The 59,723-nt window shown below is 54.5% G+C and overlaps 4 protein-coding genes across 5 annotated transcripts; all 4 read left to right on the top strand.

The window, feature by feature from the left end:
- The first annotated feature begins 909 nt into the window (after positions 1 to 909).
- Positions 910 to 4,526, top strand: LOC126033585 (cysteine-rich protein 2). The gene is made up of 8 exons (XM_049790565.1): positions 910 to 1,018; positions 2,793 to 2,887; positions 2,967 to 3,024; positions 3,209 to 3,355; positions 3,432 to 3,500; positions 3,735 to 3,829; positions 3,947 to 4,004; positions 4,092 to 4,526. The coding sequence occupies exons 1-8, from the start codon at positions 976 to 978 to the stop codon at positions 4,157 to 4,159; spliced, it is 633 nt and encodes a 210-aa protein (XP_049646522.1). The 5' UTR covers positions 910 to 975; the 3' UTR covers positions 4,160 to 4,526.
- Positions 4,527 to 5,388: 862 nt separating this feature from the next.
- Positions 5,389 to 10,113, top strand: CRIP1 (cysteine rich protein 1). Of its 2 annotated transcripts, XM_049790568.1 has the most exons (6): positions 5,389 to 5,392; positions 8,708 to 8,758; positions 9,527 to 9,621; positions 9,714 to 9,771; positions 9,859 to 9,917; positions 10,008 to 10,067. In XM_049790568.1, the coding sequence occupies exons 2-5, from the start codon at positions 8,719 to 8,721 to the stop codon at positions 9,897 to 9,899; spliced, it is 234 nt and encodes a 77-aa protein (XP_049646525.1). In that variant the 5' UTR covers positions 5,389 to 5,392; positions 8,708 to 8,718; the 3' UTR covers positions 9,900 to 9,917; positions 10,008 to 10,067. The 2 variants fall into 2 exon arrangements, with proteins under 2 accessions (XP_049646525.1, XP_049646526.1); XM_049790569.1 differs by lacking the exon at positions 5,389 to 5,392 and having other exon boundaries at positions 8,674 to 8,758; positions 9,859 to 9,905; positions 10,008 to 10,113.
- A 2,208-nt stretch (positions 10,114 to 12,321) lies between these two features.
- Positions 12,322 to 17,276, top strand: TEDC1 (tubulin epsilon and delta complex 1). Its single transcript, XM_049790554.1, has 8 exons — positions 12,322 to 12,462; positions 12,542 to 12,623; positions 13,623 to 13,828; positions 14,088 to 14,243; positions 14,692 to 14,790; positions 16,085 to 16,171; positions 16,442 to 16,669; positions 16,724 to 17,276. The coding sequence occupies exons 1-8, from the start codon at positions 12,322 to 12,324 to the stop codon at positions 17,015 to 17,017; spliced, it is 1,293 nt and encodes a 430-aa protein (XP_049646511.1). The 3' UTR covers positions 17,018 to 17,276.
- An 11,695-nt stretch (positions 17,277 to 28,971) lies between these two features.
- Positions 28,972 to 30,208, top strand: TMEM121 (transmembrane protein 121). The gene has a single exon (XM_049790555.1). It carries the CDS (start codon positions 29,030 to 29,032, stop codon positions 30,008 to 30,010), a length of 981 nt encoding a protein of 326 aa, XP_049646512.1. The 5' UTR covers positions 28,972 to 29,029; the 3' UTR covers positions 30,011 to 30,208.
- The last annotated feature ends 29,515 nt before the right edge of the window (positions 30,209 to 59,723 follow it).

The following is a 59,723-nucleotide window of genomic DNA, read 5'->3' as shown; positions in this document are numbered from 1 at the left end:
CCAGGCCACTGTGGGCCGTGCGCCCTGGGTGGGTGCCCGCGGGAGGGAGGGTCCTGGGCCCCGGGGAGGCTGCGACAGGGGTGCGCGCAGCCCGAGCCAACACCCCGCTCGCCCCACCATCTCGGGGGCACGGGCGTCCGTGCGCAAGGGGCTGGGGTGGGGTCGTGCGCGCGGGTCTCCTCCTCCGCCCCCTCCCCAACCCACCCTCTTCCAGCAATTTCTCTGGTGCTGTTTTTGGAAATGGCTGGCGCCTCCGCTTCCAAGCCCTGCCCTGCGCTGCACCTCGGCGCCTTCAGCACCACTGACAGTGGCGAGGCGGGGTGAGGCGGGGCGGGGTGGAGCGGCGGGACCCGGCCCGGAATCCGGCTCCGAACCGCCGCCGCGAGGCTGTTGCCCAGGAAACTGAGCAACAAAGGGAAGCGGGGCTGGCGCCGGGCGGCGGGTGGGGTGAGCCAGGGTGGGGGTCGGGCGCAGGGCGGAGGGCGCAGCGCGCCGGGCTCCGCCGGGGGGCTGCTGTGCCCTTCGGGGGCGTCGCTTAAGTCGTCCCGAAACCGGGGAGCCCCCGGCCACTGCCTGGACTCCCCCTCGAGGCAGCGGCCCACCCTCCCCGGCGCCGCCCTCCCCGCGGCAGCGACGTTGCCAAAGCAACGGACGGGCCGGGCGCGGCGGCGTGTCCGGCTAGGCCAGGGCGCGCGCGGCGCGGGGGTCGCACGGCCCGGCCCGGCCCGGCCCGGCCCGGCCCGACCCTGCCGGGCCCATCCGCGGCAGGTGGGTCACCCCGCCCGAGGCCCCCCAGCCCGACGGCCCCGGGGGTCGGGCTCCCGAGGCCCCGCCCCGGCGTCGGCCAATCGGGGCGCGGGCGAGCGGGGCGGGGCGCGGCGCGGAGACGGGAGCGGGCCGAGCGCGCTGAGCGGCTGGCAGAGCGGTGGGCAGAGCGGGTGCAGCGGCGGGCAGGGCGGGCAGGGCGCGGCGACCATGGCTTCCAAGTGCCCCAAGTGCGACAAGACCGTGTACTTCGGTGAGTGCGGGCGACCCCCGCCCCGGGACGCCCGGCCCCGAGTCCGCGCGAGTGCCGCCGGCGCTGGGAGCGGCGACGGGGTGGGCGGCCACGCCCGAGCCCCCCGACACGGCCGAGGTGGCCCCGGGATGACGCTGACGCCGGCTCCCTCCGGGCGAGAGCGCTGGGAGGCGCGGGGCGGGGTCGGGTGGAGCCGCGGGCTCGGGGCACCGCCCGCCCGCGCGCTCCGGCCGCTCCGCTGGAGCCCAGGCCCTCGCGGCCGCCCCACCTCCTGCCCGCCCCAGGAACACGTGGTCGCGCCTCAGTGGCCCTGGCCCGCGAGTCCCCCTCCCCCGCATCCCGACCTCGACCCCGGCCCCGACCTCAGCCCTGACCCAGGCTCGGCGCCTGCACTCTCAGCCGTGCGTGGGCGACTTGGGCCTCGGCCGCCCGCGTGCCCCGACACGCCGCGCGCGCTCCCTGAGCGCCAGGTCCCCGCGACTTTCTCACGGGCCGGGGGTGACAGCGCGGGAACAGGAGCCAAGCGCCCAGCCCCCCTCCCCATAGAGGTCAGCAGGGCTGGACAGTGATCACTCTCTTGCTCCCCTGATTTGGCTACGGCGTCCCTTCCACAGCACATGGACAGTGTTATTGGAGTGGGGGGACGGATAGGGCCCTTTCCCTAGTCACCCGGGTCTGTGGTCAGGTCAGGGCCCGGGACAGGTCCAGACCAAGAGCAAGGCAGTGGTTTCCTCTGCCGTCCTACAGGGCCGGCCACCGCCATCTGTTCCCTGGGAAGGAAGGAAGGAAGGAAGGGTCCTATCTGGCACCCCTTCCCCATTTCAGGGGGCTCATCCCTGCCACCTGGGGGTGGACACAGTCCCGGACCCTCCCGCTGACCCCCTTGCGTGGCACTGTTGGACATTCCCCCAGCCAGACCGGCTCCAGGCTGCTTGGGTTTGGTCCTCAGCCCTGAGAGCGTCTATACATGTGGTGGCCTGCTGGAGGCGGGGAACAAAGGCTACTCATGCTCTGCCCTGGCCCTGGGCCCCAGACTTCACCCAGCTGCCCTAGGGTCCAGAAGCCTCACCCCCTCCCCGTGCCGTGAGGTCAATGCGGCCTTTGGGTCCCCGGAAATGCTGCAGCTGTCCCCTGCCAAGCCCGCAGACTCGATCAATGCGGTCGGTGTCCCCAGTCCAGCCCCACGTGTGGCCATCGACCTGCCCATAGGGTCTCCCTGCCCCCAGCGGCCGCCTGCTGGAACTCCCAGGGCCAAGTGCTTTGGGTAGCTCCGAGCTGCAGCTGCCACAGCTGCCCCTGGCATGGGCTCCACCTACGGCCCAACACCCGGGTTGCAGCCCCAACTAGTGGCCCTAGAGGTGGGCTGCCTCTGTCAAGTGGGGTCCCCAGGGCTCAGGACCCCAGAAGAGCTGCAGCCCCTCAGGCCCTGGGGTCAGCCTCAGAACCATCTTCCAGACTGCCCAAGCCTGGACCTTCCTACGGAATTCCGGTTTGCTCCGCCCTTTTCCTGCCCAACTCCCTGGGGAGTACAGCTTCCATGCATCGGGAAGTCCCCCACGCTTCCGGCCATTGGGATGTGGCGGCCCACAGCACAGACGGGTGGAACCGGCTCGCTGGCCGGCCGGCAGCTGCTGGTCTCAGACCCTGGGTATCAAGGCGGCAGGGCCAACCCAGAGCTGCTGAGATGGAGGAAGAGCCCTCCTCCCCGCTATGGGGTGAGGAGTGGTCCCCGGCTGCCCCCTCGCTCCCCTCCTAACCACACACCTCTCTGCAGCGGAGAAGGTGAGCTCTCTGGGCAAAGACTGGCACAAGTTCTGCCTCAAGTGTGAGCGCTGCAACAAGACCCTCACAGCAGGGGGCCATGCCGAGGTGAGGGGCTGGGCAGGGCCAGGGGAGCCCCTCCTGGGTCTTGGGATGCTCAAGCTCACCTCCACCCTCCTCTGCCCAGCACGACGGGAAGCCCTTCTGCCACAAGCCTTGCTATGCCACGCTGTTCGGGCCCAAAGGTGAGCCCCACGCCACCCTGTTTCCTACCCACAGCCCCGCTGGTGGTGGGTTTCTGGTCTGCAAAGTCTTGCTCTCTGGGGCTCCCAGACTGGGGGCTGTGGGGACTCTGCCTAGCCCCTATTCCAGCCCATCAGAGGGGTACCCAGGTCACTGGCCAGTGCCTCCCATCCACCCCGCCCCCAGGTGTTAACATCGGAGGTGCTGGCTCCTACATCTACGAGAAGCCCGCTGCTGAGGGCCCTCAGGTCACCGGCCCCATTGAGGTGCCCGTGGCCCGAGCTGCAGCTGAGGAACGAAAGGCCAGTGGACCCCCGAAGGGGCCCAGCAAAGGTAGGATGTGTCGGTGTGAGGGGTGGGGAGCGGCCAGCATCAGGGTTGGGCTGACCTATCTGCCTCTCCCTCCCAGCCTCCAGCGTGACTACATTCACTGGGGAGCCCAATATGTGCCCTCGCTGCAACAAGAAAGTCTACTTTGGTGAGTGAGCTACTGGCCCTGTGGACAGGGTCCGAAAACAGAGGACACGCCCCACCCTAGCCCATGCCCTGCCTCAATGGGCCACCCGCATTGTATGGCCACGCCCCCAAGTAGCTGAGGCTCTACGCCCTGTTCTCTGAGGCTAGTCCCACACCGAGGCCCCACCCCTAGGCCCCACCCCGCCCAAGACTCAAGTTGAGGCTACGCCCCCATCTGGGTCTTGTTCCCTTGCAGCCGAGAAGGTGACGTCCCTGGGCAAAGACTGGCACAGACCATGCCTGCGCTGCGAGCGCTGCGGAAAGACATTGACCCCTGGCAGTCACGCCGAGGTAAGACACAGTGGACGGTGGCCTGATGAGTGCACAGCCCCTGGGAAGGACCCAACAATGAGGAGGCTTCTGCCTGGTCTGAGACCTTCCTCTCTCTCTTTCCTCGCCCACCCCTAGCATGACGGCCAGCCCTACTGCCACAAGCCCTGCTATGGGATTCTCTTCGGACCCAAGGGTGAGTGCTTGGCTGGTGGCAGGCGGGCTTGAGGCGGTGCCCGTGCTTGCCTTCACCACCCTCCTTTCCCCTCTGCCTCTCCTGCAGGTGTCAACACTGGGGCTGTGGGCAGCTACATCTACGACAAGGACCCTGAAGGCAAAGTGCAGCCCTAGACCTTGGGCCGGGATCCCTAGAGCACTGCTTGCTTGGCTGGGCCTGGACAAGCCAGCTCGTACTGCTGCGAGGGCCACGTCCTACCTGCAAAAGCAGGTCTATCTCTGGGGGGAAGGAAGCAGCCAGGCGCGCCCCAGCTCTTGTTACCCTCCCAGCTGCTGTCCCCGGGTGGTGCCTGGGGGTGGCTCCTGACCCCTCCCCAGCTTGCCACCAGTGTTATTTATGCTGCCCTTACCCTTGGTGGCCACCGCCTCTCCACTCACCTAAGGGAGGGCCCCCTGCCTAGAGCTTTCCCTAGGCCCCACACTGCCTCCAGCGCCAACACTGCCTGGGATTCTGCTGTCAATAAAGGTTTCAGATCACAAGGCCCGGCAGTCTGTTTGTGGGGAGATCCCCGCCCATGTGCATGCACCCTGTGGAGCAAGGCTCCCTCTTCTCATGGGCACTTGTGTAAAAGGGGCCAGCCTTGGAGAAGCAGCGGCCCTTGATTGGGCCCTGATGCAAGAGTTCTGGAGAGGCCCTGGACGTGCACTTCTGTCTACTGGGGTGCGGGTGCGATGGGAACCTGGGAACCGTCGCGCGCTCCTATGTCCCTGTGCCCCAGCAACCCAGGCTGAAGCCTGTTGCGAAGCCGCGCTCAGGCCGCCAGAGGCCGCTGCTGTCCCGTGTCCTGCGCCCTGGCGCAGACATGGCCCCGCACCGCCGGATGGGTGGGTGGGGAGTGGTCTTGGATGCCCCTGCACTCCTGCCCGCGGGTCCGGAGCCTGCTGGATGCAAAGCCAGTGCCGCCGTGTCCCGCGGGTAGAAGTGCCCGGCGCCCGGGTCGAGGGGCTCATGGGCTCATAAGGCGTTTCCCGCCTAAGCTGCTTGGGTAGCAGCAACAGGGCCGGGTACCCCGCGCCAACGCGCAGTTTAAGAGGCTCCTAGATAGCTAGCTGGTCAGGACATTCCTGTCTGCTGCCGGGACTGGGGGGCCTCCGAGGTCGACCCAGGCCCTTCCCCCTTGGCCACCAGCAGGGAGGAGACTTGGGCCGGCCGGTGCACAGTGGCGCTGATGTCCCCAGAGGTCAGGCGAACGGCCCACTTCCTGCAGGCCAGGCTGCCGTGCTGTTTGTTGCCGGGGCGTTGCCATGGAGACGGGGCGGCGCCGGCTGCGCGGGGGCGGCCGGGGGAAGCGCGGTGCCCGGGCCCGCTGCCTGCCGGGTGCCCAGGGCCGCCCCTGGCCATGCCCAGGGAGTGGGGAACCTCCTTAAATGCCCACCCCCGGGGGGGCCCCTGCAGAACCCACGGGGCGCTGTGGCCGGGCGGGGCCAGCCCACGGACTTTCCCGCCCTGTCCCAGCACCCCGGTTTCCAGGCCAAGGCCTGCCTGTCTCCCGCTCCGTCCCATGCGCCCCTTCCCCTGGGTCAGACCCCGGTAAAGGTTCCCCAGGGCCCCCACTCCGCGCCGCGCCCCCCCATCCTCCAGGATCTCTCCGCCCACCGGGCTGGGTGGGATGTGGGTGAGCGCACCCTGCTGACTCGCGGGCTGGAATTCTAGCGGGTTCCTCCCGAGATTCCGGGAACCAGACTCAGGGATCACTGCTCCCGCGGGTCGCCCGCGCACCCCCTCTCCTGCTGGAGGGGGTCCCGAGAGACAGCGCTGCTGAAAATAGACGCTGGGAATGTCTGCGACTGCCCCACGAGGCTGCCCAACAAGTGGGCCCTCTGGAGGGGTTGTGGGGGCCAGGAGCAGAGCTTCCCCCTTGGGGCCGAGTGGCAGGGGTGTGTGTGGATTCCTCAGCGGTCACCAGACTGTTTTCAGCTTGGAAGGGGCTAGAGTCCAGCGCTACTCCTGAGTGCCTGTTTGTCTCTGAGTCTCTGTCTCGCTATCTCTGCCTGCATCCATCTTGGTCTGTGTGTGTCTCTGTTTCTCTCTCTTTATTTCGTGTCTCTGTATTTCTGTCTCTTTTCTGTCTTTATCTCTGCATCTTTCTCTGTGCCTGTCTGTATCTCTTCTGTATCTCTGTCTCTCTGTCTCAGTGTCTGTATCTCCGTATCTGTCGCTCTGTGTATCTGTCCTCCTCTGTCTCTGCCTTTCTCTAGCTTTTCTGAATCTTTTCTGTGTCTGTGTTCCTTGTATCTGTGTCTCTGTCTCAGTCTCCATGTCTGTCTCTCTGCATCTCCTTGTTTTTGCGTCTTCTTCCCACTGCCCCCCATTCAGCAGAGTGGGTGTTTGTGCAGCCCTGCTGTAGGTGCTGAGGAGCTGAGGCAGCCTCAGGACAGGACGTTTTGGGCGTATTAGGGCCCTGGGACAGATCACTAGGTCGGTGGGCAGCTGTGTCTGTCCTGGCCATTCTGTCCGTCACGCTCCAGGAGCTCCCACAATCGGGATTACTGGGGCGACTGCCTGGGGCGAGCAGTGTGGAGGACTCTGCAGATTCCTGGCCTGCTAGTCCCAGCAGTTTCTGTGTGCAGGTGGGGGTGGTTGTTCAGCCCGAGGGCGCGGCCTCTAGGCTCTCTAAAGGCCTCTCTCTCCCCACCTCCGCCACACCATGGCAACCAAACAACAGCAGGCCGGGAGGGGAGGCATTGGGGGCCCTGCCCTGGGCTGAGTTGGCTCCGGGGCAGGCTACTGTGAAGTGGGGGTGCTGGGGGAAGCCAGGCTCTGCCTGCCCGGGCTAGTATCCCCTAGGTGGGCTGGGCAGAGACCCGGAAGGGCCTGTGCATGCCTGGGGCTCCCACCCCACTGCCAGGACGTTTGCTTAGGGGCGCAGGCCTGTGTGTGCTCAAGCCCCAAGCCGCTTCGAGGCCAGCACTACCCCTTGGTCCCCATCATGCCGCTGCCTTCTCTGCTCATCTCTCTGCTCATCATGCCCTGCCCTCATCTCTTCCTCCCCTCAGGGAGACAGGACTCCGCAGAGCTGCCCTCCACATTCCAAGTTGGGGTACCCACTTTGGTTTTGTTTTTTTTTTTGTTTTTGTTTTTTTTTTTTTTGCGCCACACCCAGCGGTGCTCAGGGGTTACTCCTGGCTGTCTGCTCAGAAATAGCTCCTGGCAGGCACGGGGACCATATGGGACACGGGGATTCGAACCAACCACCTTGGTCCTGGATCGGCTGCTTGCAAGGCAAACGCCTTTGTGCTATCTCTCCAGGCCCCAAGGGGTACCCACTTTGAGGGCTCTGGTGTATGTCTGTTTAGTGTGGCATTCAGGTGGGGTGCCCTGGGGTTTCTGTCACCCACTTCCTCCCACTTCTGTTGGTTTGCTCAGCCTTCATGGGAACCAGGACAGGTCAAGCCTGAGATTCCCCTTTGTCCACGAGATGGTAAATCAAGGGGAGAAAACTGTCCCCCTTTTTGGGGGGTTGCAATGCAGCTAGCTAACCTGGGTTCCACCTGGGGACAGACACTTTATGTCCCCACAAGCCTGGTCAGGAGTGAGCCCTGCGCATTGCAGGGAGAGAAAAGAAAGAAAAATAAAATAAAATAGAGAGATAGCAGGGCGGGAGCGATGGCATAGCAGTAGGGCGTTTGCCTTGCATGTGGTTGACCTAGGACTGAGGATCCCCCAGCATCCCATATGGTCCCCCAAGCCAGTAGCGATTTCTGAGCGCATAGCCAGGAGTAACCCCTGAGTGTCACCGGGTGTGACCCAAAATAAAAAAAAAATAAATAAGAGAGAGAGAACAGCGGGGAGGTTGCTTGCTTTGCACGGGCTGACTCAGATTCAATCCCTGGCATCCTATAGGGTGCCCCAGCACTGCCAGGAATGATTTCTGAGAGCAGAGCCAGGAGTAACCCGTGAGTAGTGCAGAACGTGGCCCCAAAACAAATCAAACAAAAAACCTTGGGAGGGTATTCTGATGAGGAAAGACACTGAAGCTGGGTGGGGGTCGCAGTGGCCAGAAGCCGAGGGCAGGGTGTAGCTGGCCGGGTCCCAAGGGAGCCACACCCAGGCTGACTATAGATTGATAGCTGCGGCTCCGGATGACACCGGGGTGGACAGTCTGTGCCAGGCACAAAGGTTGGCGCCTGGTACACCTGGGCGGAGTATGGGGCAGGTGCTGCCCTCCCAGATAAGGACGCGGGAGTGAGGAGGCTCCAAACTACCCCCGAGGCAGAGGCGGAGGGGCCCGCCGGGAGTCCCCGGGGGAATTTGGGGCCACTCACACGCGGTTTGGCCTTTTTGACTTGGCGCTACAGCCAAGCCTGGCAAATCCAGTTCACCCCCCCGCCGCGCGCCCCGACTTCAGAGAGGCCCAGCCTGGGGATATCTGGGCTGCCGCCCCACTCGGGACTCCAGAGCCCCCAAGACCCGTCCCCGCCCGCTCCTCGCCGGGCGCTGCCCCTTCCCAGACGCGGGCGGGGCCGGTGACTTTTCTTGGCTCCCGGGCCGGGTCTGGAACCCGGGTCCCGCGGGTCCAAGTCCGGGGCCAGGGCGGGGCGGCAGGCGTGGCCTCCCGGGGGCGGGGTCCCGGGGTCCCCTGAAATGCGCGGCCGGGCGGGTCCGCTCAGTGCCGTCCGGTCCGCGCTGCCCTGCCGCTGCTCTGCCCCCTCGCCCGCCAGAGCTCGCCGAGATGCCCAAGTGCCCCAAGTGCGACAAGGAGGTGTACTTCGGTGAGTGCGCGGGGGCCGGAGACACCTTGACGCAGAAGCGCGCTCGAGGGCCGCTTTCCGGGTCGGCCCGGGCTGCAGTTATGGGGGGATCTCGGCTCCCTCGAGGGGGACCCCGCGGGGCTAGAGAAAGCGGCGTCCGGGCCGCCCAGCCCTGCCCTGCCCGAAGTGCAGGCGGACGCGGAAACCGACGCCTCAGGTGCTGGCCTGGACGGGCCCAGTTCCGCGGGGGACTCCCCGCCCGGCCCCGCTCAGCCTCGTCAGCGCCGCGCCCAAGCCCGCTCGGTCCCCCCCAGCCCGGTACCAGCCCAGCTCAGGGCCGCTAAGCCCCGCACCCAATCCCACTCCTTCCCGCCCGCACGCCCGCCCCGCCCAATCCCTTGCCCTCGCGGCTCCGCTCGCCGGATTAGTCCCGCTCTCTCCGTTTCCCAGTCCGGCCTGGCCTGGTCCCGCTAAGCCCGCCTGGCCCGGTTCTCTCCCTTCTCCCGCACCGCTCAGCCCCGCAGCGCATGCTCGCCCCGGTTCTGAGCGGAGTAGGAAGTGGGGCTGCCCGGCCCTTTGCGACCTCATCCGCTGCGCTTTGCAGGAACTCGTGGCCCGGTCCTGTGTGGGGTGGACACGGGGTCGTCGCCCCCTCCCTGATCGGCCTGTTTGGACAAGCGAGGGAACTTGCCACTCACTAGGAGACAGGACCAAAGCCGGGTGCAGCTCCTGGGGTGGGGTGGAAGGTAGCCCTGGGGGTGTCTTGAGCCCCACCCCGTGTCTCCCCAGCCGAGCGGGTCACCTCCTTGGGGAAGGACTGGCACCGGCCCTGTCTGAAGTGTGAGAAGTGCGGGAAGACGCTGACCTCAGGGGGTCATGCAGAGGTAGGTGGGGTCTGAGGGAAATTGAGGAGGTGGTGGATGGGGCTGGGGGTACAGGACAGTTCCCTGAGGAGTCTTCTCCCCCTCCTCCGCAGCACGAAGGCAAACCCTACTGCAACCACCCCTGCTACTCAGCCTTGTTCGGGCCCAAAGGTACGTCCCAGCCCCAGCCCAGGGTCTGTGTCCCACAATTTTCCTGTTCCCCACTGCCCCAACTGCCCTTGTTTTTTTTCTCTGCAGGCTTCGGGCGAGGAGGTGCTGAGAGTCATACCTTCAAGTGAACCCAGGTACCCTCCCAGGTATACCCATCGTCCCCATTCAGCCTTGGGGTGCAGGTGCTGCTGCTGGGTCTGCAGGACTGAGGATTTGGCTCTGTCCCTGTCTTGCAGGTTGAGGATCTCTTGACCCTGGACACCAGGCCGAACCCCCGCAGGCATCTGAGGCCCAAATGGAGCTAGCTGCCTGCCCTCAATAAACCTCAACACTGGGAAAGCCTCGTGCACCTGTCTGTTTGCTGGTGTGTGTATGTATATGTGTGTGCGTGCGCATGCATGGACATACACTTGTGCATTGTTAGTGCACACGTTGTGGGTATACCTTCATGCATCTGTGTGTATGTAGTAGGGGTACTACCCTGGCCTGCTGTGGGATGGGGGCCCTTCCAGTACAGGTCCCTGGGCAGAGTGGGCAATACTCCAGATTGGGTCCTGCCAGCACTGTGTGGGTGAGAAGCTTTAAGGAATAGGAGCATACGCTCAGATGCAGTTCCTTTTCTCTGCCACTTCCGGGGCTCCACCCGGTTGGCCCCAACTCCCCTTCTGCTCGGAGGGCGCCAAAAAGGAGTGGCTTGGCCTCCCACTTCCTGGCTGGGAGGGCCCTGCTGGGTGGTCTTGGGGGTACATGGAGGATGGGTTTGTGGAACTCTGCAGTTCTGGATGAAACTGGGAGGGATCTAGCGGTAGGACAAAACTTGGAGTGGAGGTAGCTGGCAGTGAAGGAGGCTCAGTGGCCCCCTTGTGTCTCCACAGCAGAGTGACTAGTAGGGCACTGAAGGTTGGGCCTGGCCCCATGTCAGGGAGTGGCCCCCATCACTCCTGTTCCATAACACTCACAGGCTCCCTCCTGTGGCTGCACCGTTCATGATCTCAGCGCCCCCTGGCGGTGTCCCCCAACCCCTTGGTTTACCTTCCTTCCTGCCCACTCCCAGCTCCCTCTCTCCGCGTGGCTCCAGCTCCTACTTTCATTGCTTCCCACTTCAGGCTTCCCAAGAGCTCACCACCAGCTCTTGTCTTGGCTCCTGTTTGCCAAGGACGTCCTGGGGTGGGTGCTTACAAGTGGCAGCTATGCCAGGCACTCCCTTCAGCAGAGCAAAGGTCTGGCTTGGAACCCTGAGCTCAGGAGCCAGGGCCAGCAGGGAGTGGTCAGGGCAGCTCCCAGGCACTGCTGGGCCCTGGGGGATGCAAAGGGATCTAGAGCTGAGTCCCATTCTGGCAGGGATGTCCATGAAGTTTGGCTTGAAAAGGAGCCTGCTGGCATTGGAGGTCCGGGTGAAGCCGACGTCTACAGAGTGGTTGGAGGGGGGAGTCCAGGGGGTCTCTGAGCTGGCAAAGGCTTGGCTGTGCAGTGCTAGGGTATCCACACACAGCCCCCAGTTTTGCCTACAACATTCCAACTAAGCATGATCCTGCAGTGGCCAGCGACTGTCCCTGGGTCCTCCTCTTCTGAAGGGCAGCGAGTTGCCTGTGTGTGCTCACTTTGCTGCTGGCTCTGGGCCTGTGTGTGGCATTCCAGGTGTAGACACGGCACTCACTGCCCTTGCAGGGTGCTTTTTTTTGGGGGAGGGGGTCACACCCGGCAGCGCTCGGGGGTTACTTCTGGCTCTACGCTCAGAAATCGCTCCTGGCAGGCTCAGGGGACCCTATGGGATTCCAGAATTCGAACCACCGTCCTTCTGCATGCAAGGCAAACGCCCTATCTCCATGCTATCTCTCCGGCATGTAGGGTGCATTTTGTTACCTGCTGCGCTCTGCTAGTAGGGCCAAGTTTCTTTCCCAAGGGGTCTGATGACCTTCCTGCAAAGTGCTGGAGCGTGCAGCAGGGGGGTTGGGTCGCTACCCCCATTGGGTTGCCCCGTGCACTAACAGGACTGATTCCTGAGTGCAGAGCCAGAAGTAATCCCTGAGCATTGCCGGATGTGGGCCCCACATCTCCCCCCCACCAAAAAAGGGTCGTGTGCTTGCGAGGAGAGCTGTTCGGAGACCTCAGAAGGGCAGGGAGGGAGAGTCAGGCCGGGAAAAGCAGAGCTGGGGTCGGGCCCAAAGAACGGGCGGCGCTGCCGAAAGTGGCCGTTTCCAGGGAGGAATCCTAACCGTGAAGCTCCGGGCAGCAGGTTGGTGCGGGGACCGGCCCACCCAAGGAAAGCCTGAACGGGCAGCAGCAGGGAGCGGGTGGAGGCGGGGCTAACTGGGGTAGCTGCATTCCGATTGGTCAGCGACGACCGGAAGTGACCGACACAATTGCTTCATTGGGCCCGGGCGAGGGCGTGTCTCGGCTCGCGCGCGCGCGATTGGGCGAGTCCAGAAGGGGCGGGACCAGCGCGCGTCAGGGTCGGCTCCGGACATCCGGCTCGCGCGATGATTGGACGCGAGGACCCGGAGGCCAGCGGCGGGCGTTCCGAACGCGGCTGGGCCCGGCTGTGGCTGTATGGGGCGGCAGCGGCGCCGAGAGAACCGGGCGGCCGGGGCCGGGACCCTGCCTGAAACGATCGCTGCTCTGAGTCGAGCGCTGCCCGCCGGGCCCAACCCCGAGACCTTCCGTCGAGCCAAGTTCGACCGTCCGCAGGCGGTGAGGCCCGCGCGGCAGGGGCCTGGGACTCGGTGGGGGCCCCTGGCGTCCACTGGCGTCATTGCTTGCACTTCTGCAGGTTCCCGCCTTCTGGCAGCTGCTCTCGAAACTGCTCTCTCCCGCGTCGACGGTGAAAGGCCAGGCGGCCTCGCGGCCTTTGGGTAAGGCCCCGCCCCGCCCGCCGCACGGTGGACCCCGCCCAGTCCCCGCCCCGGAGAGGCTCCGCCCACAACCCACAACCACGCCCCTACGACGACTCACTCCGCCCCAAAACCATGACCACGCCCCTACGACGGCTGACCTCGCCCAGTCCCCGCCCCAGAGAGGCCCCGCCCAGAAGCTGTGACCACGCCCCTACGACGACTGACCCCACCCAGTCCCCCCCCCCGTCTCAGATAGGCTCCGCCCCGAAGCTGTGACCATGCTCCTACCGATTGGGGTCAGACGGCTGACCCCACCCAGTTCCCCGTCCCAGAGAGGCTCCGCCCTGAAACCGTGACCACGCCCCTAAGACGGCTGACCCCGCCTCAGAGAGGCTCCGCCCCAAAAGCATGACCACGCCCCACACGACGGCTGACCCCGCCCAGTCCCCCCACCCGAAACCACGACCACGCCCAGTCCCCGCCCCAAAACCATGACCACGCCCACACGACCGACCACGCCCAGTCCCCCACCCCAGGAGGCTCCGCCCCAAAACCATGACCACGCCCACACAACGACTCACCACGCCCAGTCCCCCCCCCTCCCAGAGAGGCTCCGCTCTGAAATCGTGACCATGCCCTTGCGACAGCTGACCCCGCCCATTCCCCCCCCCCGCCCCAGAGAGGCTCCGCCCCCAAAACATGACCACGCCCTACAACGACTGACCCCCTCCTAGTCTCTGGCCCTAGAGAGGCTCTGCCCTGAAACCATGACCACGCCCCTACGACGGCTGACTCCGCCCAGTTCCCGCCCACAAGCCCAACACTTCGACCCTGGCGTGTTGCTGACTCTGCTCACTCCCAAAGGGCGCTAGGGCTTCCTTAAGCATAGCCCGTGGCCCGCCTTTGGGCACATCTTCCTGGTTTAAGTTTTCAGCGTGAAACTCCGCAGGTGGCTGGGCGGTGACATTTCCCAGGGCTGATCCCATTAAATTGCTCTTGCTGGTCCTTGGCTTGCAGAGGCCCAAGTCCGCCTGGTGAAGTCCACACTGTGCTCCCAAGGTTACCCGCGGAGACGGGCGCTGGCGCAGCTCCCCGAGGATGGCTCTCAGGGCAGCCGGGAACTGCTGCTGGCTCTGGCTTGGCTCCTGGCCCGCGGGCCCTTGCTCGAGCAGCTGCTGGAGTGTAGCCGCTTGCGGCTGGGCGATGAGATGTGTCTGTGCCAGGTGGGTGAGTGTGTCCGCCCTGCTCCAGTACTGCATGCTGGACTGCCCTGCTCCAGTACTGCATGCTGGACTGCTGTTCGGTGTGGCCAGGCCTGGGGCATCAGGGTGTGGAGCGAGGGAGGGAGCTACCCAGGGTCCAGCCTGGCCCAGCACCTGAGTCTTCTGGTGTTCATTCACACACTGGAACCCCTTTCACTTTTCTGCTGGGCTCCCCTGAAGGCATGTGGGGGCTGCTGGTGACCCTTAACCCCCTCTCCAGTGTGAAGCCCTGGCCAGCCGTGGCTTACCTGCTGCCTGTGTGGACGCAGATGGCCCTGTGGACATCCGCCAGTTGCAGTGGCTGCTGGGAAAGCTGCGTTTCCGCTGGCGCAGCCTCTGGTCCCTGCAGCAGGAGCAGTATGCCCTGATGGCCAAGGTAGATGTGCCCCTGCGCTGTGCGTAGCCGAGTTCCAGGCTGGCTTGCTGGAGTTGCCCTGCTGGGGGGAGTGGAGAGGACAGAAATGAGCCCATCTCCAGAGGGCTCAGGCTGAGCTTGCCCCTGAACACTGAGCTGGGCCAGGCTCTCTCGGCAGAGAGGGAGGAAGGCATCCTAGCACACACCTTTCTGAGGACTCTGCCCTTCCTTCCTCACTTTTCTTCAACCACTCTTTCTGCTGGCACCTGCTGGGCACCAGGCCTGCCTTCCACTCCTGAGACTTCTTCCTCTCCTCAGACCCAGGCTGTTGTGTTCCACCTGCCATCTCACTGGGCAGGACCAGAGGCTGGAAGGGAGCAGGGGTTTCCCCCAGGGGCCCATCTACAGGGCTCTTGGTGGGCTCTAGATTGGCCATGCTGCCAGGTGCTGCCTCTGTGGCCCATTTCAGATCCACTGGTACACTCGGGGCTGCCGGTGGGACCGGACCCAGGGTCACCTGTCTGTGGCAGAGACGGAAATGCTCCGGGACCCCAGGCACGGCCAGCAGGTGAGGCAGGGTGCAGGGAGACTCCCAGCATTGGGCTTGGTCACCACCGCAAGCTGCCATGGTTGTAGGGACACTGCGAGCCACTGTGTGCATCCGATGGCCGGGGCACTGTGGTCAGGCCTGGTTATTACTCGGCACTCTCACACTGCTAGTCTTGGGGTCCCCCAGCCACCGTCCTTGTTTCTTTGCCTCCATGCCCAGAGATTCTTGGCACAGCCTGAAGAAGGCCACCTCCAATGCCAGTGCAGACTTCCCCAGGGGGCATCGTTTGCCCAGCGGGTGTACCCTTTCAGGCCAGATTCAGAGCCAGAGGCTTCCTCCCAGGTCCAGCCTCCCACTCTGCCCACTGGCCTGCTGTGCCCAGGGTGGGTGCTGCCTCACACTGTGCAGACACAGCTCAGAAACCAGGACCCTGGGCTCTGTGCCCCGCAGGGCCCTGGGAAAGTATGCACTGGCACTGAGGGTGGCCATCTTCGGGTTGTGCCAAGAATTCCTGGGCATGGAGGCAAAGAAACAAGGATGGTGGCTGGGGGACTTCAAGAAGGCTAGTAGTGCCAGGGTCACATGGGACAGGTGGCCAAGGCTGTCTGCCCATGTCCCAATTCAGCCGCACCTGGACTTCCCTAGTCCCTGAGTTGGAGGGGGCAGGGGCTGTCCTGGCCTATGTAGGAGTATGTGAGTGTGCGAGAGGTAGCACTGGGATATCAAGATGTCCTGCTCATAGGCTCTGCAGCATCTGTGGGGTGTTTCTCCATGTCTCCCATCAGCCTTTCCACCCCCAATGGCGAGTACTCTAGGCCTTTCCTAGGCCGTTCATGTGGGGAACCCTTTAACTGTGAGGGCTGTGGGCTGCACTCCATTACTGCACAGCTCTCTTAGGCTTCTCCCAGCTTCTAAGCCCCAAGGCTGTCCTGTTCCCAGTACCCAGATCTCTGGATATCAGACTGAGCTGTGGACGTATGCTCCAGGCAGGCCCCACGCTGACTGGCTGTGAGCCATGGAAGGGGGCATCCTGACTGTCCCATTCCCCTTCCATTCCCCTTGTGGGACACCCTGGACACTCTAGACTCTGGGTGTACAACAATTTTAGGACAGCCTGTGCTGCTTTTGGGGTTCCTGAAGTTAAGAGCAGGCTGAGCTGGAGCTACTGGGAGGGGTGCTGCACGAGTCTGGGTTGCCAGGACCCAGCCTTGGCCAGCAGTGACGCCAGTAAGCCTTCTCAGCTGCGTGGGTGAATCTGGTGAACTGGGGAGGCCCCAAAGGGCTCATAGCGCCTGGTATACTTGGGTCTCAGCTGCTGCAGAGTCTGGAACAGGAGAACGAGCGCCTGGAGGCTGCAGCCACATGGAGACACAGCCAGCTTGTCTTCTGGCAATGGGTGGTAAGCAGCCCTGGGCCATGCCCCCTACCAAAAAATCCCTTCCTCTGGTCATGAGTGGAAGAAAGTAAGTCCTTCCCCTCCAGCTCTGGATGGGAGACTGGATATCCTTCCCCTCTGGCCCTGGGGTGGGAGTCAGGACATCCCTCCCCTCTACCTCTGGAACCCCCTGGGCCCCTATTGTTGGTTCAGTAGTTCGCTCCCTGTCCCCTGTCCCCATGCTGGCTTGCGGGCCGAGGCGCTGTCCCTACAGCTGCTCCCCTCTTCCTGTAGGATGCTGTGCTAAGCACTTGCCCCGCGGAGCCCTCTCTACCCTCCTGGCCCACAGCGCTACCCAGGACCCCCTCTCGGGCCCTGGACGAGCTGGAGCTGCTGTTCTGGGAGCTTCAGGCCCTGCATGAAGAGCTGCGGGAGGTGGTGCAGGCCCGGCGGGTAGCCTGGGAGGTAAGAATAAGAGGTGCGGGGAAGGGCGAGGGGGCTGGGAAATGGTGCAGGGCCCGAGTGTGTCCTGAGCCTCTATCTGCTCTATAGGCTGCATCACTGGGCCACCAAGAGCTAGCCTGGCATCGCGTCTGGCAGGAGAACGTGGCCCAGGAGTTGGCAGCTCTGCGGCGAACCTGGGAGCAGGATGGAGGCCCAGAGCCATTCCACGGGTCCTACCGGCTCGTGAGGCAAGACGCGAAGGGGCCTGAGGACCTAGTCCTGCGGGCAACTGAAGCCATCAGTGCCCTGAGCAGCCAGGAGGCCTTCCTGGAGGCGATGCTGCAACAGCTGCAGGGCCAGTGTCAGCAGGAACTGGGCAGACTTGTTGGAGCCCATCCAGGCCTCATCTGGATCCTGCCTCCCTGACGCTGAGCACCAAGGGCACGCCTGCCTTGGGGACCCTGAGCCCTGACAGGTGCACACTCTGGGCTGGAGCTGCCTCGCTGAGGTGGTCATGGCCCCTGGTGGGGACTGTGGTGCTCAGCGTCTGCAGCAAACATGGGCAAAAACGGTGGGGCTGGAGCCATAGCACAGAGCCTTGCACCTGGCCCACCAGAGTTCAATCTCCGGCATCCCATAGGGTCCCCCGAGCACTGCCAGGAGAAGTTCTTGAGTGCAGAGTCAAATGTGGCCCCCAAACCATCTATGGTGACCTCCAAGGACCAGGCCTGTCATGGTGCATCCTGGGCTTGTTGCCTCAGCCCAGCCTTCTGCCCATGGGAACTTGCAGGGGTCTCTGCCCCTTTCCCAGGCGGGGGCTGGCTGCCGAGGGGGGCCACTGTGGACAGGGCGGCCTTTGTTCCCAGGCTGCTTGGTCGTTCTGCCTGACAAAGGGCCGCCTGTGTCGTGGATCCGGGGATGTCCCCAGTCCTCTGGACCAGGCGCCTCTGGTTGCAGGATGCTGAGCCTCTCAGCACCCCGAATCTTATAGCTTGCTCCCCCTCCCATGCTGCCCTTCCTCCTGGGCAGCTGACTAGCACCCACTGCTGTGTACTTCCCTGCCAGCCCTGGTTGAGAGAGCTGCCTGCAGACCTTTTGGCGATGTCATTGCCCAGCGGGCAATGTTATGATCTCTGTAAGCGGCCCGAGGGTGCACCCCAAGTGTCTGGTCTTGCTCAGTGGCACAGCCCAGACTCTCATGGTGCCCCACAGCCCGTGCCTGTGTCCCCTCCCCTGGGCTGAGCCTTGCCTGTCACTTTCTGTGGGCTACAGGCTGGAGTCATGCCTGGACTTGGTTCTGGGGCTCAGTCACTCCCTGGACACCTTGGTGCCAGCTTTCCTGAGGGTCTGCTGGGTTAGCACCAGTGATAGGTGGGTGGGCATGCTATAGTACTCAGATTCTGGCCAGTATCTGGGACAGGCCTCATAAGAGGCAAGCTCTGACTGGGCACTCTTGGAGCAGGACAGTGAGGCTCCCACTCAGGGGCCACTGCAGGGATTCCCCACCGCTTCTCAGGGCCCCCTGCATGCACCTGAGTGGCACAGCCATCGGGCACAGCGAGGGTGCTGGGCCTTTCCCTTCCTTGTTGCTTCCTGGAACATGGGCCATGTGGGATATTTGCTCAGGGGTCAACACTGTGCCAGCACCACCCAAGCAGCTTGAACCCTCAGCATCTCGTGTTCATTGTCTTGTGAGAAGGAACCCCAGTACTTGTTTGCTCATGTCACAGAGCTTAGAGACAGTTGAGGGGAGACAATGAAAGTCGCCGCCCCACCCCAACACTGTTCAGGACTTAGTCCTGATCCTGTTGCTGCTCTGGATGGTGCTGGAAGTGATGCATTGGAACTAGGGCCTGTGCCTGGTCTGTGTCTGGCCTGCTGAGCATCCCTGAATTCTTTCTTTTTGAGGAGGGGCGGGTTGGGTCCATGCACAGTGTGTTCAGGGTGTACTCCTAGTTTTGTGTTTAGAGGTTGCCCCTAGTGGTGCTTGGGGAAGGAATTGGGGTTGTCCACATTCTCCACTCCCACTGCCCCCATTCATCTCCCAGATTGCTCCCATTTGTCCCTCTATCCGCCTGTCCCACCCATCAGATATGTAATAGGCAGCTCTGTGTCTCCAAGAAGAGGCAGGACTGGGGACAGTGGAGAACTTCTGTGCTTTCTGAATGACTTTTTTTTGGGGGGGCCCACACCTGGTGACGCTTAGGGGTTACTCCTAGCTAAGCATTCAGAAATCGCTCCTGGCTAGGGGGACCATATGGGACACCAGGGGATCGAACCGTGGTCCGTCCCAGACTAGCGCTTGCAAGGCAGACACCTTACCTCTAATGCCACCATTCCAGCCCCCGAATGACTTTTTAAGTCTGGTTTTGTTTGGGGGCCACAGGGATGGAACCAGGTATTCTGATGCAAAGCCTGGTCTCAGCCTTTGAGCCAGTCCCTGGCCCATGACTTTGGAAATGTTCTTTCCTCGTTCTCTTTGGAGCTTGTGTGGTGTCAAAGGCTTTGCCTCGATCAAAGATTTCCTCCTTGGCCTTATTGCCACAGAAGAGGCATCATGTGGAGGGCCTCAGTGCCTTTCCTGTCATCCTTTCTGTGATAGAGCCAACCTGATCATATAGTTTGAACTTGTCATACCCACACTTGGTGATGCTTAGGCAGGGGTATATGATGTATAGGGGTTTAGACTTTGGGTCCCTGCATACACAGGAACCATTTCCCTGTCCCAGGTTTTTTTTTTTTTTTTTTTGGGTCACACCCAGCAGTGCTCAGGGGTTACTTTTGGCTCTGCGCTCAGAAATCACTCCTGGCAGGCACAGGGGACCTTATGGGATTCTAGGATTCGAACCACCATCCGTCCTGTATTGGCTGCATGCAAGGCAGCCACTGTGCTATCTCTCTGGCCCCATCCCAGGTGTTTTTAACTTTGAAGGAGGCCCAGTTGGTCAATATATCTTTTATATGTTATGCTTTTGGTGTCAAGTATAACATCGTTTTTCCCATAAAGATTCTCATGTTATCTAGTAAAAGATTTAGAATTCTACGGGTCCAGAGAGATAATACAGTGGGTAAGGAGCTTGTCTTGCATGCAGGTGACCCGGGCTAGATTCCTGATATCCCATAAGGCCCCTGAGATCTCCAGGAGTCATTCCTGAGTAGAGTCAGAAGTCACCCAGAGGGCCGGAGAAATAGCACTGCTGGTAGGGTGTTTGCTCTTGCACACAGCCGACTTAGGACGGAAGGTGGTTAGAATTCCGGCATCCCATAAGGTCCCCTGAGCCTGCCAGGAGCGATTTCTGAGCATAGCCAGGACTAGTCTGGCCTGTACTCCTGGCCTGAGCGTAGCTGGGTGTGACCCAAAAACCAAAAAAAAAGAGAAGTCATCCATAAGGGTGTCTGGGTGTGGCCCCTCAAAACAAAAAATGATTTAGAGTTGTGTGTTTATTTTAGAGCTATGATTCATTTTGAGTTAATTTTTGCATATGGTATAAGGTTTAGTATAAAGTTTTTTTTCTTTTGTCTATGGAGGGAAACTTTGGGACAAATACTGTCTTATCTCTGATTAGTTCCTTTTGCACTTTATTGAAAGTGGCCACACTCCATAAACAGCAGTGGAAGACATTTACAACCCAGTGAAGGGAATTTGCCAACATGATGGCAAATTCACATAGTACCATGTGTACAGTTGGTACTTTTGTGATGTCAGTGGGAAGGGACCCACAAAATGAGGGATGGGTAAGACCTCAGAGGGCGAACACTACACACTAATTTATATTTGAGGTCACAGGGCTTTTCCTACAGGTCTCATTTGCATAAATACAGGCAAGACGTTTTTTTTGTTGTTCGTTTTGGGACCACACCCAGCAGCGCTTCCGTTACTCCTGGCTTTTCTTTTTTTCTTTTTTTTCTTTTTGCTGTGGCCAGGGGGGGCAAACAGTGGGGTAATTCTTTAGGGAACAACCCCTCCCTCCATGATCACTTTTTTATGCAGAAAGTTGGAGAGGAAGAGTTGGTGGAAAGTACAGTGTCAACTTCCTGAAGCCTCCTAGTGCCACAACAATGGTGGAGGGATGAGGCAGAGAGCCTCTTACTTAAGGTGAAAAGACTTTTTAAGAGATGATGAAGAGGGCCCGGAGAGATAGCACAGCAGCGTTTGCCTTGCAAGCAGCCGATCCAGGACCAAAGGTGGTTGGTTTGAATCCCGGTGTCCCATAGGGTCCCCCGTGCCTGCCAGGAGCTATTTCTGAGCAGACAGCCAGGAGTAACCCCTGAGCACTGCCGGGTGTGACTGCCGGGTGTGACCCAAAAACCAAAAAAAAAAAGAGATGATGAAGAGAATTCTCATAGAAGACTAACTTGTAAAGAAAATCATTGGGGTGAAAAAGGGAAAGTTGATACCATTTCCCAACTCCTCCGATCACCATGAAACCATCACTCTTGCAAACCCACAAGTTTGGTAGTTAAAGTTGCCCTAACCCAAGAGAAAACAAGAATCATACTTTTCCAGAGCATTGCCCATCCCGGTGGAGAGCTCTCCTGGCTTTTCACTCGAATCACCTGTCCTGGGTTGGCTGCATGCAAGGTAAACGCCCTACCTTCATGCTATCGCTCCAGCTCCGCAAGATGGGTTTTTAACATGCCTATATAAGGCTATATGCACCATGGCTGTCTGTCTTTTTCAGATCTTATTTGCATAAGGGTGCATTACATTCCTCTGTGTCATCTGATTGGTTGCCCCACAAGCAAAGACATTTCATTTGCATACACAATTTGATTGATCATCTAACCAGATGACTTCATAGGGTATAACCAATCAGATACTCAGAATAGCTAAAAGGTGGGGACCATATATAAACCCAGCTCACTGTGAAAAAAGGCCCCCTTTTCAGCTACCTGTTTCTGACTGCATCTTTTATTTTCTGTCACACCCAGCAGCACTTGGGGCTTACTCCTGGTTCTATACTCTGTACAGGAAACCAGATGGGATGCTAGGGATCAACTGTGTGCAAGGTAATCACCCTACCCCTGGTACTATCACTCTCTCTGGCTCCAGGTTAGTTAGTTTTATTTTTGTTTGGGGACCACACCAGTGGTACTCAGGGTTTACTTCAGGTGCTGCCCTTAGGGCTGGGAATGGAACCCAAGTCATCCATGTGCAGAGCAAGAGCCTCACCTTATGTAATACCTCTCTGGCCTTGACTTCATTTTTTGGGGGCCACACTTGTTGATACTCAGGGGTTACTCCTGCTCTGTACTCAGGAATCATTTCTGGCAGTGCAGAGGGACCATATGGGATGCATGGATCAAACCCTGGTTGACAACATGCAAGGCAAATAAATACCTTACCTCTGTGCAGTAGCCAGCCCCCTTTACTACTTTTTTATGTGCCTGTCTTACCAATTTGAGCAATTAAATAAGATCTGTGAAACAAGGTGGTTTGTGTGCTAATCTTACATGCCCTCTACAAGACCCAGAGCAAGCCACAGTCAGTTGTAACACTCCATGGCTGGGCACGAGACAAGGGCATCCTGTCACCACCATAGGCACCCAACATTGGACCTGCACTCCAGCCACAATTGCTAAGCCAGAAGACAGTGAGGACATGAAGCTGAATTTTCAGATGGTGTTTCTCAGGCTGCTGCCTGCAATGTAAGGAATCCATAGAACCCTTAGACTGACAGTTCACCAAGATGCAGGTTATACAGACTTATCTGGTGTGATTGGTCGTTTTTCCACTTGTCACCAAGGCTGAAAGATATCTGTTCATGGGCCCGGAGAGATAGCACAGCGGCGTTTGCCTTGCAAGCAGCTGATCCAGGACCAAAGGTGGTTGGTTCGAATCCCGGTGTCCCATATAGTCCCCCGTGCCTGCCAGGAGCTATTTCTGAGCAGACAGCCAGGAGTAAACCCTGAGCAACGCCGGGTGTGGCCCAAAAACAAAAACAAACAAAACAAAACAAAAGATATCTGTTCATGCATTCCCGCAACAACCCATTGTGCTTGAACTCACCATGACAAGGAATAACAAGAGGCCAGAAAGCAACTGGATTCATTACAGCGTCAACTAGCACAAGAGGCCAGCAGACGGCTCCATGAGCTAAGGCTGGATTGGCCATGCAGGGGCCTGGCCTCATCTGTGGGACCTCATGGTCCTCTGAGTACTGCCAGGTGTGCCTCACAAACCAAAAAAGGGAAGAAAGAGCCCCAAACTTAGGAACTCATTGCACAGCAGGCTGACAGCCTGTGCCCTGAGAGCAGTACCCCTGGAATGGAGTGGAGTGTACCCACAAAGACATCCTGTGCTCTGGATCCACCTTAGCCATGCTTTTTACCAGAATTCCACTGGGGTTCTCTGAGCAACACATTGATCTAAAAACCTATGGAAGGGGCACCAGTGGTAGGACATTTGCCTTGCACACAACTGGCCTGTGATGGATTCAGGTTCAATTCCCAGCATCCCATATGGTCCCCTGAGCCTGTTAGGGGTGCTTTCTGAGAGCAGAGCTGGGGGTAACCCCTGAGCACTGCTGGGTGTGCCCCCAAATCTACCAAAATGTAGGGGACTGGGGGGCAAAGGTTACCAAAAAGTGCTCAGTGGGTCCAGAGCCATAGCACAGTGCTGTGTGTATGTGTGTGCGCGTGCTTGCATGTAGCTTGCCTGGGTTTGGTTCCCTGTATTTCATAAGGTACCCCCCAGTTAGCCAGGAGCGATTCCCGAGAGCAGAGACAGGAGTCTTGAGTACCAGAGGGTGTGCCCTCTCCCCTTCCAAAAAAAGAATTTAGTTGACTGCTCACATGGGTAGATACAAAACTTAGCACAGCAGCATCACCCAGCAGTGGACATGTGACTCAAAAAACTGAGACTGGAAATAAGTCTTATGGCCCGAAGGACAGATGGTCTAGCTGAGGGGTGGGGGCATCACTTGCCTTGCCTGTGGTCAACCAGAGTCCTATATCCCCAGGACCACATATGGTCTTGCCATGAGTGATCCCGGGATGTAGAGAAGGAAGGAACTATGAGAAGCAACCAAGAAAGAGAGGAGGCCGGGGCCGGGCAGTGGCGCTAGAGGTAAGGTGCCTGCCTTGCCTACGCTAGCCTTGGATGGACTGAGGTTCGATCCCCCGGTGTCCCGTATGGTCCCCCAAGCCAGGAGCAACTTCTGAGCACATAGCCAGGAGTAACCCCTGAGCGTCACCGGGTGTGGCCCAAAAACCAAAAAAAAAAAAAAAAGAGAGGAGGCCCTAAAACAAAATCCCCAAACTCCTTGTCTTTTCTGGGTGAGCCCTGGTGGCATCCAGCATCCTGTGGGAAGGAGCCACAGCTCAGGTAATGTACAAAGTGGCCTCTTTCAGAAAACAAAAAGCCAAAAGTACTAAGATTTATGGGAGAAAATGTGAGTCTTTAGGTTAAATCTTTTTTTTTGTTTTTTGGTTTTTTGGTTTTTGGGTCACACCCGGCTGTGCTCAGGGGTGACTCCTGGCTGTCTGCTCAGAAATAGCTCCTGGCAGGCACGGGGGACCATATGGGACACCGGGATTTGAACCAACCACCTTTGGTCCTGGATCGGCAGCTTGCAAGGCAAACACCGCTGTGCTATCTCTCCGGGCCCTAGGTTAAATCTTTTAATTTTATTTTTGTTTATAGATCATAACCAAATGCTTGGGCTCTTCCTGGCTGTGCTCTTCCTGGACCAGGTGGGTCTAGGGTGAGAATCCAGGCCTCCCATATGCCAAAAAGAAGCACCCTGCATAGTGATCCCTGCATAGTGATCCGTGTCTAGCTCCTCACAGGGAGTGTTTAGACAAAACATCAAAAGTACATTTGACAAAAAGTTCATTAGGGGCAAGCATCAATGGTGGCCTTGCTGCTTTGGGGGTCCCCCATGTCAAATGAAAGTGTGATCTCTGGGACTCCCTACCAGATGTGCTGCACCCCCCAACCAAGTGGCCCCCATCCTACCCACAGCCAAGGGAAGGGGAAATTAGAGCCTTTTGTTTCCTTCCCTCTTTCCTTCCTCCCTCCCTCTCCCCACCTTCCTCCCTCCTTCCCTTCCATCCTCCCTCCCTCTCTCCCTTCCTCTTATTTTTCCCTTCCTTTCCACCTTTCCTTCCTTCCTTCCTCCCCTCCCTCCCTCTCTTCCACCTTCCCTCCCTCTCTCCCCTTCCTCCCTTCCTTCCATCTTCCCTCCTTCCCTTTTCTCTTATTTTCCCTTCCTTTCCACCTTTCTTTCCTTCCTCCCTTCCTCCCCTCCTTCCCCTTCCCTCTCTTCCTTCCATCTTCCCTCCCTCCTTCCCTCCCTCCCTTCCTCCTTCCCTCCCTCCCTTCCTTTCCTTTCTTTTCCCTGCCTTTCTCTTTCTCTTTTGAGAGGACCACACCCAGTGGTGCTCAGGGCATACTTCTGGCTCTGCACTCAGGGATCACTCCTGGTGGTGCTCAGGTGGACCCTATGAGATGCTGGGGATTGAATCCAGGTTGGTCATGTGCAAGGCAAGTGCCCTACCTGCTGTACTTTCTCTCCAGCCCATCTTTCTCTCTTTTGTTTTTGGATCATGCCTGGTGGTGCTTGGGACTACTTCTGGCTCCTGGTGGTGCTGCCAGACCATGTGTGCTGCATTGTGTAGACAAGGATTGACTCAGATGGCTGCATGCATGACAAGTGCCCTAACCCTGTCTTTGTTCTCTGGCCCCCAGTTCAGGCATTTCCTGTAGTATCTTTGGGTCTTTCTTCAGATTTTGTTTCCCCATGCATAAGGCCTGATTTCTCCAAATTAAGCCTTTCCCCATTTTGGTTGACACTTTTCTGTTTCTTTTCTTTTCTTTCTTTCTTTCTTTCTTTCTTTCTTTCTTTCTTTCTTTCTTTCTTTCTTTCTTTCTTTTCTTCTTTCTTTCTTTCTTCTTTCTTTTTCTTTCTTTCTTTCTTTCTTTCTTCTTCTTTCTTTCTTTCTTTCTTTCTTTCTTTCTTTCTTTCTTTCTTTTTTTTTTTTTTATCACACCCGGCAGCGCTCAGGGGTTCCTCCTGGCTTTATGCTCAGAAATCGCTCCTGGCAGGCTCGGGGGACCATATGGGATGCCAGGATCTGAACCACTGTCCTTCTGCATGCAAGGCAAACGCCTTATGCCCATGCTATCTCTCCAGCTCCGGCATTTGCTTTTCTGTGTGTGGTTTAGTTTCATACAGCTGGATTTTGTTGAGGGGCTGGGACATGCACAGAGGGATTCCCTTGCTTCTGAGGTTCTCTCTTATCTGTGGGCTATCTGGGCCAGAGCTTGGAGCATCTCCTGTAGCTGTTGGAGCTGTGTTCCTGTCTGACTCCCGGTCAGGGCTGGATCCAGGTGAGGATTCAGAAAAGAAGAGCCTGATTCATGGTCAGGGCTGATTTTTCCCATGCTGTAAGAATCCCCTAATGCTCTGGTCATCTGCTGGCCTGGGTTCCCTGAGGCAGCCACTCCTGGGCACACTGAGCACCTCCTGGACCCCTGCATGTTTGCTGCCTCCTCCAAGCTTGTTTGTTTCTGCATGTGTACCCAAGGATTCACTCAGTTCTCTGGGCTCATCCAGCAGTGCTCTGTGTCCAAGCTCACACCCTGGACTCTATTCAACAGTGCTGTGTTCAGGCTCAAACATGGCTATACGTGGGGGGTCTGTGATGTACCAGGAAACCCTTGATGGGCTGTATGCAAGAACTTTGCCAGGTCTCTGCTGAACTCTCTTTGGCTGCTGCGTGTGGACTTGATTCTGTGTCATGGTGGGGGGCTCAGCACCTACAAACCTGTGCCCTGAGAGCTAGCCCTGCACCTGCACTCAGGGGCCCGGTGCAGCACCTGGGTTAGAACAGAGTCCTCTGATGCAGCACTGGATTCTCCAGCCCAGTCTTGGCCTCTTGTCACTCATCTTTATTCCAGGCACCAGGATTGACAGTGCTCATATGACACCCCACTCCACGGATTCCACCGCCACCTCAGTGTCTCCCAGCTCCAGCTGTGGGGACAGGCACTACATGGACGGAGGTGGAAGGTTGCGGGCAGCCTGAGTCCCTGTGATCAGTAGCCACAGGCCTGTCAGAGCCCTCTCGTGAGAGGATGCTACGAGAAGCCCCAGCTGCTGCCTAGAACCCAGAAGGGCAGGTGGGTGGGTGCCTGCCTGCCCGTACGCTGTGGGTCCCAGCACCGCCGGGTGTGACCACTGAGCCTCCAAAAAAAAAAATCAATAACAAAAATGAATCAGTGCAGGGCTGAAGAGACAGCACAGCGGGGAGGGCGTTTGCCTTGCTTACGGTCAACCTGGTTTCGATCCCCTGCATCCCGTTGGGTCCCCTGAGCATAGAATTTGGTGTCCTACCTTCTTGCCTCTTTTTATCCTCCTGTCTGTGAGGATTATTTACTGCAGATGTATACAAACCAACCCAAACCAAAAAAAATCAGTGTAAGACTCATTAACAGAACCAAGGAACCAAGGGGGACCAACACAGCAGGAGGGATGCGAGCCCCAGACCCCGGGAGTGTGGGTGTGTGTGGCGGCTGGACGGGGCCTCGGTGGCCGCGGGCATGCTCTGGAGAACTCTGAGAGGTACGGTGGTACGGTGGTATGGTCACCTGCTAAACTGGGCTTGCCTGCTACCCCACCGCTGATCTCAGGGAAAGCCCTTGTCCAGAAGTAGGGGAGCAGCGGAGCACCTGGAAGCCACCCTGGCGCAGGAGCAGTTCAGGATTTCCAGAGGAGGGCCGGGCTTTGGGGGTCCCCATCACCCATCCGGAGCGCCTCCTCTCCTCCGCTCCCCCTCCCCGGCGTCCTGTCCCGGGTGGGCCCCGGCTCGCCCGCCTGCGCCCGCCTCGCGCGCGGCCTGGCCTTCCCGGCTCGGGCCTCTCTCACCGGCCAGCTCACCTGGTGGGCGGCCAGGAGGAGCAGGGGGCGCGGAGAGACCACACCCGCCGTCGCCGAGGTAACGGCGCTGCAGAGGGGCGGGGCCGCGGCCCCTCCGGGCCTGCGGGGGCGCGGGGCGGCGCGGGGCGGGCGCGCGCGCGGCCTCGGCCCGGTGCAGAGCTCGGCGGGGCCGCCCGGGCGGCGCAGCGTCGGCCGGCGAAAGCGGGTAGGCGCGGGCCGAGGCTGCGGCGGCCTGCAGGGGAGGTAGGGCTGCCTGCGGCGGCCCGGCGGCGCCCGGTTCTGCGGGCACCGGGGCTGCACCCGGGGAGGGAGGCTCGGAGGCGCCGCTGGCGGGTGCGGGCGTGCGGCGTGGGGCCCGGCGTGCGGAGGCCTGGGCGTTGAGCAGGGCATGGCAAGGAGGGGATCCCAGGAAGGCCGGCCCGGAGTGGGGGACGGATGGGGCTGGAGGATCGGGCTGGGGGGCACGGGTCTGTCCCACCGCCGCAGCCCCCAAGTGGGCGGAGCGCACGGAGCGGGGAGGCCTCCAGGAACGGTACCCCGTGCGCCCCTCCACTCTGCAGCCCGAGGAGGGGTCCGCGTCCTCCTGGGCCGAGGTGCCGTCGGGAAGAGGATGGGGCGCCAAGAGCAGGACCTGGCGCGGTCTCCGCCCCTCCTTTGTTGGTGCCGAACTCAGGGGGGCTGACGCGTGCTGGGGCCCTGGCCTGGGGGAGGCGGGGAGTGTGGTGTGTGTGTGTGTGTGTGTGTGTGTGTGTGTGTGTGTGTGTGTGTGTGTGTGTGTGTGTGTGTGTGCGTGCGCGCGCGCGCTTGGCATCCGTCAGGCCGGCTCCGGTCACAGTGACGGTAAATGTGCCACCCTGGTCTGGACAGCTCGGGCAGCGCCCCGAGCCCGTGTGCGCGCGGCGGGCGGCTGGGCGGGCCGCGGGGTACGCAGGCCGGAGTGGGCTGTAAAGCCCCGAATGGTCAGGCCCGCGACGTGGGGACCAGGGCCGGGGCGATTGCGAGCTGTCCTAGGGACAGCCCCGAGAGGCTTTGCGGGAGAGCGGCCCCGGGCGCGCAGAGATGGGGAGAGCAGGCGGGCGGGCCTCGCGCGCACCTCAGCGGCCGGGCGTGGGCCCAGTGGGGACCAGGACGCGCGCTGGGTGGGGAGGAGCCACGTCCCTTCCGCTCCCTTCGGCCGTGGCGGGAAGCCGGTCTCGGGGTGTCCAGGCGGGGCCGCAGTGCCCTTTGGGCACCCTGCGCGCCTGCGTGCGGAGACAACTTGCCTGTGCCCGGGCCACCCCTGGACTGTCTTGTCTGGTCTCTCCTCCCCATCCATCAGGCTCGGATCAGGTGCGCTTTTGTGGCGGCTGGCCCAGACAGGGGGCCCTTGCCGTGCCCGCGGGCCCGAGCATCTGCGTGCAGGGGACTGCCTGCCCAGGCCGGCCCTGACTGTCCCCTCTGCTCTCTCCTCCCCAGGTCCCCAGCTCGCCGGGCCGGAGCAGGTGCGCCTTTGGGGCCCTCGCCATGCCCGCGGGCTGAGCACGCCGCGCACGCCTCCCTTCCACGGGCCCCCACCATGGTGCTGCCGCCCCCGGACAGGCGTCACGTGTGCCTGACCACTCTGGTGATCATGGGCAGCATGGCCGTGATGGACGCGTACCTGGTGGAGCAGAACCAGGGCCCGCGCAAGATCGGCGTGTGCATCATCGTGCTGGTGGGCGACGTGTGCTTCCTGCTGGTGCTGCGCTACGTGGCCGTGTGGGTGGGCGCCGAGGTGCGCACGGCCAAGCGCGGCTACGCCATGATCCTCTGGTTTCTCTACATCTTCGTGCTGGAGATCAAGCTCTACTTCATCTTCCAGAACTACAAGGCGAGCAGGCGCGCGGGTGGCGGCGGCGCGGCCGAGCCCGTGGCCCGCAAGGCGCTGACGCTGCTGCTGTCCGTGTGCGTGCCCGGCCTGTTCCTGCTGCTCGTGGCGCTGGACCGCATGGAGTACGTGCGCACCTTCCGCAAGCGCGAGGACCTGCGCGGCCGCCTCTTCTGGGTGGCGCTGGACCTGCTGGACCTGCTGGACATGCAGGCCAACTTGTGGGAGCCTCCGCGCACCGGGCTGCCGCTGTGGGCCGAGGGCCTCACGTTCTTCTACTGCTACATGCTGCTGCTCGTGCTGCCCTGCGTGGCGCTCAGCGAGCTCAGCATGCAGGGCGAGCACATCGCGCCGCAGAAGATGATGCTTTACCCGGTGCTCAGCCTCGCCACGGTCAACGTGGTGGCCGTGCTGGCGCGCGCCGCCAACATGGCCCTGTTCCGCGACAGCCGCGTCTCGGCCATCTTCGTGGGCAAGAACGTGGTGGCGCTGGCCACCAAGGCCTGCACCTTCCTGGAGTACCGGCGCCAGGTGCGCGACTTCCCACCGCCGGCGCTGGCCCTGGAGCTGCAGCCGCCTGCGCCGCAGCGCAGCAACCCCGGCCCCCCACCGCCGTCTGCGCCCCTGCACGGGCCCCCTGGCCGGCCTCGCGGGCCGTCGCCCTCTCGCGGAGACGCGCTGGACACGTGACGGGATGGGGTGGGGTGGCCTCGGCCGCTTCTTCATCTCAGGAATCCCTCGGGCCCATGGACCCTGCTCGGGAGGGAAGGGAAGACAGACGGACGGATGGACGCACGATCGCACACACGTGGTGGGCGGAGGCCGGGCGCGGGGCACTGCTGGGTGGGGGCCTCTGTTGTTTTAAAGACTCGTGTTTACAGTTTCGTATCCCACGTGGCCCTGTTCTGTCCGCGCCTTTCAGTGTGGGGGTGGGTGGGGTCTGGGGGGGTCGGGGCAGTCCCACCGTCCACCCCTGTCTGTGCCCTTGCGCCTCAGCCCCATACCCTAAAGCTGGGGGAGACGTCCTTGCTGCCTGTTGGTGCAAGTTGGCCTAGTGGGGGAGTCCCAAGCTCCCCCCACCTCCCTTCTGCCCTGGCAGCCCCATGCACTCACTGCCCCGATGCCCCACTAATTGTTGGTCCCGAGGATCACGGGGATCACTGTCCTCAGGCAGTGTGTGACCGGTGAAGGTAAGATCAGGGCTGGCCCTCTCCTGTACTCATGTCCCTCCTGATGGCCTGTCTGGGGTCCCCTCTCCGTCTCGCTCTCCAGTGCACAGATCTGACCAGCTGTGAGACCCCTCCAGCCAGGCCCACCTTGACCACCTTCCCCCGTGGGGCTGGAATCCTGGCGGGGATTCAGGGGCCTGCCGAACCCCTGTGTGTTTTCCCTGGGTCCTGGTAGGCACTACTGGCCTGTCTCAGCCCCCTCAGCCCACCTATGGGGTGCAAGAGGCCAGGCCTCTGGATCTCCTGGCCTGGTGCATCAGCTGGAAAGCTTGGGAGAGTCAGCACCTAGGAAGTGGGTGCTGGGCCTGATGCTCTGGGCCTGGGTTGGGCTCCAAGAGCAAGAGACCCCACGGTGTCTCTGCTGAGGGGACAGAGGCATTCACTGGGTACAAGAATGGTCACATAGACACAGATGGTCATATAGAGACATAGATGGTCATACGGGATGTGAATGGTCACATTGACTCGGATGGTCACACAGGACACGGGTGGTCACACAGGGCTATGGGGACTCAGCAGGTCACCAAGCACTCAGTTGGTCACCAGGGATGTCACATACTGAGCTGCAGAGGCAGCTGTGGGCCATGGGGTCGCTCACTGTGTGACCATGGGCCAGTTGTTGGGGCTCTGGCTAGGCTGAACCCCTTGGAGGTAGCTGTTGGTGCCCCTCTGCTCCCAGGCCTCTGTCCTTGAGTGGGTGCCCACCACCCCCATAGAACTAAGGCAGGTGTCAGAGGTGAGCAGGTCCTGTGGAACACTAGGAACACTAGGCTGCCTGTCCGCCCCCTCCAGTCTTCTGCCTTGGACCCCCCCATGGACAGCCTCCTTCCCTGGATGGACTCATGGAGGTGTGCCTCTGGGCAATGTCCCCTGGTCCTGAGGTCTCCGTTCGTGTCTGGGTACTGACAAGCCCCCCTCACTGTTCTGAGGTCCCCACCCTTCTGAGATTCTGGTGATCCCTGAGAAGGCTGAAGCCCTGGCCTGAAGGTCCTGAAACCACAGCCCCCAGTGGGGTGAAGACAGTGATGGTCATGGAGCTGGAGAAGACAGGACATAGCCCACTGGAGCTAAGCGTGGACAGACAGACCTCGTGGGTCTGGGGGTGCAGGAGGGATGTGCTCCCCAACACCCTGGTCCTACTGCCTACACTCTAGCTCTGCTTGGGGCTCCCTGGCCTGGCCTGGACTGGGTGAGGGCTTCAATCCTGTAGAGGGGAGCCTAGCCCTTAGAAGATGGACTGCCACGTGTATCCCCCTGCCAGCCTCTCTCACCTTCTTCCTCCTCTTCTTCCTCCCCTCCCTAAACCCCTCCCCTCTCCTCTTTTTCCCCTTTTTTTCCCCTCCCCCTTACCCCTTCCCTCCTCTTCATTCACCTTATTCTTTCTTCTTATTTCTTCTTCCTCCTCTTTCTCATTTTTTTGTTCATTATTACCTTTTTAAGTTGTTGGAGACAGTATCCTGTCAGAGGATCAATTTTTCTGTCTTCTGTCTTTTATGCAGCCTTTACCTAAGGCTGCCCATCTGCTGATTTTGCTGTAAGCTGTTGGACTAACAGGAAAGGTATTTCACAGCTGAAGGAGATTTTTTCTTTAAAGCCAAAGGAAAAGTGAACACCCTCAATGCTAAATCCAGATCTAGACCACTCCCTTTAGCTTCTTTCCGGAGTTAATAGCTACCTTCAAAAACCTGCCCCCTTCACAAACTGATGTTAGCCCAGATAAGCGGCTGCAGATCCCACTTTGGAGACATAAGGTCTCCATCCCTTCTGAATATTTTACTGCCCTTTGTTCTAAAAACCTTCCCGCCAAAAAGTATGATTGACATGTTCTTTTTCCTGCCCATTTCTCCTCCTCTATATATAGAGATGCTGAATCAATAAATTTTGCCTCTGACCGGAACTTCGCCTGGGGTCTTCTTTACTAACCTCTCTCAGATTTTTTACAGGTGTGGTTGTTCTTTTAACTCAGCAAAATAAGAGTGCGGAAGTCCAAGAGCCTCCCAGCCGTTTCCCCGCTGGCCGGGCCTCTCCGGGGGACTCTAGGACCCCGCATTTTGGCGCCCAACGCTGGGCTCGAAGACCACCACACTCGGACGACCAAGAGAGCCGGGCGAGTCCGGAGCTGTTTTGTAAAACGCAAAAAAGGACCTCACCAAGGTAAGCGTATAAACAGTCAGCCCTTGATCAAAATAAACTGCAGTATTTTCGTCGTCCCCCTCGCCGCCCCTTAATTGGCTTTTGGGGGCTTCACCCAGTGAAAACGCCATGGGTGTCACGCTAAGTACCGAGCTTAAATTCATTAAAGAGATACAGTCTGAGTTAAAAAACAGACACGTAGAGGTTACCAAAAAAGATATTTATAATTTCTTAATGTTTTGTTCATGATGTTTGCCAAAAATACCCATTGAACTCGCTACCATGGGTGTCACGTTATTTGTAATTTCTTAATGTTTTGTTTATGATGTTTGCCAAAAATCTAGTTCTCAGGTTCCTGTTGCTTTAAATCTCTCAGTTCCCTCCCTCCTTTAACCCTTCATCTTCACTTCTGCCGCTTCAACCTCTGTGCTAATCCTGTTAAAGCTGCTGCTTTTTTCCCTGAGCAGCTCTCCCGGGCGGGCGGGCGAAAATTCCGCTGCTTTCCCCCCAGCGCTGTTAATCTCTAGCCAGCGGGCGGGCAAAAATCCTAGTCTCTAAACTCTTATAGAAACAACACACTTTTTCCAGGGCCCAGCCTGTCAGCAGCTCTGTGCCTGAGTCACTCTCCAAAGTGCTAACCCCCACCGCCACTCCCTTCTCTATGCCTGCACCCCCCTCAGCCCCCCGCGGGGCAAAGTGCGGGGGAGCAAAAAAGCACTCGTAGCTGCAAACTATTAACGCTGGTTCTACCTCCGCCGCAGCCACAATTCCACTTCCAGATTCCAACTCTGATTCAGAAAAACAAAATGCTCACACCCTATATACCATCTCTCCTGCCGAGTGCAAAACCACCTACTACCTTTCCTGTCTTTCTCCCTAATGAAAAAAGTCTTTCTCCGCCTACTCAGTAGCCTCTGCCGCTAACAGTCAGCCACTTCCCTAACCTTGCCTCCAGCTTTTCTGTCCTTGCAAAACTAAAAGCAGTCTTTAAAAATCTCCCTGGCGTTTCTCCTACCCTGCCATAGCCTGCCTCAGCTCCGTCCTTGCTCCGTCAAAGTTTTTACTCCCCTCCTTAGCCGGCAATTGCTACAAAGCAAAGTCTTTAATTAAAAAAGGCCTCACAGCTGTTTCAAGCCGTGTGACCCCAGCCCCTTACACGCTCTCCTGCTTGAAATCTATTGGGGGCGGCGCTGTCTCCCCCGCTGAAAAGCTGAACTCTTGCAAAGTTAACTTTTTCTCCGCAGTAAAATCTTTCCTTCCAGCAAGCAAGCACACATTCTAATCTCTGAGCTCATCGCTGGCTTCACCTTAAAGGGACAGCGCCCATTTTCCAAATCCCAGCTTAAACCCGGTTCCACACGCGGCAACAAACTTTTGCTACTCCCCCCCCCCCTCTTGGCCATGCGGCCGCTTCAGCAAAATTCAGCGAGCAGGGCGAAAACCTCCCATCCCTTACTATACAAATGCCTATCTTCCCTCAGGTTTTTATAATTGTCTCTCTGGTGCTACAAATGTTCCTTTTTCCTGAGTTGGGATGCCTAAGTTGAAATGTTTTTCTAAATATAAAGGCCACAGTTGGTAAAATTAAAAAGTCTTAAATGTGTTACAAAATGTCATAAAAAGTTCTTTAACCTATGCAAAGGTCACGTATGTGTGGCAATACTTTGTACCTCTTTTTAAAACTGTAAGTTTCTCTGTACCTAAGTGCAAAACATAAAAAAAAAAAAAAAAACAAAAAAAAAAAAAAAAAAAAAAACTTAAACCAAATAGTCTAAACCTTAAAGGCAATTAAATAGTTCAAACAGTGGCATAAAAGCCATTTTAAAAACAAAAACAGTGTAATAACTAACTAAATAAATTTGTTCATAAATTAATGTTCATAAAATTAAACCTTAAGTAGCTTTGTCCTTTTTCTTAATTTCAAGCCTGATTTTAAACTCAAAGGTAAGTAAACATAATTTTGCATTTTCCAAGTTTAATCTTAAATTGTCTCTGTTCATGTTGTGGTTAGCCTTTTTTAAAATAATATTGTTAATTAGCATTATAAAGGTACCTAAATTTTATAAGCAAATTAACAAGTGTTAAATATAATTTGGTCTTCAGCTCTAAGTGTAAAAGTACATCAAATGCCTTTAACTATATTTTATAATGTCTAAACATTTTGTTAATCTGGTATCTAATATTTTTTACAAATTATTCACTTTAAGTCTTCATAGTAAAAACAGTTGTTTGTTTTTTAAGTCAATTTTTATACCTTTAATAATCATAGTTCATGCTCTCATGTTTAATCATAAAAATTTTAACACTTTATTACAGCTGTCTTACTATTCTACTGTAAAACCAATTTATAACAAACCTGTTCCTTTACAGCAAATAATATACTTCACAGTGAAAACTCCTGCTACAGCACTCACTAACCATTTTACTTAACAAAAATTTTAACTGCTAACATCTTACTTCATGTTTGAAACTTCAAATTAAAATTGTTTTAAAAATGTTTTGTGTTAAAGCTAAACCTTAAAATTTATTTTCAGCAGTTCCACTCCAGCTATGTTAACAATTTTTTACAAACATGCCGGCTAAATATTTAAAAGCGCTTGTCAATTTTTCCAATGCATTTTTTAAATAAATCCTCTTGTCTGTTCATGTGTGTGTGTTATGCGTGAAAGTGGCCACAATGTTGTGTTTCGTGTTGTTTGTTCTGTCTGTTTCTTTGTTATTTTTGCATTTCATAATAAATACAATTTTTATAGCCTTATCCATTTTTAAAATTTCAATTAATTTTTTTTACCTGGCTTAGTCTGGTCATCTAACAAACTGTGAAATCCTGCTAAAAAATCCTGTGCTCAGCTAGCTTTGTTCTATCAGCATGGCAAAAAAGGTAGGGGATGGTAAACCCCAAAAATTTCTCAAATGGCCATCAGGATTAACTTTTTCCTGGAGAATTTCTGGACTTTGCAATCCCCAGTTTTTCTGCTATGTGTAGTTAAGGCCAATAGAATAAGGCCAAATTTGGCTACAGAAAGAAGCATCTAGCTTTAAAATAATAACTAAGAAGTTTAAAAGAAATCATTTAAGTTCAGTTTAAAGGTTTCAAAATGCATTCCTGTGGCATTCAAAAATAATCATTTTACCTCCTGCCAAGTTGTTTTCTTATAGACCTCCTACAGCTTCCTGCAGTCCTATCTTCACCCACTTCAAAACAGCCTGTCACCCCCTGCTAGCCCACCATTCCTGCCGGACCTGTTTCTAACTAACTCTGCCTAAAGAAAATGCTGAAATTGGTACTCTGCCTGGCTGTCCTTGATGCCCACTGCCACCAACCACCCCCTTCGCACCAAGGCTTCATTAATTTGTTTGCTCCACCTCACTCTCCCTTGCAAGACGATGACAACACCTCTGGTTCCTTCTCTTCACCCTTTGCTGCCCATGCTGTCCTCCGGACCCCCCTCCTCTTCTCAGCTCATCCTTGTCATGATCAACGCTTCTGCCCTCCGTCCAAACGCAGACGCCTTCGGTACCTGCTATTCACCCACCTCGAACCTCATCCTGCAAATGGTCAACGCCTCCACCATCACTGACCCTGCCTATCTGCTATTCATCTCAACCGCCCTTCTGCTTTGGTAACCCCCTGCCTGTCTCTGACCCCTTCGCTCTGCGATCCAGCCCCAAGTCTCACTTCAGCATCACCTTCAAACAGGTGGTGAAACTTGAACTTTGCCTTTTGGTACCCAATATGATTCCCCCTATTGAAAATTGTAATCAAATTCTTGTCATTAATTCCTCCTTTCAGTTCATAATTGCCCCCAATTTAACGTTTCTTGCCTGTTTCACTGGTTTATCTCCCCCATTGTTTCACATTTGTTTTTTCAGTCCTAAAACTACTGTGTTTTCATTGTTTTAATGCCTAACTTACCTGTCAAACCTGCTCTCACCCTAGCCTTAATCATAGGCCTGGGTGCTACCGCTGTAAGCACAATAATTTATTCATTGGTTCATACTTAAAAATCTGTTACTGCCTTAAATATAACTGTTGTTACAAATGTTTCAAACTTACAATAAGTTTACAATACTTAAAGCACACTATTGTATCCCTAGCAAACATAGTGCAGCTAACCACTGTGGTTTACTTTGGTATTTTTCCTTTTTTTTAGGAAGGGGGAATCTGTGTAGCCCTTAAGGAACAATGTTGTACAGTGTTCAACACATTGGTGATGGTATGAAAGAATTTCTGAGCCATTTTAATCAAGAACAAAGTTGGTACCAGGGCTGGTTTTTCTCTTCTCCTTGGCTTCACACTATACTGTCCACTGTTTTGGGACCCCTCATTAGCCTCATGCTGCTCCTTTCCCTTGGCCCATGGGCTCTACGCAAACTCACGGACCTTGTTAAAAATCTGGCAGATGATAAGGAAAAAAACCTCTGTTCAGGTTCACTGCCAACTAGCCCCACGTGCTTCCTGTGAAAACTTGGCTATAGTCACCAAGCCGCCCCTCCAGCCACTAAGTTTCCAGGAGATTGAGCGCATCGCTAACAGACGGAGCTCGCTCCGGTCTTTGTGCTCTCGGCTGTGGAGATGCCTACGACGGGATTAGTAGGGTCCCAGTTAGGGCATGGCCCCAAAAGGCTACGGCGTATAATTCGGACCTCCGTGCACACCCACCGCGTCCGTAGCCATCATTTTAAATGCGGCTGATGGCCATGTCCGACCTGGTCAAACCCTGCACGCCTAAGACAGGGTCTTCCACCCACGCACGACTTTCCTTCTTTTATTAGAAGAGAAAGGGGGAGATGTTGGAGACAGTATCCTGTCAGAGGATCAATTTTTCTGTCTTCTGTCTTTTATGCAGCCTTTACCTAAGGCTGCCCATCTGCTGATTTTGCTGTAAGCTGTTGGACTAACAGGAAAGGTATTTCACAGCTGAAGGAGATTTTTTCTTTAAAGCCAAAGGAAAAGTGAACACCCTCAATGCTAAATCCAGATCTAGACCACTCCCTTTAGCTTCTTTCCGGAGTTAATAGCTACCTTCAAAAACCTGCCCCCTTCACAAACTGATGTTAGCCCAGATAAGCGGCTGCAGATCCCACTTTGGAGACATAAGGTCTCCATCCCTTCTGAATATTTTACTGCCCTTTGTTCTAAAAACCTTCCCGCCAAAAAGTATGATTGACATGTTCTTTTTCCTGCCCATTTCTCCTCCTCTATATATAGAGATGCTGAATCAATAAATTTTGCCTCTGACCGGAACTTCGCCTGGGGTCTTCTTTACTAACCTCTCTCAGATTTTTTACAGGTGTGGTTGTTCTTTTAACTCAGCAAAATAAGAGTGCGGAAGTCCAAGAGCCTCCCAGCCGTTTCCCCGCTGGCCGGGCCTCTCCGGGGGACTCTAGGACCCCGCATTAAGTAATTTTTATTGTGACCAAAGTGAATTACAAATCTTTCACAGTAATATTTAAGGTACTGGGGCCAGAGAGATAGCATGGACGTAAGGCGTTTTGCCTTGCATGCAGAAGGATGATGGTTCAAATCCCGGCATCCCATATGGTCTCCCAAGCCTGTCAGGAGCGATTTCTGAGCATAGAGCCTGAAGTAACCCCTGAGCACTGCTGGGTGTGACCCAAAAACCAAAAACCAAAAACCAAAAGAAAAGAAAAAGTAATATTTAAGGTACATAGTGACAATGAATCAGGGGCATTTCCACCACCAGTGTTGTTTTCCCTCCACCCCTGTTCTAAGCATGCATCCCATAGCTCCCTCCTTTGCTCCCTGGACTGCTAGTGTAACTGGCCCCCTCTTGTATAGCTTGTTTTAGATTGGGTATCGATTCTGTTGTCATTGGTTTTGGTGTTTTAAGTCTGATCACTTTTTATTTCCACTCAATGTTCATACTACTGTTTGATTCTGGTACCATCCATTTCCCCTCCCCCCCCATTTATGAGGCAGAACAAGATGATTCAAGTGTGTGGTTATGTTTGCCACATCTGGTGGTGCTCAGAAGTTACACCTGGCTCTGCATTCAGGGATCACGCCTGGCTGGGCTTGGGGGACCAAGGATGCATTGAGCCCGGGTCAGCCATGTATAAGGCAAATACCCTACCACTGTACTATTGCTTCAGCCCTCTTAGCTCTTCTCTCTCTCTCTCTCTCTCTCTCTCTCTCTCTCTCTCTCTCTCTCTCTCTCTCTCACTCTCACACACACACACACACACACACACACACACAGAGGATCCAATTTCCAGATTATAGGACTGTTTGGGAGATAGCAAAGACTTTTTTTTTGTTTTTGTTTTTGGGTCACACTCAGCGGTGCTCATGGGTTACTCCTGGCTCTACACTCAGAAATCGCTCTAGCAGACTCAGGGGTCCATATGGGATGCCGGGATTTGAACCACTGTCCTTCTGCATGAAAGGCAAACGCCCTACCTCCATCCTATCTCTCTGGCCCCATCAAAGACTATTTTTGGCAGAGATAAATGAGTATATTCTAGGAGAATATTTTTAGTGGGATCACTGTGAATGACAGTTACAAGGTTACTCACGATCAAAGTTCAGGTATAAGTCCCATCCCACCCTTTCCCAGGGTCCACTTCCCTCCATCAGTGTCCCCAGCCTGCCTCTGTGGCAGACACTTTTCTTCCCCACATTGCTCTAGTGTCCCCTTCGTCATCCCAAAGCCAGCTTTCAAATTTGTCAGCTTGGAAGCTGACAGGATTTGGAAGTTTGGGCTCTTGTTTTCAGTGTTGGGACTCTGGTTTGGGTGTTTCTGATCCATTCCTCTACACCCCCAAAGTAGTTGAATCCCCTCAGCCCAGCCCCCCCACAGATTCCCTTCTATCCCTGCCCCTCGATTTCTTATCTTCTCTGCCCTTTGCCCTGTGCTCTGGGCCCGAGGATGGTCTAGGTATCCCCCATTCGAACATCACGCTCCCTTGTCCTCTTCTTCCCTGTCCCATACAATCACCCTTCTTCTGGCCACTTCGTTTAACACAAGATCTCCCAGTTCCATAAATGTTGCAGTGAACTGCAAGGTTTCATCTTTTTTTTTTTTTTTTTTTTTTATGGGTCCACACCCGGTGGTGCTCTGGGGTTACTCCTGGCTGTCTGCTCAGAAATAGCTCCTGGCAGGCACGGGGGACCCTATGGGACACCGGGATTCGAAACAACCACCTTTGGTCCTGGATTGGCTGCTTGCAAGGCAAACGCTGCTGTACTATCTCTCTGGGCCCCAAGGTTTCATCTTTCCCTGCAGTTGTGCTGAATAACATTGTGTCTACATTGTGTCTACCTACCACTTCTTCCTCATCCACCGAGCTGTTGTTGGACACCGTGGTGGATTCCATATCTGCCGTTAACTGCATGCAGTGGATAAGTAAGAGAAAGTTCTTTTGTTTGCTTGTTTTTGTGTTGGGGCCACAGCCAGCAGTGTTCAAGGGTTAGTTACTCTTGGCTCTGTGTCCAGGAATTACTCTTGGCATACTTAGGGAATCAAATGGGATGCTGGAGATGGAACCTGGTTGCATGGATGTGTGCAAGGTAAGTGCCCTCCACTATTCTATTGGGTCTAGAAACTCCTTTTTAATTTTATTTTTGTTTTTGGGGTCACATCCGGCGGTGCTCAGGGGTGACTCCTGGCTGTCTGCTCAGAAATAGCTCCTGGCAGACACGGGGGGACCATATGGGACACCGGGATTTGAACCAACCACCTTTGGTCCTGGATCGGCTGCTTGCAAGGCAAATGCCACTGTGCTATCTCTCCAGGCCCCCTTTTTAATTTTTATTTTTGGGTAATATTCAGGGCTTTACTTCTTGCTTTGTGGTTAGGAATCATTCTTGACAGGGCTCAGGGGACCCTACATGGTTCCAGGGATTGAACCCAGGTCTGTAAGCAAGGCGAGCATCCTGCCTGTGTGCTCACTCTGCACCCAGAAAGTCTTTTTAAAAATTGTTTTTTGGTCACACCTGGCTGTGCTAAGGGGTTACGCCTGGCTCTGTGCTCAGAAATCGCCCCTGGCAGGCTCGGGGGACCATATGGGATGCCGGGATTCAAACCACCATCCATCCTGTGTTGGTTGCATGCAAGGCAAACACCTTACCGCTGTGCTATCTCTGGCCCCCCAGAAAGTCATTATTTCCACCCCCCCCCGAAAGTCATTATTTAAAAAAATTTTTTTTTTGTTTTGGGGCCATACCTGGTGATCTTCAGGGGTTACTCCTGACTCTGTGCTCAGAAATCGCTCCTGGCAGTTCTGGGGACCTTATAGGATGCCGGTGATTGAACTCAGGTTCATCCCAGATTGGCAGCATACAAGGCAAACGCCCTACTGCTGTGCTATCATTTCCGCCCTGTATTTTTTGTTTTTGTTTTTGTTTTTGTTTTTTTGGTGGCTGGGGCCACATCCAGCGATGCTCAGGGATTCCTTCTGGCTCTGCACTCAGGAATCACTCTTGGCAAGCTCGGGGGACCATATGGGATGCTGGGGATCGAACCCGGTTGGCCTAGTGCAAAGGCAAACACCCTCTCTGCTGTGCTACGGCTGCAGTCCCAAGTGGGCCTTCTTACACCACCTGGGTCCCAGAGGCCTGCAGATGGTGCATGTGGTGCTCGTTTGTTCCACCTGGTGTCCAGCTTAGCTATCTGGATACAGGGTTTTGGTGTTGGGGAGAGGTTGTTTGCCTATGGAGCAGGACAAGCACTGGTGACTCCTGATCTTTATGCGGATGTCAAGGTCATCCAACACCCTTTCTCTGAAGGAAAAGAGGTGAGCTTGCTGTTCCTTGTTTTCCTTTCAGGCCACATCCTGTGGTGCTCAGGGCTTGCACCTGCCTGGCTCTGCACTGTGGTTGGTTTGCTTTGTTTGGAGAGTGGTCCACTTGGTTATGCTGTTTGCCAAATTGCCGAGTGCCAAATTGTTGCCAAATTGAGCACTGTACCTTGCACACATCCAAGTGACCAGGTTTGATCTCCAGCATCTCATGAACAATTTGAGAGAAGAGAAAGAATTTGGAAAGGTGTTAGGAACCTCTCTCTTCTCTTCAGTTCTCTTCAGTACCCTTTCCACTTAATAGCAGACGTTTTCAGAGGGGGCTTCAGTGAAGACCAGAATGAACTTTCCATGTCTTTTTTTTTTTTTTTTTTTTTGTGACGTTCAGGAGTTACTCCTGGCTATGTGCTCAGAAATTGCCCCTGGCATGAGGGACCATATGGGGTGCTGGGGATCAAATTGAGGTCTATCCTAGGCTAGTGCGTGCAAGGCAGATGCCTTATGCTCTGTGCCACCGCTCTGGCTCCATGAATTTTCCATGTTTTTAACTTTTTTTTGGGGGGGGGCTTTTGGGCCTCACCTGGTGATACTCGGGTATACTGACTCAGAAATCAGTGCTGAGAAATTGCTCCTGGTAGGTTTGGGGGACCCTACAGGATGCTGAGGATTGAACCTGGATCTGTTGAGTTCAAGGCAAATGTCCTCCCTGCTGTGCTTTTGCTCTGGCTCTAGAACTTTCCATGTTTTGTTTTTTTTTTTTTTTTTTTTTTTTGGTTTTTGGGCCACACCCGGTGACGCTCAGGGGTTACTCCTGGCTATGCGCTCAGAAGTCGCTCCTGGCTTGGGGGACCATATGGGACGCCGGGGGATCGAACCGCGGTCCGTCCTAGGCTAGCGCAGGTAAGGCAGGCACCTTACCTTTAGCGCCACCGCCCGGCCCATGTTTTGTTATTTTTATTTTAATTTTTTTTGGTTTTTGGGTCACACCTAGCAGTGCTCAGGGGTTACTCCTGGCTCCACGCTCAGAAATTGCCCCTGGCAGGCTCGGGGGACCATATGGGACACTGGGATTCGAACCAACCACCTTTGGTCCTGAATTGGCTGCTTGCAAGGCAAACGCCGCTGTGCTATCTCTCCGGGCCCAGGAGGCTCAATTTTGTTGTTGGAAGCCTTAATGTTATGTTCCATCTCATGCAGATGTACAGGTAGAGCTGTTTTATAGACCTGGGGGCTGGGTCTAGAAAGATAACCCAGCTGGGAAGGTGCTTGCCTTGCACCTGGTTGACTAGGATTGGAGCCTGAAAACCCTATGTGGTTCCTCAAGTCCCATAAGCCCCCTTTAAAACACAACAAAAAGATGTTTTTACTAATATCCAATTCCCCTCCTTTTCCCATGCTTTTCATGGAAGATTTACACTTTTTTTTTTTTGCCACACCTAGTGGCAGCAGCAGTGGTTAGGGGTTACTCCTGGCTCTGTACTCAGAAAAGGCTCCTGGCAGGTGCAGGGGACCATATGGATTCTGTGAATCAAACCCAGTTCGGCTTTGTGCAAAGCAAATGCACTACTGTTGTGCTATCACACATCTTTATTTTTGCTACACCCAGGAGTGCTCATGGCTTAATCCTGGTTCTGGTTCTGTGCTCAGGGGTTATTTTTTTTTTGTCTCATGGTGTTTAGGAGACCATCTGGAATTCTGGGGGATCGAATCTGGGTCAGCTGCATGCAAGGCAAATGCTCTCCTCACTGCATAATTGCTCCAGCTCCAATTTTTTTTTTGTGGTGGTTTTTTGGTCATACCCGGCAGTGCTCAGGGGTTATTCCTGGCTCCAGGCTCAGAAATTGCTCCTGGCAGGCACGGGGGACCATATGGGACACCGGGATTCGAACCGATGACCTCCTGCATGAAAGGCCAATGCCTTACCTCCATGCTATCTCTCCGGCCCCCCCAGCTCCAAATTACTCCTGCCTGAGAAATTACTTCTGGTAGGCCCCACCTTAAAAACTTTTTTTTAAATTATGATGCTGTGATTTGTCAAGTTGTTCTCAGTACAGTCATTTCAGGTATTAGTTATTCAAGCATCAGTTCCACCACCAGTATGACCTTACCTTTACCAGTGTGCCAGTTTCCCACCTACCACCATAACCGACCTCCATGTAGGCACAAATCAACTTTATATTGCTTGCTACAACATAAAGGCAAATGAAATGAAATGATCAAAAAAGTAGACCACCAATTATAATTATTGAAATTATTGTTCTGTTTCTCCATGGTATAATGGAGATGATCATGTGGAGTCATGTAGTCAAGGTCATGTGAAGTCACTCTTTTTCAGTGGGAAAGCCGAAAGTTTCCCTGTTCTCCAGGAAAAATGTGAGAATTGAGACATAAAATGTATGGATATAGACTAGGCCTATGCATGCTTGGCTTTTTGTAAGCCTGCTCCTACATATCACACTTTTACTGGTTCATACTGAGGAATCCTGCTCAATGTTTGAGAGTAGGTAGCAATGCATACTGCTGTCTAAGAACTAGAAGTTGCACTGTGTTGAATCTTTCCTCAATAAATGCCACCAGTTTGTTCAGGATGAAGGCCTCAAATCAGCAATATGAGCAGAATGATTAGAGGGCCGGCTAGGGTGGCTATCAAGGTGGTCAGCCCAGGGAGTCATTGAGCCAGGATTCAAACCACCCTTCCCCAGCCTCCCGCTCTCGTTTCTTTTGTAAGAGTCCTTCCCTTATCTTAACCATATTTTCCTGTACCACTCCCGTGTGGTCTGTGTAAAACAGCATTCTTCCTCCAGTGCAGCACAGAGCCCTCCTTGTTTCAGGAAGAGCAAGTCCAGACCCTGACAGTTCTGTAATACAATTTCATACAGAGAAGAGAGGGATTTTTTCTAGGGCTGCAACAGATTTTTCTTTCTTTTCTTTTCTTTTCTTTTCTTTTCTTTTCTTTTCTTTTCTTTTCTTTTCTTTTCTTTTCTTTTCTTTTCTTTTGGGCCACACCTGTTTGATGCTCAGGGGTTATTCCTGGCTACATGCTTAGAAATTGCGCCTGGCTTGGGAGGACCATATGGGACGCCGGGGGATCGAACCGTGGTCCTTTCCTTGGCTAGCGCTTGCAAGGCAGACACCTTACCTCTAGCGCCACCTCGCCGGCCCTGCAACAGATTTTTCAATTCGGTCTATGTCACATCATAGCCGATCTTCAGACATTTAGACCTTTCTGGTGGTAGATAATAGAGGCAGTACCTGTCCTGGCCCTAGCCAGTCCCAGGAGGATCAGCGTGGCCAACAGTGACTGGTTCTCTTTTTCTTCTTAGGAGTTGGAATCCTTCTTGGCAGGGTAGGTTCTGTGCTCCAGAGGGTGGTAGTAGATTTTTGGGAACACAAAAACCATAATACAAAGGTCTGTTGATAAATTTGCCCAACTACCCAGGCAGAGCACAAGTCCGTGATTTTGTCGGCAAACCCACTATGCTCCTTCTGGGGGATGAAGCCACTGTTCGCCAGCAATAATCAGGCTAGAGATAGTGTTGTGGTACAGTTGGTCTTTACCTCTCCCATTTCCCACACATGTCCCCTTGCCAATAACCTCCTGCAAGGTGATTTCCTAAGACAGTTGTTTGGTGTCATGTTGGCAAAGCTCATGGATCCCAAATATTCTATTGCTTCTTAATATGGGAGTCGTGGGTCTAGACAAAGCCAGCATGATTCAGTCAGGTTAGGGGTGATGGAATTCAGGGAATCATAGGTGGTCTGTAACAGTCCCTAAAAGAAGGTTTGCATATTTGGAAGCCTCAAATCTGGAAGAGATCTCACTGAATGGTGGGGTAAATTGTGCCATGTCTTCAAGTGTTGGGCTCTCAGTGGACGGGGCCACAGGTTCAGGCTGATGACTCACAGTCATGGGAACTCTTGGTCGAATCTTCTCATTAAGAAATGGAGTGGGGGGCCCGGAGAGATAGCACAGCAGCATTTGCCTTGCAAGTAGCCGATCCAGGACCAAAGGTGGTTGGTTCAAATCCCGGTGTCCCATATGGTCCCCCGTGCCTGCCAGGAGCTATTTCTGAGCAGACAGCCAGGAGTAACCCCTGAGCACTACTGCCGGGTGTGGCCCAAAAACCAAAAACCAAAAAAAAAAAAAAAAAAAGAAAGAAACGGAGTGGGCCAGACCTTCCCTGGGTGCCAGCTCAGATGGCCAGAAGTGGGTTCAGGTGGACTCTTAGTGGTCCTCAGGCTTCCCCCCTCCCTCCGTACTCCAGGGTGCATGGGGAGGAGAGCAGGCAGACATCTGGCTTCTGGTTTCCTCTTTGATTCTGGAGACCAGCTCTTGCCAAGTATGGGGTTTGGGTAGGCCCCATACTGGAGCCCTTCTCCCTGGCCTGGGGAGTGCTGGGAGGCTTGGCAGGCCCCCAGCCATCTCCCTTTTTCTCCCTTGGACTTCAGGTCTTCCCTGGGCGCCGGTCTAGGTGGACTCTATAGGGGTCAACAGGTTTTCCTCCTACCTCTCCCTACACTAATGGGAATGTGCTTTGGGAGGAGGGCGGACTGTTCTAGCACTGGTTAATGTTGGGACAGTCACTGGAATTTTTTTCTCTTTGTTTTCCTATTGATAGTATTGTATGCATATATTTTATATATCCATAACATCCATCTTGTATTGGGACCTTGATACTGCCCTACAAATCTCATTTCTAATATTTTACTGCCTCAGTCCCAACCCTTATTTCCCCCCATCTTCCCATGTAGGTGCAGCTCATGACATGAAGCTCACCACATAGAGTGATAAGTGCAGTTAGAGAAATAACTACACTGAAAACTATCAGAACAATGTGAATGAATGGGGGAAAAGAAAGCCTGTCTCGAGTACAGGTGTGGGTGGGGTGGGGAGTAGGTAGATCCGGGAAACTGGTGGTGGGAATACTGCACTGGTGAAGGGGGTTGTTCTTTACATGACTGTAATCATACAACTACAATTATATTTGTAATCACGGTGTTTAAATAAAGATGATTTATAAAAAAATAAAAAGAAACAGAGTGGGGGGGCTTCAAAGAGGGGCCGGCACAATGGCACTAGAGGTAAGGCATCTGCCTTGCCCATGCTAGCTTAGGAAGGACCACAGTTCCTCCCATATGATCCCCCAAGCCAGGAGCAATTTCTGAGCGCATAGCTAGGAATAACCCCTGAGCATCACCAGGTAGGCCCCAAAACAAAACAAAACAAAACAAAAAGAAAATGATTTGGGCCTAAAGCTGCCCTGACCAAGGGTTCAGCTTTGAGCCAAATCTGAATTAGGGAACCAAAGGGGGGTTCTGCCATAGATTTAAGCCCTAATAGAATACTGAGACCCATAGTTGGTCCTTCTTTCCTAGTTCAGTGGAGGAAATTTTTACTAAATTGTCATTGGGTTTCCAGCGATTCCACTGATAAGAGTTAATAAAGGTCCAATCTAATAGCTCAGATTTCCATTTCCATTTCCAATATTCGTCATTACTGGTGACACAGTCCCAGTGTCCACAATAATACTATGGGACCATGCCCCCACACTTTGTTCTATCCAACCCCACTCTAAACCCTGGGCATACAGAGAATCCATTTTTTCTTTTTTCTTTCTTTCTTTTTTTTTTTTTTTTTTTTTTTTGGTTTTTGGGTCACACCTGGCAGTGCTCAGGGGTTACTCCTGGCTGTCTGCTCAGAAATAGCTCCTGGCAGGCACGGGGGACCATATGGGACACCAGGATTCGAACCAACCACCTTTGGTCCTGGATCAGCTGCTTGCAAGGCAAACACCGCTGTGCTATCTCTCCGGGCCCCAAAAATCCATTTTTTCTTAAAGCTGGCTGTCGCTGTCTCAAACCTGCTGAGCTGTTGAGGGCTAGGGCTTACTTATGCTTCAACATGTAGTCACCAGAGGTGATACCTGCCACCTCCTCTAAGTTGAGGTATACGTCAGGAAACCAGGATCTCAAGTGGTTCCCACTTTTGGAGGTGGAGTTATACATGGCCCAGATTTTGCCATTCCGAATTTTCCAGGTGAGCTGCATAGGCACTTTGGTGTCTGGGGCTGCTCAGGTAGGGGTACAGACCCATAGGAAGCAGATCAGGATGGCTACATAGGACTTATTTCTCCCAGGAACGTGCATGCCTATGACTGATAAAGGAAAGTTAATAAGCACCATTAGGTCAATGACTGCATCTTAGGTGCAGCTTTGTGGAGTTATCAGGAACAAGGCAGGAGCTCCATGAGCCGGCCAGCCTTTTCTTATGCTCAGTGACCTTTCGCACATGAAGTGGTGAACCCAAGGTCCGATTCCATCCACCTTCATGGCAGTAGGTGTAACCATCAAGACTACATATGGCCCCTTCCACCTAGGTTCCAGGGTTCGAGCTCGATGTCTCTTTATCTACACCGAGTCTCCCAGGCTAATGCCATGTTCTGGGCTCAGTGTCTCCCCTTGTTCATAATGGGCCCTTTATAGAGGCCAGATTTCTTTATTTTCTTTTTTCTTTTGGTTTTTGGGTCACACCTGGCAGCACTCAGGGGTTACTCCTGGCTCTACACTCAGAAATCACTCCTGGCAGGCTCGGGTACCATATGGGATGCCAGAATTCACACCACCATCCTTCTGCATGCAAGGCAAACGCCCTACCTTCATGCTATCTCTCCGGCCCCAAGGCCAGATTTCTTGCTGTAGTTGGACCAGAGCCCTTAAGCTAGCTAAGTAATTTGTACTGGATCCAATCTACATGGGGCAAGGTCTGCTGAATGATGGGTGGCGGTATTCCATAGAAACTCTCAAAAGTGTCAGGCCCTGGGTGTATGGGGATTTATACACCTGGAATATGGCAAAGGGGAGGAGAGTCACCCAATCCCCGTAAGTCTCTAAGGCTAGTTTTGATAGGGTCTCTTTTAGGGTTTGATTCATTCTTTCCACCTGCCCAGAGTTTTGTGGGTCATATTCACAATGTAGTTTCTAATCTATGCCCACCACTCAATGATCCTAATTTCTCTGGGACCCCATTTCTGGGAATGATATCTTCCAGCAGGGCCTTAGCAGCTACTTGACTACTTTTCTTTTTGGTAGGAAAGGCCTCTACCCGTCCTGAAAATGTATCCACAAAAACTAAGAGGTAGTTATACCTGATTTTCCTGGTTTTAACTCAGTGAAGTCCAGTTCCCAGCTTCTTCCTGGAGCCTGCCTCCTCACCTGGGGTGATCCTTTTCTGCAGGGCTTCATAGCCTGGCACCTGTTTATTATCTGCTGTACTGCAGACGTCTGGCATGGGAACCAGAGCAGAGCTTTGCCCATTAGGCCCAACAATTTCCTATGCCCCAAGTGGGTGGAGGTATGCAAATTGGTGAGGAGGAAATGCCCCAAATCTGTGGGCAGGATCAGCTTCCCTCCTGTGTCCCAGAACCACTTGTCCTGTTTAGGACTCGGAATCTTCTGTTCTTGTATCCATTGTAGGTCTTGGGGTGTATGCTTAGTGTGGGGTAGCAGGTCAGGTAACTCAGGAATGGGAAAGGATAATGTCATTGTGGTGGCAGATGTTATGGGGGTTGCTGGGTCAGGCGGTTGACCTCTCATTACAGCATCCCTGGTGGCTGCATCAGTATGGCAGTTCCCCTCAGCCTCAGAGGTCTTAGCAGACAGGTAAACTGGTATGTAAATGACTGCCACAGCTCTAGGTTACCCTAGGGCTGCCAGCAGCCATTGGACTTCCATTAGGTTTCATAGCTCCTTCCCCTTAGCTGACAAGAAACCCCGTTCCTGGTAACTAGCACTGTGCACATGCACCGTACCAAAAGTGTATCTGCTGTCGGTATACACAGTCACTTTCCTTCTGCCTGCTCCAGGGCTTCAGCTAGGGCAGTGTTTCTTAAAAAGTGGGATGCGCCCCCCCCCCTGGGGGACATGAGGCTCTGTAAAGGGGTGTGTGTTTGACCTTGGCAAACACTGTCATGACAAGCTAAGCCCTGTGTTTATGTCTTGGTATGTCTCTGGAGTTGAGAATTGCTCTGTCCTGCTTTAAACCTTGCTTCGAAAAGCTATGCATTGCAAAACGTGCTCATTAATTAACGTAGCCATTAATCCAGACGTCACCTCTGATTAAAAAAAATCAGACCATATGGGACGCCGGGGGATTGAACTGGGGGATCGAACCGCGGTCCTTCCTTGGCTAGCGCTGGCAAGGCAGACACCTTACCTCTAGCGCCACCACGCCAGCCCCTATTTTTTTTTTTTTTTGGTTTTTGGGCCACACCTGGCGGTGCTCAGGGGTTACTCCTGGCTGTCTGCTCAGAAATAGCTCCTGGCAGGCACGGGGGACCATATGGGACACCGGGATTCGAACCAACCACCTTAGGTCCTGAATCGGCTGCTTGCAAGGCAAACACCGCTGTGCTATCTCTCCGGGCCCGCCAGCCCCTATTTTATATATTTTTGTTTTGCAGGTTAAATTTTGTTTTTTTTTTTTTTGGTTTTGGGGCCACACCCAGCGGTGCTCAGAGGTTACTCCTGGCTGTCTGCTCAGAAATAGCTCCTGCCAGGCACGGGGGACCATATGGGACACCGGGATTCGAACCAATGACCTTTGGTCCTGGATCGGCTGCTTGCAAGGCAAACACCGCTGTGCTATCTCTCCGGGCCCAATTTTTTTTTTAAACTAAAGATACTATTTACAGTCCCTTGGGGGGGGGCATGAAAAATGTTTTCATCTTCTTAGGGGGGGCTTAACAGAAAATAATTGAGAAGCATTGAGCTAAGGAAACAAGTTTTACCTTTTGAGCTGATGTTCCTTGGGGCAGTAGGGTGCACTTTATTACCCCCCTGATCCAACACTGCTGCCCCCGCCCATTGCACTCCAACCTTCACAAAGCAGCTGCCATCTGTGAACCAGATCAGGTCATTGTTTGGAAGTCTGGTGTCCTGCAAGCCGGGCCACACCATAATTACCTCAGACAGGATCTCTTGGCAGTCATGTAGGGGTGCATCTAAATCAGGATTGTGTAGCAAGGTAGCTAGAATCAAAGAGGTGGGCTCTGAGAAAATAATCCTATGAGTGTCCATTAAAAGGCCTTAGTACTGGATTAATTGGTGTTGGTCATCCATTTACCAGGATGCTACAGTAATCCTTCCACCGCATGAAAAGTGACCACCTTCAGGTGTTGGCCAGAAGTTAGCTTATCAGCATCATGCAGCAGCAGGGCAATGGCAGCAATAATGCGGAGACACGAGGGCCATCCAGCTGCTACTGGGTCAAGCCTTTTTTTTTTTTTTTTTTTTTTGGTTTTTGGGCCACACCCGGCGGTGCTCAGGGGTTACTCCTGGCTGTCTGCTCAGAAATAGCTCCTGGCAGGTACGGGGGACCCTATGGGACACTGGGATTCGAACCAACCACCTTTGGTCCTGGATTGGCTGCTTGCAAGGCAAACACCGCTGTGCTATCTCTCCGGGCCCTGGGTCAAGCCTTTTAGACAAATAGGCTATGGGCTGTTTCCATGGACCTAACTGTTGGGCCAGCACCCCCTTGCTGATGTCTTTTTTTCTCATTCACAAAGAGAATAAAAGGCTTTAGAGAGTCAGGAAAATGACAGGGCCAGAAGTTTCAGTAAAACAGTTTTTAAGCCATCAAAGGCACATTGATGCACCTCCATCCAGCACAAGGCCGTTTGTCTTTGGTAGCTTCATATAAGGGTTTGACTAATTCGGCATAGTTTGGCATCCACAGTCTACAGTACCCAGCTGTCCCCAGGAGCTCTCTAACTTCCCTAGGGTTGGTGGGGGCTGGAATTCTAAGAATGGTTTTCTTTATGGCTTCAGTTAGCCATCTCATTCCAGCTGTTAGTTAATATCCAAGGTAAGTCACAGTCTGTTTGCAAATCTGAGCCTTCCTGGCACTGGCTCTGTAACCTAACTGACCCAGATCCTCAAGCAGATTCTCCATCACCCTCCAACATCCCCATTGGAGGAAGCAGCCAAAACCAGATTGTCTACATATTGTAGCAGGGTTACTGATGGGTGCATTTGGTGAAAGGCCTCCAAATCCTGGCTTAGGGCTTGGTTGAACAGAGTGGGGGAGTTCTTAAAGTTCTTATGGGAGCCATGTTCATGTGAGCTGCCAAACCACCCCACTCCCCAGTCTCCTCTTGTCATTCAAAAGCAAAAAGGGGCTGGCTAACTGGGGCCAGGGCAATGTTAAAGAAGGCATCCTTCAGATCCAGGGTGGTGTACCATCTCTGAGAAGGTGGCAGATAGCTCAGCAAGGTGTATAGTATGGATTAGGCACCGTAGGATGTATGTCAACCACCTGCTCATTGACTATCCTAAGGTCCTGTACAGGGCAATAATCTATACCCCCAGGTTTTCTCACAGGGAGGAGAAGCGTGTTACACACCAAGTGACAGGGCCATAAGATCTCAGCTTTAAACAGGCAGCAAATATAGGGGCTGATGCCCTGTCGGGCTGCCAACGGCATGGGATACCATTTGGTTCTTTTGGGCCACACCCATTAGAATTAGGCTTGAGTTCTACTACAATAGGGGGCCAATGGATCGCCAGTTCCAGACCCCAGTTTCAGCCCATGCCAGCAGAAATACCTTGACCCAATAACCCATAGTGGGATCATGCAGCCGGGGTATGGGTCAAGTAAAAAGCGGTGTTCATCTGGGAGGGACAAGGTAAGGACGTGTAGAGGCTGGCCGGAACTATTTGTGACTTCAATCTCTCCCAGCTCAAAATGGATGCTAGCCCGAACTTTAGTCAACAAATGTCTACCCAATAACGGGGCCAGGCTCTCAAGGATCACAAGAAAGGAGTGAGTGACCTGGTGTTTGCCCAAATCCACTCTGCATTGACTAGTCCAAGGGCAGACTTTCATACCAGTGGCACCCTTGACAAGGCTGGTTTTGTCGGCCAAGGGTCCTGCAGCCTTGCTGATTACAGAGTGTTAGGCCCCTGTGTCACCATAAATCCCACCAGCTTCCCCTCCACGTACACAGTTATCTAAGACTCAGGGAGGTGTTCCAAGCCCTGTCTTCCCTAGTCTTTGTCGACACCAGCCAACAGAACTATGGTGTGCTTGAGAGCAGCATCTTGTTACCCTCATGCATCCCATCTCCTGTATTGGAGTTTGGGGCAGTCCCTCCTCCACTGTCCACGCTCCTTGCAGTAAGCACTCTGGCCTCTTTCCACACAGGGACAGGCCCTGACATGCTCTAGAGACTGGGAAGTCCGTTTTAGGACCGCCCTATGTATTTCAGCAACAAAAATCCTAGCTAAGTCTCTCTGTTGCTTCCTGTTTTCCCTGCTCTGGAATTTCCTATCCTCCTTGTGCCTCCTCTCTTCCAGTTCTAAATCATGTACCCTTTGCTTTTCCTGCTCTCCATGTCCTCCTGTCTAAGCCTTTCTTTTCTCTCCTTAGGAGTCTCAGGTGTGTTGAAAACGTGCTCTGCAACCTTCATGATATCTTTGATGACACCCCCCCCCCCAAATCTTGTTTATAAAGCTTCTTTGTAATGTCAGGAGTAGCCTGATTAATAAAAGACATGATAACGGCAGACTCATTTTTCTCTGCTGGGGGATCTAAGGATGTATATTGGCAAAAGGCATCTAACAAGTGCTCTAAGAACAAGGCCGGGCTTCAACTGGACCCTGAGTGACAACTTTAACTTTAGCCAGATTGGTTGGATGGCGAGCCGCAGCTCTGAGGCCTGCTAAGAGTTTGTCGGTAGATTTGGACACACTACCTACCTGTCGGGGTTCCAAAATCCCAGTCAGGACGGTCCAAGGGAAATTGTTCGTTCATGAGGTTTGGAAGCGCTGTGAGTCTACCATTGTCCCCAAAAACATTCTTCCTGGCCTCAATCAGGATGCGCTCCAGCTCCTCCATGGTGAAGAGAGTTTGGAGTAGTTGCTGGCAATCATCTCAAGTAGGACAATGAGTGCGCATAATGGACTAAAAAAATTTAGTCAGGCTCGAGGGTCCTCAGAAAATGGAGGCATCTGAGTTTTCAATTGTATAAATCACTGGAAGAAAAGAGCCAGTATTGAAAGGTACCATCTCCACCTGGGCCCGCGGTGCCCACCCAGAGAGCAGAGAGACGGAGTCCACCAAAGAGGATGGCTCCTCTACCCCATACCTAGGTCACGAGGCCGGCAGGAATGGAGGGATTGTACCAAATCAAGGGGGTGGGTGTGGCTCAGGGGCTGAGAGGGAATGGGGGAGGAGGAGTCGGGAGCAGCAGGAGCTTAGAGAGGAGGTTGTCTGTCAGTGCCTGCCAAAGTATCAGGATCAAGGTCAAGAAGGGAGGAATCCTGGGGCTGGAGAGATAGCCCAGCTGCGTTTGCCTTGCAAGCAGCAGATCCAGGACCTAAGGTGGTTGGTTCGAATCCCGGCGTCCCATATGGTCCCCCGTGCCTGCCAGGAGCTATTTCTGAGCAGACAGCCAGGAGTGACCCCTGAGCACCACAGGGTGTGGCCCTAAAACTAAAAACCAGGAAAAAAAAAAAAAGGGGGAGGAATCCTCCTTAAGACTTGGAGGCTTAGGCACAAGGGCACAGGGGAAACAGGAACAGAAGCTATAGAAGGAACAGGAACAAAAGCTGGTTGAGAGGAGGAAGGGACCGGAGGGTCATTCGAGGGGAGGGAGCAGCCATGATGAGAGCAGGAGCAGTAGAGGGAACAAGAATGGAGAAATAGGAATAGGAGCTGTTGATAAACAGGAACAGGAGCTACAGAGAGGAGAAAGGGACGAGGACTGGAGGAGCCAGCAGAGGGGAGGGAGCAGCCAAGAAAGGAACAGGAGCAGTAGTAGTCCCTGAAATGGCAGGTTGGGGCGGGACAAAGTGTTTGAGACAGCAGGAGGACCATCAAGCAGAGATTTCCAAATCATGATGTATGGGTATTGGTTGGGGTGACTCTTCGAGACCAGGTCTGGCAAGAAAGAACCCTCAGGTGGCCAGCTGATTCTGAAGGAGGGCCACTCAGCTGAACATATATTCCCTGAGTAAAGGGTATGAAACTTACCTTTGGTCAGGCCATTCTCAAGGGCTTCCTTCTGAAGTTCTGAAAAGTGACTCAAAAGGAGAGAACGGGACATAACCTGAGCCTGCCCCATCTCCATGGGAACGAAAATGAGAGGAGGAAGAAAGGGTAAAGAGAGACAAAATAGGACAAGACAGCAGTCGGGGCTGGAGTGACAGCATAGCGATAGGGCATTTGCCTTGCACGCAGCTTACCCACAGGACAGACCTCGGTTCAATCCCCCGAGTTCCATATGGTCTCCCAAGCCAGGAGCGATTTCTGAACATATTGCCAGGAGTAACTCATGAGTGTCATCAGGTGTGGCCCAAAAACCAAACAACAACAACAAGAACGGCAACACAACAGCAGTCATACAGATTCGCACAAATGACACAAAGAAATGCTGACCTGTTCATCACACTAGCTCAAGAGGCCTTCAGGCATGCACACCAAAACCATGACAATAATCTGTACTAGAAAAGTAGCCATGGGATGGAGCTATAGCACCGTGGTAGGGCCTTTGTCTTGCATGTGATTGACCCAGGATGGACCTGGGTTCAATCCCTGGCATCCCATATGGTCCCCTGAGCCAGGAGCGATTTCTGAGTGCATAGCCAGGAGTAACTCCTGAGCCTCACCTGGTGTAGCCCAAAAAACCAAACCAAACCAAACCAAACCAAAACAAAACCAAAAAACAAAACAAAAAAAAAACCAAAGTAGGCAAATGACGTCCATTAAGACTGTTGGTGTGGAGACTGGGGCTCGCCAATAGTGAGAGAACAAAATCAAATGCAAACAAGACCAAATACAAACCTGCTCCAGGTAGGGGCTCGCAAACAGCAAGACATCTCACAAAGGAGGGAGGCCAATCCTTGCCCTGCAGATTACAAATGCGAGTCTAGCCTGATCCCAAATGCTGGGCCTAGCCTGATCCTGATCCCTAGTGAAGGACAAAGGGGAGACCCAGCCCCCAAACCCCGATGCCAGGGGCTGTTTGCCATATCAACTGAACTGGGCCAGCTGACGAGCCCCCAAATGTTGGGTTGGTGCTAGCAGCCCAGTGATAAGACAAAGAGACCACACGGCAATACAAGTTACAAAGTGGGGTTTATTAAGCCAGCATGCTGAGGTCTCCTGTCACAGCAGGGTTGGGTTCAACTCCAATTCTAGGGGTTCAGAGTTTATATAGTATGTTCAGTATGTAGCCAGGAGGCAGATAACAAGGGATACATAATTCAAGTAACGCAAGTAATATAAAATTCAAATGGTACAAGGCAGACTTGACAAGGTTTTTCCTTAGTGCACAGATGTAGGGGGGCAGTTATAGATACTAGTTTACGAAGGTACCCTATGTTTCTTATCAGGTTTACCACCTACAGGACATGCAGAGGCAGTGATTAAGGTCGTGTGGAGTCACTCTCTATGGGAAAGCCAGCAGTTTTTCTGTTTTCCAGGAAGAATGTGAAAATTAAGACATAAAATGTAAGAATATAGGCTAGGCCTATGCCGGGCTTGGCCTTTCTGTAAGCATGCCCTTAAAGTAGTTTAATAAGGTTAAGTCACAGAGCAGGGCCAATTCTGTAGGAAGGTGTAGGGCAGTGATGGCTAACCTTTTTCAGCCCAAGTGTCCAAACTACTGCACAAAACCAAAGAATTTCCTCAAAAGTGCCAGCAAGTCAAATAAACCTTAATAACACGATTTTAGTATCTAAAAACTATGCGGCACGTGCCACATATCTTAATTGCAGACCTTTCCGCGTGCCAGCTGCAAGGCCTTCGTGTGCCAGCACTGGCACGAGTGCCATAGGTTCGCCATCACGGGTGTGGTACTGGGTTACTGTGATTCATACAGAAAGGGGAACCTGTCCCCACCCATTCTGAGAATGCTGCAGAAGGATCAGCAGGGAGGACACTCCCTGGGGAGAACAGTGACCATTATTTTCTTTAGGAGCTTGGTAGAGGAACTGGGTTGTTTTCCTTCAGGAAGATGGGGTTGCACGCAGAGACTCCTGGGTTTTCTGGGTGTGTGTGTTTGTGTATATGTTTATGTGTGGCTGTTCAACCTCATTCTTTTTTTTTTTTTTTTTTTTTGGTTTTTCAGGCCACACCCGTTAGATGCTCAGGGGTTACTCCTGGCTATGTGCTCAGAAATCGCCCCTGGCTTGGGGGGACCATATGGGACGCCGGGGGATCGAACCGCGGTCCTTCCTTGGCTAGCGCTTGCAAGGCAGACACCTTACCTCCAGCGCCACCTACCCGACCCCACAACCTCATTCTTAAATATAGTTCCAGAGTTTTCAGCCCTGTAGTCTGGTCCCACCGGAGATGATTAAGAGGATTAAGAAGCTGCTCAAATTATTTTCTTCCATTACTACACATTTCTCAGTTGCTCTTTTGCTTTGTTTCTGGCTTTGGGGACATACCCAGCAGGGCTCAGGGGTCCCTCCTGGCTATGGTATCAGAAATTGCTCCTGGCTTGGGGAACCATATGGGAGGCCGGGGGATGGAACCAAGGTACTTCCTAGGCTAGCACAGGCAAGCCTTACCTCTAGTGCAGGGATGGCGAACACGCGGCTCTTGAGCCGCATGTGGCTCCCGGCCAAAATGAATGTGGCTCTTTGCCTCTCATCATTATTTTGTATACTTTGGCTCTTTGCCAAGTTTGGATTTTGTTCTGCTGCTTCTGAGGAGGGACCTCTGAGGAGAGATCTCCGAGCGTGTAGTTCCGCCACCAGGCTGTGTCATCCCATCTCCCACCCCTCCGAAACAACTGCACGGACCAGCGGGAGACCCGTGTGTCACATGTTGTGTAACATCTTGCCGTTAGTTCTTAGTGTGGAGGACGCAGCACACCCTCACCATCACTGCAGGATTTTTACCCTCACTCAAAATGGCAAAATGCAATATGTGTTTAATAGATTATTGTTAAAATTATATACTTTTGTGTGAGTGTCTGTTTGAGCAGGTCATTCCATGGTGTGGCTCTCTGACTCTTACAGTTTAAAATTTTGGCTCTTTGTGTCGAACTTGTTCACCACCCCTGCTCTAGTGTCACTCTTTGAAGCTATTCTCTGAATGTAGGATTCACATTTTCTCTCTCCAGCTTTCTTGTGCTTTGCTGACTCCCTGTGCCAGCCTTTCTACATCCTCAGTGTGATGTCAGTCAAGTCCCTCCCTGAGAGTCCACAGGACTGGGTGAGATGGGCCAATCAACATGGGCAGATGTTAACAGGCAAAAAAAATACCTATTTAGTGCTAATCAAGCTAAGTGGGTCTTTACATCTCAAAAGTGGGTGTTAAGGGAAGAGTAAGCGAATGTGAGATCTCTGTGGATTGTCTTCTGGGAGAGGAGCAGTCAAAAGAGTGAATATAGGACCCCCAATAGGAGGCACTTCCCTGGGGATGCTGGCAATCTGATAATTAGAAACTAAGAGTCTCTAGATCTCCTTCCTTTTCTCACCCCTCTTCTCAGACTGTCAACTCTCTAGCAACACTTAGTCATTCCTTGGATGTCTTCATAGCTGACAGTGATGCCCCAGGATCTGTGGGGCTGGTCCAGGCCTTGCTCTTTCCCATCTTCACCTGTCTCCACCCAGGGAGGGAAAATGAGCTTCGGGACCTGGGGGAGGCTCAGGAGAAGGTGGTGGAGGATGGTAGGGGTGGGGGCTGCTGCATGGGACTCATTCTGTTTGGAGTGGCGAATTGCTTACAGGTGGCAAAAGGCCACTGGAGGTCCAATGGGTGGCTCACCCTGCTGGGTCGTGAGCACAGCTTCAGGAGATGAAGTCCGGCTGAGGAGAGGAAGAGGAGGAGGAGGACATGCCTGAGGTCAGTGCTTTATGCTATACTTTCTGAGCCAGTCCATTCAACTGAACCCCAACCTAGATGCTAGGATGGAGTGTGCAGACTGTAACTCCTGGGGGGAGTTAACCTGACCAGGGTCCCACCCATGCTCGGGCTAGGAGACTGACAGAGTCCAGAGGTTCTCCTCAGACAGTCTGGGGGTTACTGCCTCAGGCATTTTGGAGGGCCTGCCTCACAGTCCAAGGGTTTCTCAGTTCCTAGTCACCTCACAAGGCCGAGATGGAACCACTCTGACCCTGACTCTGCTGAGTGGTCTGATCCTGAGTGACAGCATTGGTCAGGGTGCCCAGGCCTGACAGCCCCGAGTTGTGCCCAACCATGCACGAAGCTCTCGAAGCTCTGTGCCTTCAGGTGCCTTCAGCCATCCCTGCAAAGTCCCTCGGCCTGACCCCCTGAGCTCACTACATTGGAGCCACTGATTATCCTGCAGCTGGTTGGTGCCCTGTGAGCCTCCCTAGGCCTCTCCTGTCCTGTCTTGTTCTGCAGCTGGTCAATAACCCATGAACCTCCCCTGTCCTATCCTGTGGCTAGTCAATGTCTCATGACCACCCCCCAGCACTGTATGGGGTTCAGACCGAAGGATCTTCATGGTTCATGTGGAGGTACTGGTGGGAAAGGACCATGACCCACCAGGGCCCCAAGTTTGCATCTCTCTAGGTCACCAGGGTTCCCCTGGAGACCCTTGGGCTTTCTGCATCTGAGTTGGTCAGACAGGGAATGAGGCTATAGGGCTGTGATGTTCCCCAAACTCCATGATGCACACATAGCCCTGGTGGCACCCTCAGTAGGGTACAAGTCCATCTACGGTCTGTGACAGCTGGAACCCACGGCCAGCAGCCCATGTATATCCATTTCTAGGACCCTGTCCTTGAGGAATCTGGGGCGTTGAGTATAGGGTAGCGGGTGAGAATAACTCTGACTATCCAGTGTGACTATCCTGCTCAGAAACAGGAGAGCGTTCATCACAGGCTGTGGGACCCTATCTCTCTGTCCCCTCCTTTGTTTACCCTGCCCTGCTGTACCCTGCCCTGTTGGACCCCACAGCTGGGAAGAGGCTCCTGTTGCCTGGGGCCTGTGGTACTGGCATGGGCTACAAGGGAGTAGCAGAGTTCATGGAACACACACACACACACACACACACACACACACACACACACACACACACACACACACTGTATGAGTGTGCATATGTGTGAGTGTCTGAGTGTGGGTGAATGCTGAAGTTCTTGTCAGGCCCAGTGAGTCCGCAGGGTTCTGCCCACACTCCCTCAGGCCATCTGACCAGGTCAGCACCTGAGTTTCCTGTTCCTGTTGCCAGGAGCCTCCAGGCCTCCCCTGTCTGTCCCTGTCCCAGTGTTTGTCCCTCACTCCTGGCTCCTTTCTC

This window comes from Suncus etruscus, chromosome 17, assembly GCF_024139225.1.
Source record: "Suncus etruscus isolate mSunEtr1 chromosome 17, mSunEtr1.pri.cur, whole genome shotgun sequence".
Taxonomy (NCBI): Eukaryota; Metazoa; Chordata; class Mammalia; order Eulipotyphla; family Soricidae; genus Suncus; species Suncus etruscus.
The sequence above is the reverse complement of the archived record's forward strand: the minus strand, read 5'-3'. Positions and strand labels throughout refer to the sequence as shown.

Bases quoted from the DNA above. Each gene is read 5' to 3' on its own strand.
- CRIP1 (XM_049790569.1), top strand. From the start codon at position 8,719: ATGCCCAAGTGCCCCAAGTGCGACAAGGAGGTGTACTTCG. The intron at 8,759-9,526 runs GTGAGTGCGCGG...GTGTCTCCCCAG, and splicing joins CGACAAGGAGGTGTACTTCG to CCGAGCGGGTCACCTCCTTG. The intron at 9,622-9,713 runs GTAGGTGGGGTC...CCTCCTCCGCAG, and splicing joins CCTCAGGGGGTCATGCAGAG to CACGAAGGCAAACCCTACTG.
- TMEM121 (XM_049790555.1), top strand. From the start codon at position 29,030: ATGGTGCTGCCGCCCCCGGACAGGCGTCACGTGTGCCTGACCACTCTG.
- LOC126033585 (XM_049790565.1), top strand. From the start codon at position 976: ATGGCTTCCAAGTGCCCCAAGTGCGACAAGACCGTGTACTTCG. The intron at 2,888-2,966 runs GTGAGGGGCTGG...TCCTCTGCCCAG, and splicing joins CAGCAGGGGGCCATGCCGAG to CACGACGGGAAGCCCTTCTG. The intron at 4,005-4,091 runs GTGAGTGCTTGG...CCTCTCCTGCAG, and splicing joins GATTCTCTTCGGACCCAAGG to GTGTCAACACTGGGGCTGTG.
- TEDC1 (XM_049790554.1), top strand. From the start codon at position 12,322: ATGGGGCGGCAGCGGCGCCGAGAGAACCGGGCGGCCGGGGCCGGGACC. The intron at 12,624-13,622 runs GTAAGGCCCCGC...CTTGGCTTGCAG, and splicing joins GGCGGCCTCGCGGCCTTTGG to AGGCCCAAGTCCGCCTGGTG. The intron at 14,791-16,084 runs GTGAGGCAGGGT...CTTGGGTCTCAG, and splicing joins ACCCCAGGCACGGCCAGCAG to CTGCTGCAGAGTCTGGAACA.